We start from the raw sequence: 72,089 nt of genomic DNA on the forward strand, positions 1-72,089 counted from the left end.
AGGACAACGGGCGAGTTCAAGGTTCCTTTATACTCCTCTATTACTATGGCTCCAATCTAGCACAGACCAAAGATGATAACTAATCCTAGGTCAGACATAGCGATCTCACCGTAACACTTCGGGAGATCAGAACACTAGCTGCGGATAGGGATGAGAAGGGGGCTAGGAAGCTCCGACTATGGTCCTACAAACACCATCCTGAATGTGGTGGAATACGTCGTCCGTCAAGGCTGTCACCACCTGAGGCTAACACATCTATCCGTGGGGTTGGGTGTCATCTCAGGTAACCTATAAACTACTAGACACCATGTCTAGCCTATCGATTACAACTCTAAGTCATGATCTATAACTAGAGCATTCGATGCGAGCGGAGATCCCATGCTAAAGTGTAGATAGCTATATTTACTACGCTTAGCTAAACACTAAGGCATGGCTAGATAACCAAGATAGACATTCAAGTAATTAGAGAAGATAAATATATATATTAAATACTCGAGTCTTACAGAGGTATGATAAAAATATTACTAGACCTCCGAGGACTACTCTAGAATTTGAGCATCTCTCCCTAACTCCCAACAAGGCTATTCTAATTCTACATCTTAAGAGTGGTGGAGTTACTCCCTTGAGGTGTGTGTTGAGGGAGGGGGGTTGCCCCGCTATTTATACACAGCTTGAGGCGGTGCTGGAGGCTAAATTTGGCGCGAGCACCGGTCTCCACCGCCTCTGCATGCCCTCATGCCACCGCTAGACGAAGGGGTGGTAGAGAAGTGCCGGCAGGGAGTCGGCCACCCCCTGACCTAGCCCCCTCGCCACCGTCTTTGCGTGGTGGGTTGGTGCTCTGTCCTGGGTTACTCCTTGGTCGGTATTATGCCCAAATTGTTGTCATGGATGGGCCTCCTTATTTAGCCTTTGCACAAATCAACATCAGAAAAGCGTCTTTCGGTGTATTCTCCCATATATTTGTGTTTATGTCCTGCAAAACAATATTATCGAAATACATGTGGAACTAGGTCAATTATAATCCCTATTACTAAGTTTGGTGTTTATATGAATGGATTTTATGCGGGGATTGACGGTTAAATTTATGCATTAAGGACTTCCAACAGTGGGAAACAAGCAGCATCCGCTGATTGGCAGATTGATCGTGCGCTTTGAAGAGGAGCATGGGGCAGACCCAGTATACCATGGATACACATATGCACAGACAATATTTTTTTGTTAAAAATCAAAGTTAATAGGCACAATACAAGCACACACACCTACGATTAGATCAGATCCGAATACAAATGGCTTAGGGTTTGGGTGCTCGACCGGCGATCAAATCCGAATACAGATAGTCAAATAGCTTAGCTTAAGGTTCTTGTGCTCAGTTTGGCACAGGAACGAAGGGAAGAGAAGCGACAGGCATAACTTGTGTGGTGGGTGTAGTCGTCAGCAAAGCGCAGTATGAAAGACAGCAAACAGGATTTTTTTTAGCAAAAGACAGCAAACAGGAGTGAACGCACGGGCCCATTTCTTCCGGGCTCTTTACAGCTAACTTTTCTACACACTACTGGGCCGATGGCTCTCTTTCTTTTCTCCAGATTTTGTTAGGGTGAGAGTCAGAGCGGCCCATGAAACTGGTTTAGCACTGTTTGATTGGGGGAAAGTCCATCTAGCCTCCCTCAAATAATTATGTGTGCGATTTAACTTCCTCGACTAGAAATTTATATTTTTAGACTTCTCCAACTCTTAAAACCATCCGATTACCTTCCTGAGCGATTTTAGCTAATGTGATATCATGTTAGCCATGCTATGTGGTGCCACATCGACAATGAAAAATGTAAACAACTATAACCTGGACTATCTCGATAATTTTAGAAGGTTAACTAGATTTTATAGAGAAATATAGAGATAATTCTTAGAAACTACCCGAATATTTCTCCAAAATAAATATGCTTTAAAAATTCAAAAATCTATTTTAACATTAGCAAATTCATAAATTTTATTTTAGCTTAGAATTATACTTTCCTAAAATCATGCTTTACCTTTTTTTCTTTCTTGCTTAGAATTATTTGAAGCTTATATGGTCTCTTAAAATTTAAAAGTAGGCCAAATATGAAATGGAGAATGCAGACCAAGACAAATCCTTATAGACCGCAGCGTGACGCCCAACCCGTCGTGCAAATTAAAAAAAAACGTTTGCTCAACAACGATGTCTTGCTTAACCATCGATACATGCATGGGAAATTATAAATAAAATATATATAATTCAAGCTCTAATTGCATAATAACCATCTGTATCATGTGGTTTAGCTTTATAGTAACATTGTCTTCTTCACGGGACATCATGACGATGACGTGTGCAGACTCATTGAACCATTTGGCGTGCGACTTCTTAGACTCCCAAACCAATGTCAGCGACTTGAGCAACGACATCCATATGGATGCGACCCTTCCTCGTTGATCATCATCGTCGTAGGTCTGTGCATGAACCGGGAGCACATGATCAAGAAGGCAGGCAATTTGGACGGGCTTAGGCTGTTGGACTTCATATGTTTCCTAAAAACCATTGTCTATATTATAGTGCCTAGCGGCTAGCTCAGAGAAAGATGAGTGTTTTAGGAGAAATATGAAATTGGTTTCATATTTTTCTGAGTTACAACAAATTTTCTATGATTTTTTAATATTAAATTGAAATGTAGTACTTTTAAAATACTTATTGGTTCCAAAGAAAATATTTGGATATTTGAAAAAATACTTGTATTTTTATAAAGTCCATTTGACCTCCATAAAGTATCGTAAAAGTCCTATTTGCTCTCCTCATGGCGCTATGTCAGCCAAAACGGCTTTTAAAACTGCTCACAGAGATAAATTGAACGGTTTTAATAGTCGCAGGAGCCTAGAATCTAGTTTTCTAATTCAGTGAGGTAAATCAGTCAAGGGAGGTCGGATAGACTTTTTTGCTTGATAAGTCTTCTTCTTTTCTAACGATTTCACCTTAAAAGGCTAGAGGTGGCTTCACCTTTCTAACTTGTTGGGTCGGCTGCTCATTTTCTGCCTTGCAGCCGCTGCGTCGGCTACACGATAGCATCGTCGGCTAGTTGTTTCACCGGCTATTTGAGCTTTGGTTCACATTTGCTGCTGGCTGGCTGGCTGGCTGTAGCGGCTTGAGTGGCTACTGCAGCTACAGCCATAGCGCAGCTACACGATTAGGTTGGTCTGCACCCAAAGTTGTTAGGGCCATCATTGATCATTTTTAATTTCTGCTACCAAATAGAAACAATACAGCAAGAGCTCAGAACAGATTGAAGAACGCAACAAGATTTTCTCTCTCTCCTTTTTGAGCCAGCAAGTCAATAAGCAGTGCTCTAATCAAGCGTCATGTTCATTTGGCTGATAAGTCATGACTGAAAGTACTGTTGATTAATTTGTTGTGAAAGAAAAATATTATTCGTTAGCTGAAAAATACGACTTATAAATCAAATGAATAAGACGAACACTCGAGGCCATACACTGCCACAAGTTTCTACTGCTCTGGCCCTGTCGTGAGCGCGACATCCCACCACCGGAGACATCGCGGCTCGTTGAGAACCTCTGCTTGCGCCGCTCCTCTTGTCACCGTCGTCACTCGGCCAAGCCGCCTGCCTCTCCTTCGACTTGCTCACCTGCACGGAACATAGAAGCATGCAAGTTTCATGTCTGAACATGTTTGCAACTCAACAGGCGATAAGATCTTTAGAACTACAAATTGCAACAGCAATGGATCACGTATCCTATGGGTGAAGCAAATACCCGCTTGTGACAACACCTACACAAAATATTATCACATTTGCCCCGATACACTATGGGTGCAATTCACACCCACACCGCGTGTGGCCATTGGTTTTAGCGGTCGAAGATGTTAGTCTTATAAGAAATATATCATCATGATTCCATTATAAGTAAAGAAATTTAAAAACAATAAGGTTTTAAGTCTATATCACACATTTAGTTACTTACCACATACAATTTGAATGGACGAAAAATTTAAGACTCAATTGTTAAATATATTAGTAAATTAATGACTAAACATAGATACCTAGTTGTATCGAATGTTCCTTGTATTTCTTGTTGGATTTAGGCCCATGTTTGGACTAATTTGAAAATTTTCAAAGCATGCACAACTTATAGTCCCATATTGCTAATTCAAGGAGAGGTTGCTTTGCTTAAATATGGGAGTCTCCTCTCTATGCAAAATAGGTGAAAATGAGAGAGAAGGAGACTATTGCTACACGCACGCGCAGCTCGCGCGCATTTTTCGCGTGAAAAAGCACATGACTTATGACTTGCGACGCGTACAGCAGGCTATTATTTGTGCAGTTTCTATTTTTTATGCTGAGTGTAATGGCGCTTCAATGTGATTGAAACTGCCGTTTTAAACAGTAATAAGGTGTGTCAGTTTCTGCTATTTGATTGCAGCATGTTCTGTCATGAAATTTGGCAGTTTTTACTGTTTGATGAAGGGAATTGATGCACTATGAAGGCCTATAAAACCAGGAGACGTCCTGGTTGAAGGGCACGCATTCACATGCTCACCTTCCCACTCGCTGTGCTGAGCTTCTTGCTGCTGCGCCTCGTCGACCTTTGAGTTCGGCGTGCACCGGACTTGAAGAGAGCGGGATCTCCGAAACCACTGCCGCGAGACTCCTGCACGGGGCGGCAATCAGGTTTTTGGGCAGCGTCTACACGCGACCGCTTGGTGATCTGCAACATCTACTTCAACACGTTCGACTACGTTCTGCGCGGGATCATTGAGTATTTTCCTTGCGCAATCATGTTCTAGTCAGTATGTTGCCTGTTTACTTGTGTTATATGCTTGCATCATTTTTTATCTATGAGTTTTTCCTCCAAACAAAATCTGGAATATATTTTAGGCACATATTTCCAACATTTCTAGCCTCGATAGTAATGCACAACTGTGATTTAGGCCCTGTTTGGATCAGTTTTGGTTTCTTAAAATCGTTTTTTGCCTTTAGTTTCTAAAATCTGGATTATGAGCAAAAACTAGTGGGGTGTTTGGATCCCCAAATTTTAAGAATTTGGCTTTATTTATTGCTCTATGGGTAAAAAAAGCTAGGTATCAATAGTTTCCTGATTTTTATGAATCTGTCAAAAACTAGCCTGTTTGGATCTTACCAAGTTTTCAAAAGCCAGATTCTTAAAAACTAGCCAAACTGGAGTGATCCAAACACGGCCTTAACACCTCCAACTGACCCTTGTTCATTTTGGCTCTAATCCAGTGAGACTCACGATTTGATTTGGTACCCGCGTCTATATAAACCCGTTCACTTGAGCTTAAAGCTGTACTTATTGTAACTTTTCAAGTTTTATCTATAGCACATGTTAGAAGGTAAACAACAGCAAACACCCTCAAAATCTCGGGGGAGATGCATATGCTGCCTTATCTTGAACAAAATCATCAACAGACGACGGCTCAAGCGACAAATCTCCCTAACCCGTCCTCCCTCCCTCTAGCAGAAATTCAGCAAAGACCCATCCACAATCCTTGAAAGCAAAACACTCACAGCAACACAACCAAATTGTAAAGCACGTCAAGTTCCTTCGTGGTAGCTTGCTTGGTGGGCTAGTAGGGTATTCTTTGTTGTGAGAGAAAAATCTCAATTTTGGTGTCGATGTGGACGGCCAAAAATGGTGGAGCTTGGACTTTGCAATTGCATGTTTGCTAGTACACATGCAATTGTTTGTGCTTGTGGACCTTATATACTTTGGGCTACTTCGGTAAAGTTCCGCTCCCACCTTCTTCGGAGCAGATTCTATAGATCTCTACCAAACACTTAAAATCCAGTTGAATTCTGGTGAGAAACTAACGAGAATCACTTCTGTATTTATACTATGAGTTAGAAGCTAAAAAAAGTCTGCTCTCCACCGCTTCCCACTACTCTTGTTCAATTGCCACTAAACCCACTTCAAAATTAATTGTCACATATTCCCCACCTTACTCCCCCCTGCAGAATTACTCCACCTGAGAACCAAGAATTGAAGATCAAGAATCAGGAACGAGAACTCTACCCAACTGACCCGTTACTCCTTCCTCGTCAATCAACAAAATAAAAATCTCGTTTTCAAGAAGTCAAAGAATTCAAAGTTTAATAAAATATATACAAAATATGTAATATTTATTGTTCATAATAAGTAACGTGAAATCCATTTTAATAATAAACTTATTTAAAGAAGATGTAAATTTACTGATTGTTTGATTTATGGTAAGCGAGATTTTTTTTTTCTTTTGGACGGGGGAGGAGTAGTATATTATATAATAACAACTGCGTGTCAAGTGGCATCACATTCAGCGGGGCTGCAGGGCCAATACAATCGATGTCCACGGAGCTACAGCAGGGCCAACCCGTGAAAAAGGCCAACAAGGGTCGGGTCGGACTAGCTTACCATGAAGCAGAATCCGGAGAGGCCCAGATCCGGTTCCAGGCCCGCCGCCCCGTTGGGCCTCGGCCGTTTCGCCGTCGAACCCCGGCTCTCGACGCCTTTAAACGACGACGACGACGACGACGGTGCTTGCGCTTCCAGCAGCAGCAGGCGTCGGCCGCAACGGCGACGACGACGACATCGACGGCGGCAACGAGGTGCTGGCCGGTGCCTGGGCCCTGCGGCCCGTCGTCGGAAGCCCGCCGAAGAACCCGGCGTCGTCCAGATCGTCCTGGAACATGTCCACGAACACCTGCTGCAGCTCCTCGAAGGTCTCCTGCACGTATACGGAACGATTCGGTCAGCGCGCGGATCTCGACGCGCGAGGGACGCTCCAGATCTTCAGCGGCGGGTGCGGGTGCGGGCTTTACCGTTGGCGTGGCCTGGCTCATCATGTCAGCCATCTCTCCGAGGAAGTCCCCCATCCCCGACAGCTGCGGATGGACGATGATGCATGCACGAAAAGGAAAGAAACCGTCATCAATAGAATTTCCCTGACCAAATCCCTCAAGGAAATGCATGCGATTGAGTTCGGTCGAGTAGTTACGTCAGCCTCGTCGTCCTCGCTGTCGTAGATGCCGACGTCGTAGAGGAGCCGCTTGTTGGAGTCGGAGAGCACCGCTTCGATCGGCATGGAACGTGAGGAATTTGCTTTTGGGCGGCGAAGCTAATGATCGATCAATGGAGGAGCAGAGAGGGGGGTGATCACCGGAGTAGGCGCCCTGGATCTCTTGGAACCGCACCATGGCCTCCTCCACGCGCGCCGAGCTGCCGGACGCCGAGCACCTGTCCGGATGCCATATCTGCATGGGCAATCAGAATCAGGTGTAGTACATAAATTCAGCAAATGATCCTCGATTTGGAGCTGTTGATTGGAAGAAGAGGAGACGAACAGCATTGATTAGCTAGCTAGCTCGTCGAAGGGAAAACGTACGTACCATGGCGAGCCTCCGGTACGCGACCCTGAGCTCGGCGTCGGTGCACTCCCTGCTGAGCCCGAGCACGGCGTAGAGGTCGCAGTGACTGGCAGCCATGTCAGCTGGCGCCGGCGCGCGCGGGCGCAGAGACTGCTGCTCTGCTCGACTGCTCTGTTCGAGAGCCGCGGGGTTTGCAGAGTGGCGTGCAGGAGAGAGAGAAGGGGCCCGGCCAGAAGCAAACTAACAGGGGCCAGGGGAGGGGAGGAGAGGCGAGGCGCGAGACGCGAAGGCTCCAGAACCGGGGCCTGACACCGACGCCTGCTTGCGGTTTTAAAGACGAAAAGTGTGTGGTCACATCACCTGTTAATTAACGTCATGCTAACAATGATAATTAGGCCCGCATGTCTCTGGAGCTGAACTCCAGCAACTCCAATCAATTTTCCAGTCAAACACCTTAGCTCCAAAACTTCATGGAGCTGCCAACTCCATGGAGCTGTAGTGCAAATAGAGGTGGAGTTTCGGAGCACCTCTTCTCCTACTCTAGAACTGGCCAAAATAGATCTAGACGTGGAGTTGGGGTGAAATTACCCGCAATTGCCACTGATTACACAACTTGAACTGTTTTTCTTTCTATTCGCTCTGCCTCCCACACCCGCGTGCGGCCGACTCCCCCTCCCTCCCTCTCTCTCTCCGCGAATCCGCGTGATCGGGCGACGCGCGCTGGGCGACTACGCCCTCCGCCGACCACGGCCCAGCGACGCCATCGCCGGCCGGCGCCCCTCCCCTCCCCTCCCCCGCCTCTCTTCCCCCTCTACTCCATCCGCCACCTTTTCCCTAGTGGAGAAGAGAAGAAGGTCTCCTCCATCCCCAACCCTAACCCTAGAGGAGAAGGGGAAGAAGGACGCCTCCATCTCAGCCGGAGAAGAAGGAGAAGAGGGCGACGTGAAGCCCCTCGCTGTCCCCAGCAAGCGTACGCGTGGCTTCCTCGCGACTAGGCGACCCCGTCCGCTGCCACCGCCCCCTCACCCCGCCTGTGGCTACCGGACCTCCCCCGCTGAGCCCACCTCGCCGGGCGGCGCCGCCGCGGCTCCCTCTCTTGCTCTGGCGGACGGAGCTCTCTACCGCGGCTCCCTCTCCTGCTCCGGCGGACGGAGCTCTCTGCCGCGGCTTCCTCTCCTGCTCCGACGGACGGAGCTCTCTGCCACGGCTCCCTCTCCTACTCCGGCGGACGGAGCTCTCTGCCGCGGCGCGCCCTCTTCCCCGTAGACAATGGTGAGTTCCTCTGTAGCAACCAACAAGAGAGGATGACATGTGGGTCCTACTCAGAGGGCAAAGTGGGCATTCTACACGATTGAATATGGTTCTGGAGCTGAGACTCTCTTTCTAGCCAAACACACTAAAAACACAGCTCCAACTCCACTCAAAGCCAGCTCCACCTGGATTTCTGGAGTGGAGCTGCTTTATCTGGAGTTGGAGCCATGCCAAACATGCCCTTAGGGGCTGTTTAGTTTTTTAGTCGCTCCTAAAATTCATATCACATCGAATGTTTAGATATCAATAAAGAGCATTAAATATAGATTAATTACAACACCAATTATATAGATAGAGGCTAATTTGCGAGATGATTTTTTAAGCCTAATTAATCTATTTAGCAACACGTCATCAAATCATGGACTAATTAGGATTAAAAGATTTGTCTCGCAAATTAGTCGCAAGTTGTGTAATTAGTTTCGTAATTAGTCTATATTTAATACTCCATGCATGTGTCTAAACATTCGATGTGACAGAAATTTTAGGAGGACCGGTAGAAACCAAACACCCCCTTACCGTGGTGAAAAGGGCGTGCATGATTCAGAAAATACCGGAAACACAGAAACACAAAGTACGGCTTTAGTACAAGTGTTTGTTAGACTAGAACAGGATCTCTAGGCATAGAACTATCACATCTGCTTGCTATTGAATAGAATCATGAGCTCTAGAACATCTACTAGTGTAAAGAGAGAGAGAGAGAGGGGTGGAGTAGAAGAACGTGTCAGACCTGACACCACAGAGGAGGATCCGCTCGCGTCCGCCATAGAATCAGTGTCTACGATAGAGCAGCGACGGTCGGTGAAGACGGCGTCGGTGATGCGCGGTGGCGACCGGCGGTGAAGGCAGTGAAGTCCGGTGACGCAGCCCGGAGACGGCGCAGTGCTGTGGCGGAGGTGCTTCCCGTCACTGGCTGCGCCCCTCACTAGATTGGGTTTATGGTTTATTGGTGGAGAGCTCGGCTCAGACGAACCTCGTATCTTGAGCCGTCGGCCCCCACCTCTATTTATTGCACAGTGTGACAGGGGCTCTCCAGCCATAGTGGGCTGGATGCCCCCGATCAGGGCTCGGATCAAAGGCTCAACTGAGCCATTGGGCCCAGTTTGGGATTGGAGATCAATCTAACAATCTTTCCCTTGATCTCCTACCATATTTCAATTTCATATCATTTACTTTTGTTCATTCCATTACAGATTAGCGTATAGAGCATGTTTCATCGTCACGATCAATTGCCGATAGATTTAATAGCTACAATACACCACTCTGTTCTAAAATAGATACTTAACTTTGGGCCTTCTTTTGTCCAGGAATTATAGGCTTTTCCTTAAACTCATGCCGGCTACATGTTCTCTAAACACGTTGGGTGGTAAGCCTTTTGTAAGTGGATCCACGAGCATCTTTTCGGTACTTATATGCTCAAGACTTATAACATGATCCTGAACTTTATCTTTCACAACATAATACTTTATATCAATGTGTTTGACAGCACCACTTGACTTATTATTGTGAGCATACTGTACTACTGGATTATTATCACAGTATAACTTAAGTGATCTATAGATGTCGTCAACCACCTTCAAACCGGGTATGAACTTCTTTAGCCAGTTCACCTGTCCCGTTGCCTCATAACACGCTACAAACTCAGCATACATTGTGGACAATGTAGTGCTGGTTTGCTTTGAGCTTTTCTATGAAATAGCTCCTCCCGCGAGAGTGAATACATATTCAGACATGGATTTTCTATCATCTGCTGCATAATCAGAATCGGAATATCCTACTATATGGAGTGAATCAGATCTTCTATATGTCATCATGAGGCCTTTCGTTCCTTGCAAATAACGCAAGACTTTCTTTACTAATCTCTAGTGTTATGTTCCAAGATTGCTTTAGAATTTGCCAAGTAACTGAAAGGTCCTAATGGCTAGAGGGGGGTGAATAGTCTAATAAAAATTTCTACAACAACACTTAATAAAATGGTTAGACAATTTTGAGACGAAGCAAGTGTTGCGCTAGCCTATTCAAAATGCAAGCCACCTACCACAATTCTAGTTTAGATAGTATCTATTCACATAGTAGCCATGACACTACCCTATGTTAGTGTGCTCTCAAAGCCTAACTAAACAGCCACACCAATCAAACAAGCAAGCTCTCACAACTAGCTACACTAAAGAACTTGACAACTAGTTTACGGTATTATAAAAAGAATGATCAAGAAGATTATATCGACGTGTAGATGAAGGAACCAATCAATCACATGGATGAATAACAATAAAGACCAATCATCTCGGAATCAATGATGAACACAACGATTTTTACCGAGGTTCACTTGCTTACCGGCAAGCTAGTCCTTGTTGTGGCGATTCACTCACTTGAAGGTTCACGTGCTAATTGGCTTCACATGCCAAACCCTCAATAGGGTGCCGCACAACCAACACAAGATGAGGATTACACAAGCCACGAGCAATCCACTAGAGTACCTTTTGGCTCTCCATCGGGGAATGGTCAAGAACCCCTCATAATCACTATGATCGGATTCGGAGACAATCACCACCCTCCGCTCAACGATCCTCACTGCTCCAAGCCATCTAGGTGGCGGCAACCACCAAGAGCAACAAGCGAAACCCGCAGTGAAACACGACCACCAAGTGCCTTTAGATGCAAACACTCAAGCAATGCACTGAGATTCTCTCCTAATCTCACAAAGATGATGAATCAATGATGGAGATGAGTGGGAGGGCTTTGGCTAAGCTCACAAGGTTGCTATGTCAATGAAAATAGCCAAAGGTGTGAGCTTGAGCCGGCTATGGGGCTTAAATAAAAGCCCCCATGAAATAGAGCCATTGTACCCCTTCACTGGGCACAACAAGGGGTGACCGGACGCTCTTATCTGATCGACCGGACGCTGGCCCTCAACGTCCAGTCACGTGATTCATGCCATGTGTCCCCTGCTTCAAATACTGTTCGTCAGATTTCAACGGCCATCAATTGACCGAACGCAGTGCACAAACTGACGGACGCTCAGCATCCAGCGTCAGGTCGTTTCTATTAAGGTTCTAGAAATGATTTTCTTCGACCGGACGCGTTCGGTCATGCTTGACCGAACCCTTCCAGTGTCCGGTCACTCAGTGACTTTTCTCTGCGCTGCCCAACGACAGGACCAAACACACCCTGGCAGCGTCCGGTCGCTGAGCGACCCAGCGTCCGGTCGTTTGACCAACGCTAGCGTCTCTACTGTTACAACTGACCGGACGCGCCGGTTCCTCTAGGACCAGCGTCCAGTCACCTTGTGACCAGCGAGACTAACTCCTTTTCACCTCTAACTTCTTTACCCTTGCTCAAATGTGCCAACCACCAAGTGTATCACCTTATGCACATGTGTTACCATATTTTCACAAACATTTTCAAGGGTGTTAGCATTCCACTAGATCCTAAATGCATATGCAATGAGTTAGAGCATCTAGTGGCACTTTGATAACCGCATTTCGATACGAGTTTCACCCCTCTTAATAGTACGGCTATCAAACCTAAATGTGATCACACTCTCTAAGTGTCTTGATCACCAAAACAAAATAGCTCCTATGGTTTATACCTTTGCCTTGAGCCTTTTGTTTTTCTCTTTCTTCTTTCTAAGTCTAAGCACTTGATCATCATCATGGCATCATCATCATCATGCTATGATCTTCATTTGCTTCACCACTTAGAGTGTGCTACCTATCTCATGATCACTTGATAAATTAGGTTAGCACTTAGGATTTTATCAATTCACCAAAACCAAACTAGAGCTTTCAGTAATCCGGTAACAAATGCCAAGTCAGGGCGCGTACATACTTGATCATATTGCAAGCTTCTAACAGCTGAAGCATATGGAACCACTTTCATTTGATCGATCTCATATTGGTTTCTAGGGCATTGAAAATCCCCATATCTATCACCCTTGACTATAGGAGCAGGTGAGGGACTACATTTGTGCATACTGAATTTCTTTAAGATTCTTTCTATGTATGCCTTTTGTGACAGTCCTAATACCCCTTTAATTCTATCTTGGTGAATCTCGATCCCTAGAATGAACGAGGCTTCACCAAGATCTTTCATATCAAATTTTGAGGATAAAAACTTCTTTGTCTCCAGTAGTAGACTGATATCACTACTAGCAAGTAAGATATCGTCCACATATAGGACAAGGAAGATAAACTTCCCATTATTAAACTTTGCATAGACACAATTGTCCTCAACATTCTCTTTGAACCCAAAATTCCTTATTGTCTGATCAAACTTCAAGTACCACTGTCTTGAAGCTTCTTTTAATCCATAAATTGATTTCTTTAGGCGGCATCATATTCGTTCTTTTCCTTCCATGACAAAATCTTTCGGTTGTGCCATGTAAACATTTTTCTCCAAGTCTCTGTTGAGAAATGCCGTCTTTACATCCATATGATATAATTCTAAATCGTAAAGTGCCACTAATGCCATTATGACTATGAAGGAATCCTTACATGAGACTGGAGAAAAGGTCTTATTGTAATCAATTTCTTCTCTTTGTGTAAAGTCTTTTGCCACAAGTCACGCTTTATATCTCTCTATATTCCCTTGAGAGTTAAGTTTTGTTTTGTAGACCCATTTACAACCTACTATTTTGGCTCCTTTAGAAATTATTTCCAAGTCCTAAACTTTATTGGCATTCATAGATTTCATTTCATCTTCTATGGCCTCAAGCCACTTTGACGAATGATCACTTCTCATGGCTTCTTCAAATGAGGTGGGATCATCCTCCATTTGAAATTTCTCAGTGTTGTATACTTCATAATCAACAGGAATAGCTGATTTTCTAACTCTTTGAGACCTTCTAGGGGCCTCCACATTTGGCACATCTTCTGTTTTGAGGCTGTTGTTGCTCCCCCCATGTGTGGCAATATGTTATATAGGATCCTGAAAAACAGGTTCCTCATCGTCATTCATTGTTGCCATAGGAGAAATAACAATAGGTGCTGGCACTATAGTATCTTGCACTATCGGTGCAGCGACAGTAGGTAGTGAGAAAAATGGCTCATGAATCATCGGAGTGGGTGCAAACACCCGCTTCTCTTCAAGGTCAATTTCTCGAGCTACCATGCTCTCCCTCACCATTTCATCCTTTAGGAAGACAGCATGTCTCGTTTCCACAAACTATGTATGTCCGTCTGGACAGTAGAAACAAAAATCTTTTAACTTTTCTGGGTAGCCAATAAAATGACAACTTATTGTTTTTAGATCTAGCCTCCTAATATTTGGGTTAAATACTTTAGCCTCAGCAGGACTCCCCCACACACGTAAGTGATTTAGTGAGGGTACTCTTCCTATCCACAACTCATATGGTGTTTTGGGCACCGACTTACTTGGTACTCTATTGAGAATATAAATGGTAGTTTTTAATGCCTCCATCCACAGGCTCAACGGTAAGGTGGAGTAACTTATTATACTGCGCACCATATCTATCAGGGTACGATTACGTCTTTCAGCTACTCTATTTTACTGAGGTTCGCCCGGTGTAGAATACTGGGCTACTATGCCATTCTCCTGTAAGAACCTTGCAAAAGGTCCAGGAACTTGGCCATATGGGGTATGCCGACCATAGTACTCTCCCCTATGGTTAGACCTGACTATATTAATCTTTAAATTATGTTGGTTTTCAACTTCTGCCTTAAATATCTTAAATTTATCCAATACTTCTGTTCTTTCTTTGATTGGATAAATGTAGCTATAACGGGAGTAATCATCTGTGAATGTTATGAACGAATCATAACCATCCACACTCTTTACAGGAAACGGAACACAGATATCTATGTGAATAATCTATAAAATTCATACGCTTCGTTTGGCATCTTTCTTTATTTTCTTTATATACTTTTCTTTTATGCATTCTCTATATTGTTCTAAATCTGAGAACTTTAATGGAGAAAGAATATCATTATTAACTAGTCTTTCTATTCTCTCACTCGAAATATGGCCTAAACGACAGTGCCATAATTTCGACAACACATCGTGAGCTCTCTTTCGTTTTCTGTTTACATCTACAGATGATGATACATTCTCATTATCGCACACAACGTTCCCATCATCGTATACAACATTCACATCATCACGTAGTGATAACAAATAAAACTCATTTTGTAAGATAGCAAGACCAACAAATGCATTATTAAATGTTATCTTACATTTGCCAATTCCAAAATGACAATCATATCCATCATTGTCCAAGCATGAAACACTAATCAAGTTTCTCTATAAAGAGGGAACATAAAGTACATCTCTAAGTAAAAGTGTGAAGCCATCAGCAAGCCTTAGAGAAAGATCACCAACGGCTTCGACATCTGCTCGAACTCCATTTGCAACTTTAACATATCTTTCTCTTCTTTGCGTAGTCCTCGTCAAATGGAATCCCTGTAAAGAATTAGCAACATGAACAGTTGCACCTGAGTCAATCCACCAAGTAGATTTTGAATACTGTACATACATGGATTCATTTATGAACATAATAATGTTCTCACCTTTCTTTGCCATGATCATCTTTAAGTAACCGGGACAATCTTTCTTATAATGTCCCGTCTTCTTGCAATAGAGACACTGGTCTTTCTCTACTGTGAACTTGTTCTGTTGAGGTTAATGCAGCATGAGACCCTTTGACTTTGAGGAGAAGTTAGCCTTAGTATTCTTTTTCTTATTGTCTTTCAGATAATTGATAGTGCCACCATTGACAGCTTTCATTCTCTCCTCCTCTTGCACACATATAGCCATGAGCCTCTCCATGTCCCACTTTTCGGGCTGTATGTTGTAGTTGACAACAAAAATGTCAAACTCCTTTGGTAAGGAAGTAAAAATCAGATGGATAAGTAACTCTTCCTTGAGAGCCAAATTCATTGGTTTTAGCTTGGATGTCAAATTGCTTATCCTTAGTATGTGCTCTCTTATGCCACCATTTCTAGAGTACCTCTCTGTCACCAGCTGCTTTATCAGTTGGGTAGCATATGTCTTTGAAGAGCTAGTGAACTAACTCTTTATTCTATCGAGGTACTCGGTGACGGTGTTACACTCTGGGATTGAGCCCACAATTACAGGCTCAATCGTGTTCTTTATTACAGCCAAATATTTATTGTTGGCAGTGATCCACTTCCTATGCTCAAGGTCATTAGACATCTTTTGGGATACAAAATTCCTTTCTCTGGTTGCCCAAGCGGCATCAGCCTCGTTTGTCTCTCTCACCGGTGCCACAGGCCCAGTGGGATACGATGATGTGACTACCTAGTCCACCTCAGCCAAGATGAAGGCCAGATCAATCTTTTTCTTCCACTTCGTGCAGTTATCACCTTTGAGAGTGGGGATCTCTTTGATACAACCCATCAAGTTGTATCCACCTAAAAACATAATAATAACAATTGCATGACTTAGTTCCAACGTTGATTAAAATTAAAACATACAATTGTCCTCTACACTAATTCTACATTACCGTTGGGCAGAAATAGAATTAATGCATGACAAAACATCATAATATTGCCATTAATCAACATTGGTCAGAATAATAATAATAATATTATAATAAACTAAAAATATATCCATTTTCAAAATTAAATTCTCCCGTTGATTCGAATTTAATAATGAAAATAACAACTTAAAATACGCAGGGGAAAAATAATCTCAATTTAGTGAATTTTACCCACAGAAAAATTCTCTTTTCTATTTTCTTTAAGCTATTTATCCATTTTCCAAAAAATAAAACTTTTACTGGAAAAAGAAAAACAAAATTTGACTCAAATCTGCACTGTTCCTTCAGCCCAGCCGGCAAAATGGTCCGGCCCACTTCCCTTGCACGTGCGCTGCCCACACCCAAGCCGCAACCTAGGCCTAGGCCGGCAAAGCCGTGCGACCACGTGCACCCGCCTAGGCCGGCCTGCGGTCCAGTGAATCTGAGACGTTCGTTTTTATCTGACGGTCGAGCGTCGATTTGGCAGGATAAACCCCCTGGCCACGGTCGCCCTAAAACCCTAGCCCATTCTTTTCTTTGCTCTCTCTCTCTCTCTCTTCGCTGCTCTCCTTCCTCAGCGCAGCAAATAGCAGCAGCAACCGAGAGCGAGAGCGCAAGCGACTTTGGCGCCGTTGCCGGCCCCCTCGCCGGCGCACGCGCTCCCCACGCGGGTGAGCGCACCGTCGTCGAGCGGACTAGCGGCGGTGCCCTGGCCACCTCGAAACCCTAGATCTAACCCGACATATTCTCCTCCTTCTCTGTCTCGGAGACGATGACGGCGCCGGCACCGGTCCTCTCGTCGACACGCGCGTTCCCCAGTGGGTGAGCGTGCCGCTGTCGAGCGGCCTGGCCACATCGCCCATTTCCTAAGCACCCGTCCACGTGCCGACGAGGCGGCAGCACGGTGCGGCAGCGAGGTAGGTCTCTTCCCCTTCCCCTTCCCCTTTTCTTTTCTTTGATTTTCCTTTCTTCTTTTCTCGGATCTATCCGATTTAGGGTTGGGGATGGGGTTAGGATCGAGATTAGGGTTAGGTTAGTGTTAGGGTTTCATTCAGTTCTTCTTCTTCCCCAATTGATTGCGGGTTTAGGGTTCGATTTTGAGTAGACTTGAAGCCGAGCCCTCCTTCTCTTCTTTCTTTCACCCAGTTAGGGTTAGGGTTAGAAAAACCCTCTTTCTTCTCAGATCCAAACTGAATTTGATCGGTTCTCTGCTTTCTTGTCTGTTTACCCGTTCTAGATCTAAAAACCCTAGAAACTGTGGCTCTGGTACCATTGTTAGACCTAGAACACGATCTCTAGGCATAGAACTATCACGTCTGCTTGCTATTGAATAGAATCATGAGCCCTAGAGCATCTACTAGTGTAACGAGAGAGAGAGGAGTGGAGTAGAAGAACGTGTCGGACCTGACACCGCAGAGGAGGATTCGCTCACGTCCGCCATGGAATCGGTGTTTGCGCTAGGGCAGCGACGGTCGGTGAAGACGGTGTCGGTGATGCGCGATGGCGACCGGCGGTGAAGGCAGTGGAGTCAGGTGATGCAGTCCGGAGGCGGCGCAGTGCTGTGGCGGAGGTGCTTCCCGTCACTGGCTGCGCCCCTCACTAGATCGGATTTAGGGTTTGTCGGTGGGGAGCTCGGCTCAGACGAACCTCGTATCTTGAGCCGCCGGCCCTCACCTCTATTTATTGTGCAGTGTGACAGGGTACTTAAAGAACTTAGAAATTTGCTTCCGAGTAAGAATGCACTTCAAACTAAAGCCACATTTTATTCTTCTTTTAGGTCCCGTTCGCTGGTCTGAATCTTGGCTGAAACTGGCTGAAAAACACTGTTCTAGCTGAATTGTTGTGAGACAAAAATACTGTTCCGGCTGAAAAAACAAGCCGAATAAGCTGAATATGGGGTAAGCCGAACTGGGCCTTAATCAAGTTGCAAAAAAGAAGATGTGTTTTTACAGCGAGGTACATTGAACAGGCCCACGTCGGCGGCACAGGGCGTAGAGTAGGACACACATGCATGCACGAGAACATTGTCCATCGAGCTCATTGGAATCAGATTATGGAGTACTGTACAGTACTAGTGGTGATTAACAATCGTCCTGTGGACATGGTTGTCAGGGCCGACCTCGACGCTGACCGGCGGACGAGCCGAAAAGCGCATGGCTGCCGGGCCCCGCCGTAGCCGGCCGGCACCTGTTCGCTGCCTCGTAAATGATCATAAATTTTCAGTCGGGAATAGTATTTTTCTCTCACACTAAATCAATCAGTAGTAAATAATTCACGATACGATACGGTCTCCCGAACAGGCTGCCGTCGGCCGGACCCCAGACCCCAAGACCACGAAAAACCCTCGAAGCTCGCTCGGCTCGTGGCCGGCTTGACTCGGCTCGACTCGACTTATTAGGATAACGAGCTGAGCCGAGTTAAGATTTTAACTCGTTAGCTATAACGAGCCAACTCGAGTCTAAACGAGTAAGCTTTTAGAAAAAAAGTATCAAAAATTATAATAGCTTTTGTATTACTTCATGTCTTGCACTTTATAATTGACTAGTAACTGGTCTAGATTCTATAAATTGACTGGTAACTGGTCTAGATGCATTTCTTTTGTATTATTATTATTCTCAAATTTTAGATAAATGTAAATATTATATTTTATGTATTTTTTATACTTGGCTCACGAGTTTAACGAGCCAACTCAAACTTTTAACGAACCAAATCAAATAAATTTTCTTACTTATTAGGATAACAAGCCGAGTCAAGCTCGTTTTGGCTCGTTATCCAGGGGCCGGGAACCTTTCCGTATCCGGCAAAAAGGCTCGGCGCGGCTGGTGGGGACGGCGGACGGGATGGAAACGTCGGCGAAATAACCGGCACTTTCGCTTCTACCGCACATTTCTCAAGCGACAGCTATTACTGTAACTTCTACGGTAGGTGTACTGTACTCACATAAAGTATTGTATTTTTAGAAAAGAAATTTCTTATTCCGGTCTCCACAATCCTTATTGCAATTCGGCTGTTTATATAAAGCTCACATAAAGTACCGTATACAGCTGCATTGCAGCTATTTTAGATTATTTTGGCTGGTTCAAACAGCCCAAACTACTCTTATGTCATCTATCTTTTTTTTAGATAATGATCTTATGTCATCTATCTATATGGAAACGATTGCTCACAGGTCAGAAAAAATTTCGTTTTTTTTAGAGTGAAGTTTTCATATTTCTCAATTTATATAAGCATTCAGTGATCACTGTACAATACGATAGTATAAGAATTATAAAATATAAATTTTATATGGATTATGATTTTGATTATTACGGTTCTCATCCCCTGATGGTTGATGGGAGAATGGATGTCGGTTGCACCTCTCCGTTTCAGTATACCTCTACCGTTCTACATACGTTATCCATCTGTCTACCATTTGTACATGCTTAGAAAATATACTAGTTAAATGATGACACGTATTTCCTACGTTCCAAAAAAATATGTCATTCTCACTCCCCCAAAAGTCAAAAATATGTAATCCCATACATCGTGCCAGAAGGAGGTTGTGTTCCCATCTCTGAGACCGACAGTTGTGACTGCACGGCAGGTAGATGGGCAGCAGAGATCGCAGCATGTCCTGGTATTGTCCATGGAGATCACCGGACAGAGATGCCACACACAGGAAGAGGCATTACTAGAATGTAGCCTGTGTATCATCTTCAGTAGCACGTAGGTATTCTATATCCCTGTCTTTTAAGCCAGCTCCACTGGATGGTGTACTTTGTATCACAGACATGGTTCCAAGCAACCAGATTCTTGGCCCCTTTTGACGTGCCAGCTCTAGACCAGAGGAAAAAACGGCGTCGTCGGTCAATTTGTTCTATCACTCACTGCGGGATGGCAAGGGCACACACGGCATATAATACCGAATTCACAACTCACAAGGGTTGCACGTCCCATTTGGTTGAGCTGAGATGTTTGCCAACCGGCGAGAGGTATTTGTCAGCTTTGGCAGTCAGGGGAGCAAATGCAGATAGGCGGAGTTTGGTGTTGGAAAGAGGTAGACCGAGCGCTGAGATGCATTCCGCCACAGTGGTTTCATTCATATGTATCGGCATTGTGGTGTTGTTTTGCATAATTGATCTACAGACCAGTGGCATTGGCAAAGTGATCAAGCATAGCCTTGAGCCGTTCAATGTCTGTCAGCTCCAAATGCAAACACTATGGCAGAGCAATTTGGCAAGGTTCAAATCTGCTCACAATGCAATCCATTAAAGATTTGTGCTTAGTTTTACTGTGGAGATGCTTGATTATCTGAAATTGATGTGTGATAGTCTCTTATGTAATCTAGTGAAATGGGTCATTTATAATTGTTATGCCAAGGTTCTATGTTTTTTGTTTTGTTTTTTTGCGAAAAACAACTAAATGTCTTAGCTACAGCTTTTTCCGGCTATAGCTGCATTGCAATAGCTAAGAGGCTTAGCCGGAGATTTTAATCACTGCTATCGAGTAGAATAGAGCAATCTATTTGGGTGGCCCCTTGCTGTTAGCTTCTGAGGGGTATATTGGGCATCAAATTGGATGGAGGTCAGTGTCATTGTGTGGGTCTAGCTTTATCAGTGACACAATTTTTTAACAATATTCGACTGAATTACAACGAGGAAAACGAAAAATTCATTTGATGGCAGTGAAGGGAAATGAGATATTCGGATGGCCTTTATAGGAGGACACGAAACCGTCAGAAGCACAAAATGGGGCGACCTGACCAGTAGCATGCGTGGTTGGCGTCTCCTTGCAACTCGGGGAGGCAACCCGCCTTCAAACGCGGGCGGTTCGTTCATCACGTCACCTTGCCAAGTTTGGATCATGCTCGCATTCGTTCAGTATGATGATACGTGTTCACTACTCTGCCTCTGCGCCGAACGGAGAACCACCGACGACATCGCGATTCGCGATCCGTAGATACTAAGCTATATACATTTAGGGCATGTTTGTTCCATGGACTAAACTAAAATATGGACTAAAATGCTCACTTTTAGTCCCTAAAATGTTAAACACATGGACTAAAATTTGGACTAAAGGGTTTAGTCCTCTAGTCCATGAGAGGGTGACTAAACTGGACTAAAGTATTCTGAAGACAATCCTACCTCTTGTTACTCTCCATCCCACCCGTGGCCAGCAGCTGTAATATCTTCATCTCAATAGGAATAATATTGTCTTTATACAACTGCATTAATGGATCTGGAACCAAACAGGATCTAGACTAAACTTTAATCCTGAGACTAAACTTTAGTCCATGGAGTAAAGGAACCAAACAGGCCCTTAGCCGACGTCGTCGTCGATGGGACACGAGAGTAGCGGTGGCGCCGACGAGGAAGACTCCTCCGGCCTCTCCAGCGGGTCGTGTGGTTCCGTCAGATGCTCCACCGCTGGCAGTCCTCCTCCAGCTCCAGGAGTAGTGCCACCAAGAAAAGGTCCAGCGCAGCGACGACGGCGACGGAGCCAGCCCAGACGCCGCCACGACAAACCGAAACAACGACGACGACGGCACGCCTGACCCCACTGACAATGCCAGCAGCAGCAGGAACCCGCATTGCGCGGTGGACGAAGACGACGACCGGCGGCGCCTGCCGCGGGTCCTGGTGGTGGAGGAGCGCAGGCGCCAGGCGGGACCGGGACGCGGCGGCGGCGGCGTGCGCGTCGCCGATGACCCCCGACGCGCCGCCCCCGGCGGACGTGCCCCGCATCTGCCTCTGCCTGCGCGTCTAGTCCAGGCGCTTCGTTCGTCCCGCACGCGACGCCACGCCACGGCACAGTGCGACGCTCTCGAACGTTCCCTGTGCCTCCGCTAGCTGCCACCGCGCCAGGCCGCTCGCGGCCTCGCGCCGTATTCAGGGTAACCCCACCGCCGATCCGCCGTCGATATGATGGCTATGACACGAGACCCACACCGGCCGGCCGGCCTGCAGTCCTATCGCACTTGCGCGCAGGGGCCTACCCGGATGCCGGTGCCGCCACCGTGCGTGTTGCTGCCGGTAGATGATCGACAGTCGACAGGTGGACATGCCACGTAGGTTGCGCTGCTCATGAGAAAACAGCGTCAGCAGCGGGGCCAGCTCGCGGCCGGGTGCGTACGTGGCGTGTTATAGTATCTTTGACCAATTATATTATAAATAAAAAATATCAATATTTATGATATCAAATAAATATTATTAGATTAGTTACGAAACGTATTTTCATCATAAATTGAGTTGGAGTTATAAATGTGAATATTATTTATTAGGAACTTTATCAAACATGAACCACTTTAACTTGTACGCAACAAGTATATACATTTTTTTTTGAATAGAAGGTTTCCCCCGCTTTATAGATGAAAAGCGAACCAACAATTCAGCGTAGAGTTAAGCGTCATCGCGCACAGAGCAGCCAAGCTGCCAAAAAACAACAGGAGCAGCCAAGCTGCTAAAACTAGAGTTTAACCATGGTCCACAGCAGAAGCTAACCTAGGCCTATTACATTGCTCCCAGATCACATCGCTCGAGACCTCCGAAGGCTGAGCATCTGATTGTGCCAACTCTGATGAGCACGTAGTTACATTTTTTTTTTGGAACAGAGGTATGCCAGGGCGGGAACGAGCTCGCGATCGCCAATTCGCCACTAACTCAAGCGTACAGTGTTTTCTCTGTATGTTCTTTGCTACAGTACTACTGAACCTGATGGAGGCTTCAGCTTCGTACCTTGCTTTGCTTCATCGACAAAGCCCTTGTTTAATATATAGAATGTTTGGACTTTATCGCATCGAATATTTGGACATATGCATAGAGTATTAATATATAGACTGAAAAAATAACTAATTACACAGATTGCGACTACTTTGCGAGACGAATCTTTTAAGCCTAATTAGTCCATTATTTGATAATAAAGTACTACAGTAATACATATGCTAATAATGGATTAATTAGGTTTAATAAATTCGTCTGATGGTTTACTGACAGATTCTGTAATTTATTTTTTTACTAGTATCAAACACTCCATATAACACCCCTATATAATATCTGACCTGACCTACTCAAAACTTTACACCCTGGGTGTAAACAACACCGAAGCCAGCCATTGATTCCTTGGACGCGTGACGACTGGCGAGGGTGATGATTCGGTGCTGTGCCTGCGGCCGGCTGACGTGGGCCAGAGCCAGCGTCCGGTCAGCATTTGACCCTCCATTCACTTCCAACTCTTGAACATATGTGAATAAAGTTTGCTCCATAGGATTATAGGGCTGTTGTGGAGCTACCTAGTGCTAGTTTTAACAAGTGTGCACCACACCTAACTCACTAGACTCACCTATGTCAAGCTACCTATCCATACCCCCCTTAATAGTATGACCAAAGGAAAAACAAAGTCCTAAACTACTCTAAGTGTCTCTCCAACTCCAATCAACACTTAGAACTAGTCGTCCTTAACCTTGTCGTCCATCCTTTGAAAACCGAAACGATTTCCATCGTAGGGGCATGACCACCTCGATTGCCCAATCGATCTCTATTACCATGACCTAACTTAATTGTCTCTGCAAAACACACGTTAGTCATAGTAATCTTGTATTGTCATTAATCACCGAAACCCAACAAGGGACCTAGATGCTTTCAACACTCATGAAGATAGCAAATGTTCAAGAAATGGTCAAAATTGATAAATCCAATAAGTGATTCCATGGTAGCAAATTCTTTCAGATAGTATCACATTTCTACATGTGGTATTAACTATACAAGATGGTGATTACACAAGTGATCCTGTCGACAAAAGATGCTCGGCAGTCCTCCGAGGGGTATTCCACGAAGGTAGATTGATCGGTGGAGGTGCGCATGATAGGAACCGGATGGTGACACAAGGCGTAGAGACAACGATTTAGCTAGGTTCGGGCCATTTGATCGATGTAATACCCTACGTCCTGTGTCTTTATTGTATTGTATTGGATATCAGATGTATGTAGATCGATATCCACTAGGGGACCCCTGCCTCTCCTTATATACTCTAGAGGGGTAGGGTTATAAGAAAAGTATCCTATTTGGTACTATACAATATCTTGCGGTGCACGTCGACCAGTGTCGTGCACGCCTTGATCATGTGGGCTGGGCCACCTTTGATGGTGCAGCCCATGTCTTGTCTTATAGATACCGGGGGTCATATCCCCACAACTAGTCCCCAAGCACCTTGTATCATTTGAGCAACACTGTCTTGAGTTTGTCCGAGCTATCCAACTTGCTGCTGATCATTAGGAACAGGTGTCCAACTAGTTTGATTGGGAGCTAAGCTGTTGAAGCGAGTATCTGAGCAGTTGAACAGGCGTCTGAGCAGTTGAACAGGCGTCCGAGTAGTTGAACTGTCATCCGAGCTGTTGTTCAAGCAGTGGGAACGGCGTCCAAGCAGTCCAACTGTGAGCAAGCCCAGATTTACTCGAAGCTGAGGTTTGCTAGAAGGATGTAAGGGGTCCAACTGTCTTCCACTTATGAGAAGTGTAGCCACTTAGACTCCGTCAATAAGGAGGGTAAATCAAAAAATAAGCACTACATTCACCGCCAGGTGAAGTGTAGCCACTTAGTCCCCGAGCCTGCTGGAAGATGAAGAATGAATCTTGTAGCAGGGTCAAAGAAAAGAAGTCTGAAAGCTTGCCGACGTTATCTGACATGTGCGTATCAAGACCCCAGACATGCTGCCCAAGATCGGCACCCTGATCCGAATAGCATGGAGCAGCTTGATAGTACATCGATGAGACGTAGCAAGATCCGACCACCAAGGGAGTTCTCAGCTTAGCTGGCGATGCTTGCACGAAGAATCCGAACACTAAAGAGTCCCCAGCGTAGCTAGCGATGTTCGAGCACTGAGGAGTCCCTAGCGGAGCTGGTGATGTCCGGACATCGAGGAGTCCTCGGTGCAGCCGACGATGTCCGAGCACCGAGGAGTCCTCGGTGCAGCGGGCGATGTCTTAGCACCGAGGAGTCCCCGGCGCAGCCGGCGACGTCCGAGCACTGAGGAGTCCCCGGCGTAGCTGGCGATGAACAATTCGGTCAACTAGTCGGCGGCAAAGTGAGCATTGAGTAGAAGCGACCGGTGAATAGTCCGATCAACTAGTCGGCGATGAAGTCCATGAACCTAGTGGTCCGACCAGTTGATCGGTGGAGAAGTCCGAGCATCGGGTGGTCCGATCACCTAGGCGATGATCCTGCAATACAAATATGTAGAATGGTAGTACATGATGTAAAAATATATGACCTCCAGAGAAGAATCAGCAATGGTGATGAAATAGCGTATGCAGATCGGTGATTAGTTGATGTGAACACTTAGTGTTATTATCAAGTGATCAACAAATAAAGATTGCATCCCTCACCTACAAGAGCTCAAGTTTATCAAGTGAATGACCCATGCTATGACATAGGGGGAGGTGCCCCACCAATTGGTATCAAGGTCAAAGATCCTATATGTGGTATCTCAAGAGCCATACATGTAGTGTCATTCCAATATTTGAAAATGTCCATAAAAAATTCAAGATTCAAGCCTCAACCATCTACCCCAATGCAAGCCTTTGCATCAATGAGAAGCACACCTTTTATGAAAATTAATGACAAAGGGGAAGAGATTGTACAAAGATATGAAAGCTTGAGGGAGATTGAGACGAAGAAGTAGAAGTTGGACATAGATGGACAAAGATGGAGCAACATTGAAGAATGTAAGGGGATCAAAATTCATGGACAAGAGAAGCACACAAGTAGGGGGAGCAAGCTCATGTACTTTGATTGGTTGCATTTGAGATGTGCATATTCATGTGCTTGCTTGCATTGCATAAGTTTTAAATTTGATATGCATACTTGTGTGTTGTATGCTAGTTATAGAACTTGAATGATTATATGATAACTAGCATGCATAGGATGGTAGCTAGACTTGTGCTTTTACAAGTGGTACTAGAACCTTACTTATAATGTTGATCTCACAGGGTTTCTAGTGTTTTTATTGTCTAGCTACTCATGATGCTAAGGATGGTGTTAAAAGTGCAACTCCGATTGGTATCATGCTTCAAAGGTTATTCTATACACCTTAGCATCACTTAGTAGTGCTAACACTCTCACAAATTTTATATTTATGCATGTGTGCAAACTTGAAACCAAACCATTTGAGCACATATGTAGGGGGAGTTATCACTACCAAGTCGGGTTTTATGGTGCTTATCCAAATCTTGACATAGAGCTTAAATGTTGGATAAGGAGCATAAAATCTAAATCAAGTTAGCAATTTACACTTGTGTGAAGTGCTAGCTTTGATTTGATTATATGACTCAACTCTCTTTAGATCCGAGGTTTGACTTTATAATATATGCGTTACAAGTACGCCCTAGCTTTCTCCCCACCTATGAGCTCCACATAAGCCTTAGTGGTAGGAAAGGAAAAGACATAACATCATTATTGCCTTGGTAAGGATCCACAAATACCACATATATTGAAAGACTTGAGAGTGTCATACAATGGAATCTCTAAGTTTTATTTTGAAAACTTATAAAAACTTCAGAACATTGGTGGAACAAAGAACTTGAGACATAGTGCTTGACTCGATCGTTCTGTCTTTCAATTGCTCAAGACCCAAGTGAAGGCTAAGAAGCCCCATGGTTGAAGGTAATATGGGTAAGTTTGAAAGTCAAATCGGTTTATTCTAATCTAGAGGATAATTTTTTATTGAACGCATGTATACTTTTGAGACGTGAAAGCATTGTAGTAACTCCTGATCCATTGCCAAGTCTAGCTTTGCTTAGGGTCTAGCAAAGGTTAAGTGTGGGAGAGGTTGTTGACGGTAGTTAACACTCATCATAAACCATCAATATAACTTGTATAAATACATGAAAGTGATCGTCAAGATAGGTTTAGAGGTTTAAACTGACAAATTCCATGAGTTTTGGTGAATCTATGTTTTCAGTAGGGTTTATCCAGAAAACAAGCAAGGTGGACCCAATCGTCAGAGCAAATCACGTTTATCCACGATGAAACATGCACTAGAAGACTCTAGAAGACACCAGAGGACACCACACCGTGATAGAGCATGAGTGGCTGCCAGGTAGGGCCAACCGGCCCCACCTATAAGCCGGCCGACCTCCTGGTCCCACCTGTCCTGCTCTGCTTCGACATTGGTTCTTCCACCGCCATTGAGGATCAATCTATGATGTTGCTCAACGTCGGTTCAAATAGAGGGACGATATAGAGCCATGCTATGCATTTATGGGCTCAATTGAAAATTTGACCCATAAAGGCCCATGTGTATTTTAATGAGATATAGTGTAAAGTTTAGTACCAATGAGGCTACTTAAAGGGGCAGGGTGCCAAGCTTCCCTCATAAATAGCAAGCCCCTACCCCCTTTTCCTAGGTCATCCTAAAACCCTAATTCATATCCTCATCTCAGGATCAGGGCATCAAGAGAAGATTAGTCATTTATAGGATCTAGTCTTGTAAATAAAAATATTGAGTTAGTGAGGGAAGAGTTTGAAGGAAGTACCGATCTGTTGGTGTTACCTCTACGGCTTGTACTTTGGCAGATCTAGGCTTTTCCAAATCTACATCTGAGATATTTCTGGTAATTGATTTCTGTTTAAAGTAAGTATTGTGCTCTTTTGTTCACGGGTTCATAGTTCTTTTGAGTACTCTAGTTCTTGCTAGCTGGATTAGAGTAGTAATCGTTAGCATCGGCGTGGTGCTTGGGCTATCGGCTACCTATGTTTGCTCCTTGCTTCTTGGTTGCGTGGTAGCAGCGGGGGTGACAACCCCGTCTATCTTTTGTAGTCCACGCCGAATTGAGCAGGTTCTTAAATTAGTAGGACCGTAGTCACGTCATTAGAGTTATCTATTAGCGATGCTTTACTATCTAAGCGGCGTCCCAAAATGAACATTAGAATCATAAGCCTTGCTTTGTATAGGGTCATAACCATAGAAATCCTCTTTACTCATACCTTAAACCTTGATTGCTATCCCTGGACAAACTAGTTGTTAGACAACACACACGTTTCCCCGTGGATACGATACTCGATAATACTCCCAGTGAAAACTACTTCGATACCCGTGTGCTTACGGATTTTGTCTCTGTGGCCCCGTTTGGCTTACCTTATAATTCGCACTATTCAGCTTGTTTTTTCATCCGGAATAGTATTTTCTCTTTCACAACAATTCAGTTAGAACAGTGTTTCAGCCAATTCAGCAAAGTTTCAACAAGCCGAACGGGGCCTGTGTGCCTCCACAGGTGTCAACAATGATTTACCGAGGCAGTTATTTTACAATGCCCACCTCGGTTAATACTTATTAATCGAGGCGGTTATTTTACAATGCCCGCCTCGGTTAATGTATTAACCGAGGCGGTTGCTACCCTGCCTAGAATAACCGAGGCGAGCAATCGGGCCGCCCGCCTCAGAGCCTCAAACTGAAACGCTGCGGAAAAGATTTTCTGTAGTAGTGCGAGCGGCCCGATTAACACAGGTGGGCGCACGACGGGCAGGAGAGAGGAGCGAGGGGCGCAAGCTAGACGTGCACGACGACAGCACCAGCAGAGGCGGGCGGCGCGCGGGAGCGAGCGGCCCGACCAGCAGAAGTGGGCGCGCGCGACGGGCAGGAGAGAGGAGTGAGCAGCACAGGCTAAGGGGGCGTGGTGGGGGAGGAAGAGGCGACAACAGCGATGTGGTGTGGGGCGCACACCATCTAAATGGACGGACGCCCGCGTGGGAGCATTACCGTTCGACTTAAACAAACATAACCTGTTACATGGCTGTTTTTTTTTGTTGTTGCCGTGAATCGACTCACCACTAGGCGTGCTCTAAGGTAGGAGCGGAGCCAGAAGGTTTTAGAAACCAAACGATTCTCGTCATAATACAATGTAGCAAATTATTTTGTTTTTCTTTGATACCAAGAAAAAAATTGAACTTCGCCGACGATGAGCAGGCCAGTTGTATATGGATAATAACGATATATAGATGGATCGGATCTCAACGGATGGTTCATTGCGTATGAAACCCCCCAGTGTCGTTGTCCCGATCGAAAAGCTATGTGCATGTGGGCAACATTGTCAAGCGTGGTGGTGTCGAGTTTCCGGACCAGCTATCGGTTCAACAAAAAGGAAAAAGGATCAGAAATGAGCAAATGCGCCACGCCTGCCCAAACCTGATGAGCATGAGTAGTTTGTAAAGACTTGCAACAAAACGGCCGGCGGTGCACATGCAAGTGTTGGAGGGGGAAGAAAGGTTACTGTACGTCCCAATGCAGAGCAAAAGGTCGCAGCTGCTGCTTCTTTACTCCGATCCCTCGAGATTACCACCGGGCCGGGCCGGCCGTTTCCTTTCTCGAACAAAAGCATCATCAGGCACGCAGCATGTCGCTTTTTCTAGGATCACGGGCATGCATGATCCCTCCCATCCCATCCATCGGCGTCAGGCGCGCTTGGATGCCAATCACGATTCACGATCCAATGAAAAACGCTGCGAGTTTAACGCTTTCACTTTCACGAGCCGCAAGCCCGCAGAGTCACACATACTCACATGAATAATTGAGCACCCCCCCCCCCCCCCCCCCCCCCCCCCCCCATTCATCACGATGTGCTCGTGTGCGCTCATCCGGCCCGCCCGTACACGCAATTTCCGGGCGAATCCGGCGTATTTCCCGGGGAATGGTGTGGTATGGACGGCCGGGGTTGCCTCTGCCCGAGGTCTCCACGATGGCGCGAGATGCAGTGCAGCGGGTGCCCTCCTGCGACGGTCTCTGCATGTGCGTGCATGCGCGCGCGGCACAAGCCTATCCGCGCGCTATCCACGGCCGGCCCTCCCCTCTGGTAATAGCGGTAGGCGGTAGCTACCTAGCAACACTACGGTATGGAAACCCATGTCCCGTCGTTGATACGTCACAGCCACGTGTGACAATGCATGCATTCATTTTTTTTCCCGTAATTGCCTTTTCTCAGCGCTTGCAAATGGAGCTTTTTGTGTCTTTTACACGGAGAGTTGAGAAAAAAAATGTGAAAGTGACGTCCGAGAGGAATTCTGAACACCATCATGCACCGCGTGTGTTTCTTACCGCCTCCAGCACCGACTCGATAGCGCGCGAGACGACAACGGCCAACGGTGACGTAGGCCTCCTCGAGCATAACTGGATAGCCCTTGCAGCTCTCCGTAGAAACATTGCTTACCACTAGGCGTCTAGATTCTCAATAGAAACATTAGCACTGTTTCTTCATGGAATAGATCCATGAGAATAAATATGACTTCAATAACCTGGGAGGTACGTATAGGGCTCGACAAAATACTCATGGCTCGTCAACTCGCTCGACTCATGGCTGGCTCAGCTCGGCTCGACTTGGCTCGTTTTAACTTTTTTCACGAGTTGAGCTGGAAGTCTAGCTCGCTATTTTAACGAGTCAGCTCGCGAGCTACTCACGAGCTAAGGCTTATCAGCCCATGACCATGAATCCAAAAGATGATGATACTGACATAGAAGTGTACACCTATTCTATTGACATGTAATCCTTATTTTCAGCTGTTTCATATGAACTTTAATTTTATAATTGTTGTGGTATAAATGTTGATTTTATGGATTGTTTTTCAATGAGAAGATGATGATGCTGACATTGAATCTATGGACTTCCTAAGTTTGTGGTGGCAAGCAATTAGTTAGTATGCTGGAATTGCATGATCATGGATGGACTAGCTATGTTGCATGGTTGATACTTTTGATGAACCTGATATGTATTAATCATGTATGGTTACATAATGGTGGTTGTCACCTTTTGAAATTATTGTAGCATAAACATTATAAATATGTATGTCCTATTTTTTTTAGTAGCTTGCGAGCTAAACGAGCCAGCTCAAGCTCAGTAACGAGCCGAGCCGAGCTGGCTCGATATCTAGCCTAGGTACGTAGTTTCCACCACAGTGACCAAAACTTTAGAGATTTCTCAAAATTGTGAATGTACATTACAAAATATAGCACCGTGGTCAACCAAACAGACAATTGACGGTGTGGTTTCCTGGAAATGAAGTATATTTTGTCAGTATGGTCAATCAACAAAGCTGAGAAATCTTCAAATGACCCGATGAAATTGGTAAGCAACTTACAAGAAAATCTAGTAAAATTCTTAGAAAAATAAATATAGCATTCGCTAGATTATTCATGCTGATGGTAACACCAAGAATGTAGCATTTTTTTTGGCTTCATGCCATTTGGAACAATATTTTTTATAACATCATAATTTTTTTGTGAGCATGTTATTGTTAGGTTCTTACTAGTTTCATATGTTCATTCTGATGATTTTTCACGTTTCCGCCAATATATTGTTTTCGTTTCTTGGATTAATTATGATGTTGTTTGATATGCTTGTTGAATTGGCAACATCACTCAAACTAACTGTATCTCCGTTGATTAAGTTTCTTTAGTGGAACTTGCTCACTAGAGTTCAAACTATAAGCTTGTATGTTTTGTTCACACGTTTTCTTGGTTTTTTTTTAATTTTAACACTTTTTGAAAACTAATTTTAAATCTAACACTGTCTGTTTTTTAACTAACACTTTTGCCCGTGCCTATTGCCCTGACGCGGCCAAATGCCTGTGTCGCGTCATGCATGGTGGCGCGGCAGAGGGCTGACGTGGCGGCGACCGGAATCGCTGACCGATGACGTGGCAGGATCTGCCACGCCATCAACCTTGGCGCGGCAGTGCCGCGCCCTGATCCGTGGCGCGGCAGAGCCGAATGAAATCCCGCGGCCAGTCCCGACTGCCCGAGCAGCAAGCCCACCTGGCCGCCGCGCCCGCCGCCCGCCCGGCGGTACCTGGACGGTTTAATCGGAACACGTCGCGCCGATAGTGGGAGTTATTCTAAGTATTGCTTGACGTAAAATCAATAGTTGATTTGTTTCTATCTTTTGTTGAATTTTTTCACGGCCGAATAGAGAATTTAATAAGCCAATGATATTTTTTCCGTCTTTCATAATACGGTTAACCACCATGTTAACTAATCGATTACGAAGAATTGGATTGGATTGAAACGAATATTTTTTAAGGGAACTTATTTATTTGGCATTTTGGCCCCATATTGTAGGATCGGCGGTGGCGCGACCATGGACCCCGACTTCCTCGACCCCTCGCGCAAGACATCGACCATCGGCGTCGAGATACCCTGGTGCTGTGTTAGGACGTCGAGACCGTCCGTGTACTCTCTGTACTTGCGCCTCGCATTCCCTCTAACTAACTCTGATTCCGTCTAGATAAACAGAGTTGTAGGGAGTGTATCCCGCCTGTTCCATTGCTGCATTGAACACGATAATGAATTAGCCATTAAGAAACTCATCATATGTAACCATATCGAAGAATATAATGAATCGAAGTACTTACCGGTAAACCAATATTAAGGGGCCTCCCAACGAGCCATCGTTCCCAACATCAAATCTGGAGTAGGTACGAGCAACCTCCAAGGTTCACATACCCTGAGGTGCGATGGTAGACAACACATAGCTGTCGATACGTCCATGCCAGGACAGCGCTGCCCCAGTTGTATGCCGCTATGCTCTCCCACGGCTAGCGTAGTATGTCAAGAAAGATCCAGTTGATGGTGTTGCCCGAGGCGTCTGGAAAGAGGAAAGCACCAAGAAAGTACCAGAGCCACACTCGAGTGAACCTGTCGATCTAAGCCTCCTCAGCTTGTGGGTCCAAGTAATCAAAGCGCTCCGTGATCCAGGACGACAAAACACCGGAAGTTTTCCTAAAATTTATCAAAGAAAATAAGACCCGATGGCTACAGGAAAGCAATGCAAGTATTAAATATGCTTCAATTTCTCACTTATTTTTCTTGGAAGCCTCGTCGTCCGGTGGAAGAAAGCCAATAAACTGAGCCACTAGCTCCCTCCAGTGATCGTTGTCAAATATCCCTGTCGCTGGAAGTCCCCCCAACCGAAGGCCAAAAATAGCCTTCACGTCCTGCACGGTCAAGGTCATCTCGCCACAAGGTAGGTGGAACGTGTAGGTCTCAGGCCTCCACCTATTATAAGAATAGAACGACTGTTAGTTGTCTCAAATTTGTTACAAGAAAGTTTACGTACAAAGAAAGCACTCGCATCTGTCTACAGCTGCAAGTAAGTAGTGCTGGGTCAAGGGGCGGAAGACCATGGTTGACAACACGGACAAACTCGAGGAAGCCGGCATGCCGTATGTATGGCGCATAACGCTCATCCTACTGGTACGCCCTGGTGTGCGTGCGGGGCCTCAAAGTAGGCAAGGCCACCTCTACGTCGTTGTCACTCAAGATGTGTGCTCGGTGCTGGTCGTCGTACTCCACCTCAAGAATGGGGTACAATGGGTGCTGCGTGGGAGGAGCCATCCTGTTACAAATTGATAAACTAAACGTTATAGTATTCAAATTAACAAAATTTAAATTAACATTATGTAGCATTGCAAATTTTGAACTACTTGTTATGCAATACGAACACAATATGAAAGCACATGTATATATTCAGAGTAACATTAACAGAAATATCACGCACTAGTAACATAAACAACTTCACTAGGAATATAAGCATTTGACGAAACTTCACGAAGTCATCAAAATCGACGTATCACGCACTAGTAAGTACCGACATTTATAAACTAGTATCTATACCCAAAATCCCTAACTAAATAACTAACTATAAACTAAGTAATAAATACCTAATCAATCTCTAAAATCAAAATCCTAACTATACTAGAACACACAACCTCAAACCTAAAAACTACCTACGTAAATCATAAACAAATTCACTAACCTAACTATCCTAAATCACTAACTATCCTAAATTTGACAAACTATCATAAATCAATAACAATCATAAAACCCTAATTATCCTAAATCACTAATTATCCTAAAACAATAATAATAAAAAAACATGAAATCAAGAGGGAGGTACCTTAGGAGCGGGCGGCCTTGACGCGCCAGCGTTCGTGGCGCGGTCGGCGCGGGTGCTGCGCGGTGGGAGTGGCGGGCGCGGCGTGGGCGGGCGGGCACGGTCGGCGCGGGCGCGTGCGGGCGCCGGCGGCGGGCGGGCGGGCAGGGGTGCGTGTGGGTGGGCAGGCTCGCTTGCGATATTTATTTGGCCCAGCCGCACCATGCTCCGTGGCACGTCACTGCCGTGCCAAGATTGGTGGCGCGGCAGAGCCCTGCCACATCAACAATCGCGATTCCGGTCGTCGCCACGTCAGCCCACTGCCGCACCACCATGCATGACGCGGCATAGGCATTTGGCCGCGCCAGGACAATAGGCACAACAAAAAATGTTAGTTTTTTTAAAAAAATAGTGTTAAATTTAAAATTAGTTTTCAAAAAATATTAAAATAAAAAAATCGAGGAGGAGGATAGGGATGGGCGAGGAGGACAAGCCAGGTGCATGTCAGAGGGCCATCCTAGCGGAAAGCATCGCAAGCTCTGCTGCTGGCTGTCTTCATCTCCACTCGGGTCAACAGCTCTGCCCCAATCTCATAATTATCCCCTCCTACAGCAGGCATATGCTCTGACCGCATCTGAAACATCCCATTTGTCTCCGACCTTTTGTCTCTTGCATTGCCCGTCGCTGCACTGCACTCCTTCCCCCTTTCTCTCCATCTCTCCCCCTGCACTCTGGCCTAGGAGATTTTTTTTATTTTTAACATCTTTTGAAAATTAATTTTAAATCTAATACTGTCTGTTTTTTTTACTAACACTTTTGGCCGCGTCTATTGCCCTAGCGTGGCCAAATATCTATGTCGCGCCATGTATGGTGGCGCAGCAGTGGCCTGATGCCGCGCCCGGACACTCCCGCCGCGCAGCGCTCGCGCCGGCCGCGCCACGAACGCCGGCGCGTCGAGGCCGCCCGCTCCTAAGGCACCTCCCTCTCGATTTCATGTTATTTTGATTATTATTGTTTTAGGATAATTAGTGATTTGGGATAATTAGTGATTTAGGATAGTTAGGGTTTTATAATTGTTATTGATTTATGATAGTTTGTCAAATTTAGGATAGTTAGTGATTTAGGATAGTTAGGTTAGTGAATTTGTTTGTGATTTACGTAGGTAGTTTTTAGGTTTGAGGTTATGTGTTCTAGTATAGTTAGGATTTTGGGTTTAGGGATTGATTAAGTATTTATTATTTAGTTTATAGTTAGTTATTTAGTTAGGGGTTTTGGGTATAGATACTAGTTTATAAATGTCGGTACTTACTAGTGCGTGATACGCCGATTTTGATGACCTCATAAAGTTTCGTCAAATGCTTATATTCCTAGTAAAGTTGTTTATGTTACTAGTGTGTGGTATGTCTGTTAATGTTACTATGAATATATACATGTGCTTTCATATTGTGTTCGTATTGCATAACAAGTAGTTCAAAATTTGCAATGCTACATAATGTTAATTTGAATTTTGTTAATTTGAATACTTTAACGCTTAGTTTATCAATTTGTAACAGGATGGCCCCTCCCACGCAGCACCCGTTGTACCCTATTCTTGAGGTAGAGTACGACGACCAGCACCGAGCACATATATTGAGTGACAACGACGCAGAGGTGGCCTTGCCTACTTTGATGCCCCGCACGCACACCAGGGCGCACCAGTGGGACGAGTATTATACGCCGTACATATGGCGTGCCGGCTTACTTGAGCTTGTCCGTGTTGTCAACCGCGGTCTTTCGCCCCTTGACCCAGCACTACTTACTGCAGCTATAAACATGTGCAAGTGCATTCTTTGTACGTAAACTTTCTCATAACAAATTTGAGGCAACTAACAGTCGTTCTATTCTTATAACAGGAGGAGGCCTGAGACCCACACATTCCACCTACCTTGTGGCGAGATGACCTTGACCATATACGACGTGGAGGCTATTTTTGGCCTTCGGTTGGGGGACTTCCAGTGACAGGGATAGTTGACAACGATCACTGGAGGGCGCTGGTGGCTCAATTTACTAGTTTTCTTCCACCGGACGACGAGGCTTTCAAGAAAAATAAGTAAGAAATTGAAGCCTATTTAATACTTGCATTGCTTTCCTGCAACCATCGGGTCTCATTTTCTTTGGTAAATTTCAAGAAAACTTCTGGTGTTTCGTCGTCCTGGATCATGGAGCACTTTGATTACTTGAACCCACAGACTGAGGAGGCTCAGATCGACAGGTTCACTCGAGTGTGGCTCTGGCACTTTCTTGGTGCTTTCCTCTTCCTAGACGTCTCGGGCAACACCATCAGTTGGATCTTTCTTGACATACTACACCAACCATGGGAAAACATAGTGGCGTACAGCTGGGGCAGCGCAGTCCTGGCATGGACGTATTGATAGCTATGTGTTGCCTGTCGTCGCACCTCAGGGTATGCGAACCTTGGAGGTTGCTCATACCTATTCCAGGTTTGGTGTTGGGAACGATGGTCCGTTGGGAGGCCCCTTAATACTGGTTTACCAGTAAGTACTTCGGTTCATTATATTCTTTGATATGGTTACATATGCTGAGTTTATTAATGGCTAATTCATTATCGTGTTCAATGTAGCAATGGAACGGGTAGAATACACTCCCTACAGCTCTGTTTATCTGGACGGAATCAGAGTTAGACGGAATGCGAGGCACAAGTACAGGGAGTACACGGACGGTCTCGACGTCCTGACACAGCACCAGGTTACACTCTCTTTACTATCATACCTGTGTCTTGTTCAATCTACACTATATCACAGCCTAACTTAATTACGAAATGTTCAGGTGCATTGGTGTCCTTAGGATGCTCTGGAGCTCCAGTACTATCTCAGCCCTGTCACTAGGGATGAGTCAGAGGAGTATCGCTGCAACGTCCCTCTTATTTTCTTCCACGTGGTCGAGATTCACTTGCCCGTCAAGGTCTGCAGACAGTTTGGAAGAATAACAGGCTGCCCACCACCGCTTTACTCCACCAACCAAGGATTGTACGGGTACATTATCGATTAATAACAACGCTACAATTCAGAGGTGTGTGTGGTACAACTAACATCGTTTTGTTGCAGGTATGACCGTAGGAAGAGGTACAAGACCAAGGATTGGCGCGTGACACACAACACGCACATCCTTTTGTGGGAGACCAGGGAACGGTAGCTGGTCCATACGGGTCCTCCACACGACCAGCACACCTTCGACGAGTACCTACGGTGGCTTCACAGGTCTACGAGGACACATATCAAGCTCCCGTACACCGAGAAGACGATTGACGAGGACTCAAAGAAAGATGTGATCAAAGATGTGTACGACGTTGCCACTAGGGAAGACACACAGCTATAGAGAGCCCCGCTTCAAAGATACGTGGTAAGATACTTGAATGGTACAATTTATTATCCTTTTGGTATTAAGTATGCGTACTAAAACTGTCCAACCGTGTTTCTGTACCCAGGCGACACAATTGTCAAGGATGTCCAACGAAGCCGTGTTTCGGCTTCACGAGTCTAGAGGGCAGGGGCCAGGCGTTCTCGAGGCTTTTGTGGAGGTAAACATAAACTTGTTTGTTCCGAAAATGTTTCTTTAATGTATATATGTTTAGGAAATGCACTAACTTTAACGTCTATTTATGCAGAAGGTGAAGAAGAGCTGCAGAAAGCTAGCTTAGAAGCTAAGCTGCATGGACACTCCTTATGTGGAACCGTCACTCCCGGCGCGGTCGGGTGGCACGTCTTCAGCCTCTTTGAGGACACCAGCTGGCTCTTCTCAGCTGGTGACAGGTGCCACCCCCGCAGTGCGTACACCATCACATCATAGCGCTGGAAAGGACCCTGCAACCGAGGACGACGACGACGACGACCCCTCGGGCTTATGCAGACAGCACGGCCAGTGGGACGATTGGCCGCAGGACGGGATCGACATGTCTCAGCTAGGTGGTGCCTCGCTTGGTACCCAAGGAGCCTCACAGGTACTAACAAAGGTAGTTTCATTAAATACGTAGACTCCATGAACTAACGATCATAAAGATTATAAGTAATCGTGCATATCATATACTTGCAGGGTACGAGCCGTACGCACCGGCGACGTGACCACACCGACATTGGCTACACTCTCAATGTGTTGCCAATAAATCCAAAAAGACAGAGGCGTCCGAGGGATCCTTACACTCCTGGATCTTAGTTTGTTAGGTCGAACCATTATTGGCGTCTGAAACTTGCATGCTTAGTTGGTTATGTTATGTTGAACTTATGTCCAACCAATAAAAATGTTATGTGGCAGCTTGTCAACTTGCGCATGGATTTCATTTATTTGCTTCATATTCGTTTCAATGCGTCGCGACATCACTGCATGCGAGATTAAGTAACAACTAGTTCAGATACCGGCGGTCCCGGGGTATCTCGACGCTGGTGGCCGGCGTCTTACGCGAGGGGTCGAGGAAGCCAGGGTCCATGGTCGCGTAACCGCCGATCCTACAATATGGGGCCAAAAAGCCAAATAAATAAGTTCCCTTAAAAAATATTCGTTTCAATTCGATCCAATTTTTCGTAATCGATTAGTTAACATGGTAGTTAACCGTATTATGAAAGACGGAAAAAATATCATTGGCTTATCAAATTCTCTATTCGGCCAAGAAAAAAATTCAACAAAAGACAGAAACAAATCCACTATTGATTTTACGTCAAGCAATACTTAGAATAACTTCCACTATCAGCGCGACGCGTTCCGATTAAACCGTCCAGGTACCGTTGGGCGAGCGGCGGGCGCGGCGGCTAGGCGGGCTTGCTGCTCGGGCATGCGGGACTGGCCGCGGGGTTTCATTCGGCTATGCCGCGCCACGGATCAGGGCGTGGCACTGCCGCGCCAAGGTCGATGGCGCGGTAGACCCTGCCATGTCATCGGTCAGCGATTCCGGTCGCCGCCACGTCAGTCCTCTGCCGCGCCACCATGCATGGCGCACACAGGCATTTGGTCGTGCCAGGACAATAGGCGCGGCCAAAAGTGTAAGTAAAAAAAAACAGACAGTGTTAGATTTAAAATTAATTTTCAAAAAATGTTAAAATTAAAAAAAATTCTTCCGGAATCACTCCCGGAAGAGTTGGATAGATGACAGCTGCTGCCGCGTTATAAACAATGCCAGAACATGAATCATGCTGGGAAAAAAAGAATCGGAGCTCGAAACATTCAAGCGCTCTCCAACCTTTGATTGTGTTTCACGCGCTAGTTAACAATCCATTTCCGATGGCAATAATGCTTCGCTGAACTAGTCCGGTTGAAAATGGGATAGATGAGGCTGACTAGATGATTGCTGGGAGGAGTATTACCACCGTCATGACGAATACACTAATGCTGACTATTACTACTTAACTCCATCCCATCATAGACAAATTTGTGATTATCTGAACCGCCATCCTGATCCCTTTATATGCAAGATAACGTCTTTATACGATGATACCCCAGCCAAGTCAAGGTGCATGCTGCCACTCTATTTCTTTTGCCCGCCACCGGGATCGGGAGCTAGGATAGGATTAGGAACGTGGCCTTGTGGACACACGTCGTTGTTAACAGTGCGTGGGCATACTGGCACAGCTGTTGGTACGCTTGGCAGGCAACTCCACGACGCGTATGGACGTCAATCTGCCGCTGCCGTATCAGTGCACATGCTCAGGCCTTGACCTCGATCGCGCTCAACGATCACACACAGGAAAAAGCCGCTACTGTTGTCGGTTTTGGCGTGGACGCCAGGACGTGGCAGCGACGCCGGGCAGCAACGGTAGGAAGGCTCCAAAAGAAAAAAAAAAACGACGTCGCCTGGCCGTGGCCTCTCGCCGAGAAGCGCGCGCGGAGGTGGCGTGGCGCGCGCGCAAGCGCATCGGCGGCACAGCCCTTTCCGCTTCCGCCCCTGTCGTCCAATCCACTGGGAGGGCCGGAGCCGAGGCCCAGTCCAGCCGCTCCCGCCTCTACGCGCGCAGTCAACTCGCCCAGCGCGCGCCACCAGCAGCCCAGCACCTGCCGCGCCCGCCTCCCGAGCTAACCGACCCGAGGCCGACCCTCTCGTCGTGTTCGCGGGGCGCGCGCAGCACATGCGCACGCGGCACGACGACGACCGGAAACGCGCCACCCTCGGGATCGCCCCTCGGCCGGCGCAGCAGAATTCGCCTCGTCAGACGGAATCGGAATCGTTCAGCAGGACGGGTTCGCGCAGACCGGTCGCGGGTCACCGGCGGCGGTCGCGTCGCGGGCTTCCTGCATCAGGATGGCGGAAGTCTACTCGCGCTGTGGCGTACAGACAAGCGCTACCGGCGGCCAGATTCGATTCGGTCAGTATGCAGGTTGATGTTGTGCCCCATACGCTGCCTCTTGTGCGTTGCCTCACGGCTCGGAGAAAGGAACCTGGCTGGGTGTAGCCGGGACCGGCGGTTTTCGCTTCGCCGGCTGGCTGGTTCGGACGTGTCGCGCTCGCGCAGAGCGGGTGGCGGAGGCAGCTGCAGCGTTAGCTGGCGGGTTTCCCGGCACCAAATGCCCATCTGGATTCTAGAATATGCTCAGCAGTTGGCACCACCAGCATCAGGAGCTAATAAAGCAGTAGTATTTTTAATTCTTTAATTACGCATATACTACTCATGGCGACCACGGAATGTGTGACAACTAATTTTAGCCATTTGTTTACCCGACGATCGCAGTTTTGACAAAGTGAGTATATGTTTCAACTAAAAAAGTCAGTGTTTCAGGAACAAATACTAATAATAACATATCAAAATCATGAAACGTCATATGCAACTGTAGATGCAGAAATGGGAACTTATACCCTGTCATTTTTAGACGATAGAATTGCTACAGTGATCAGCTGTCGAGTCGCCTCAATCACCCATCTGCCATCATTTTGTTCACACACAACACATAAATAAATACGGAAGAACTGAGAAAATCCAATGAAGAAGAAGAAAAAAAACCTGGACACGACAGTATGGTGGCGCAGGAGCACTATACAAATGGAAACTCAAACAGAGAACGGACATAAATACCTCCAAGAACACAAAAACGCAAATAGAAACAACGACGGAAAATACTAAAAAAAACAAGCAAAACAGATCCCAATATATTCCCTCTCACTGAGGACAGCTCGCCCTCCTCCCTCCTCCCTCCTCCCCAGGACAGCGGACAGCCTCCACGCCTCACGGATTTCGCAACACACGGGGGGGAAAAAAGAAAGCGAAATCAACCAATCTCCCTCATCATTCACGGCCTCGCCAGCGGCCTCCTCCTCCTCGTCGCCCAGAAATTTCCCCATTTCCGCCGCTCGCGATCGGCGTCCGAGCTCGCTCCACGAATCCCGCCCCCGGATTCGCGACCGTTCGCCGCGAGCCTTGGGCCGGTCCGGGCTCTGATTCGCGGGCGGCGCCGCGGCCGTGGTTCGCGCGGGGAATGCTCTACCTCAAGCAGCCGGGCGGCGCGGACTTAGGGTTCCGGCGGGCGGCGGTGGCGGCTGCGGGGCTGTGATCTGCCGCTTTGGCGGATGCGAGATTGAGCCGGGCTGCACGCGCCGGGGATTCTGCCGGCCATGGCGGAGCCGGACAGCTGCCTCCAGAGCTTCGAGCTCTACGAGGCCGAGTCGGTGAGCTCCTCGCGCCCCGGATCACAATGCGCCGCTGCGTCGAGCGGGTGTTGCTGTTTGTCTCTTGTTGCTGGGTAAAATTATGTTGTTTTGTTCATGATGCCGCTCCTGCTGCTGCTTTGTGATTCGGTCTTGATTGTATAGCGACGGAGACGGTTGAGCTCTAGGCGTCGTTTAGCTCGGGACAGAGCATGCGCTCTACGTGCTTGGATCATTCCATGCAGCATCGGGGATTTATGAATTACGAATCCTTGTCCATTCATGGCATCTGCATGCATGCGATTTGAATATGCCTGTGGAGAAAATGATTATCACACTTGATTTTCAGGAGCTCTTAGCTGCTAGTATTGTTGCGTTCTATGCGCGAGATATCGAATCCTGCCTTATTTTGTTAGTTATGATGCTTTTTTCTATATAGTTTTGGTTAGGAAATAAGTGTGCTTTTCTAGCCCTGCTCATGTTCATTTGTTGGGATTTTAATCACGGAAAGAAAACCTTTGTGTGCTCATTCAAGTTATCAGTTAAAACCAGGGTGTGACATCAAGTTAAAACTAGCCTGTGCTTCATCCCACTATTTTTTGGATGATTGGTTACACAGTGCTCGGTTGATTTTATCTTGGCGACGCATTTCTTGTTTTGCTGGTAATTGATGAAGCTCTCTCTATCCGGGTGCATTCTGTACATAGAAGCCTTATAGAAAATGTGTTTGCAAACTCACGTGCAAAGGCTAAGCCTTACTGTTTTTCATTTCTTGCTTGTGTTTGTGGACTAGAATTTAGAAGTTGGATTGGTATATGCATGTCGGATATGGGAATTTTTGTAAGTCTTAAAAAGTGAAAAAAATGGAGAATGGCATCCTTTGACCGTTCCATCTGTGAGAATGTAGAGAATTCAAGAACCTCATGCAACAGTCTGTTGATTGCGATAAAGCAAATACGAATTTCTGTTAGTCACATCGAAGAGGATCTGACAGGATATTGCCGACATGAAAGGCTACTTGAATAGATTGGAGCTTTTCTTAAACTGAGGTTTTGGGACAATGATGGGTTATGAGTGAAATTATAGATTTGTGGAAGATGGAAAATGGAGATTTAGAACAGAGGAAGGCAGTGAGCGAGCTTGATTTTGATGTTTATTTTTTGCTAGGATAGGTGAGAAATAGTGGGTCTGGTTCGTGTAACCTTCTCATGATGGTTTTAATGGTGAACTGTGACCCAATACATATCGCACCACCTGAATTATTTGTGGCTATTGGTGCCACCTGAATCTTGATCCTTAACTGTAGCAATCGACATTTACTGAAGGGTGAAAGTGACATTTAGTACCTAGTTCCTATGATTATTTGTTTTTATCATAATTTAATGATGGATGTTTTTGGCAGAAATTTTATATTCTTGGAACTAACACTAACAAGACAATATGGAGATTGCTCAAGATTGATAGAATGGAACCATCAGAGCTCAATGTAGATGAGAATTCTACTATACACTCAGAGAGTGACTACCTTGATCTTCTAAAAGATCTGGATGAAGAACACAGGTCTACTGGTGGAGTCAAATTTGTCACCAACTGTTTTGGAATCATTGGTAAGCTATCCCATCTTACTCTGATCATAATTTGATGCAATGTCGGTAAGATATTTCCTGTAAATATGCATCAACAATATGTTTTCTTTACAGGTTTCATTAAGTTCCTTGGGCCCTATTACATGTTAATTATTACTGAGCAGAGAAAGATTGGGGATATATTTGGTCATCCGGTGTACCAAGTTACTAAGACTGCGATGATTGAGTTATCAAATTCCAAGACGAGGCCAAAGTTAATTAACTCCAAGGACGAGAACAGGTGCTGCATGACTGCACACCATGTTTATATTGTTAACATACTATCCTTCATATTATCATACACTTGATAGTTAGATTGGATATTTTCTAACTGTTTAATAAAAAAAATATTCTATCTTTTTTCTTAGAAAGATTCAGGAGCATAGCTAGTGCAGTTACATGGCAAACAGTTGCACCACTGTATGCTCATCATAAGCCAAGCTTCACTAATCATGCAGGTACAAGAAGCTCTTGCAGACAATTGATCTTAGAAAAGACTTCTTTTTTAGCCACTCATATCAAATAATGAGAAGTCTCCAGAAGAACTTTAGTGATCCACAAGAAGGGTGGGAACTATATGACACAATGTTTGTCTGGAATGAGTTCCTAACTCGAGGGATTCGTGACATTCTGAAAACTACACTCTGGACTGTTGCATTAGTCTATGGTTTTTTTAAGCAGGTACATATGAAACTTGTACCCTTTTGTCCTGTTATATCGTTTAATAGGATTTGTGAAATATGATAGATAGCATCCAAAAAGATGTATCCTACATTCCTACTCCTTTCTTTTTACACCATGTTCATTATCTTCGCCTGCTTTGCTCTTTACTAAGTTAAAATTTATGTTCTATTTGCTTGTGCTAGACAAGTAAGAATCCTTTTCTCCTTTTTCTTTTTGTCATAGGAATAGTTGTGTTTTTCAGTCTATAATGTGTAAAATCATGATGAAATATTATGAAAATGATAAGACTGTCGAATATTAATGGACTAGCAAGTTATGAATACGTTCCTGATTTATTTTGCACTATGTAAAGGTAACTACTTATGCTGCTTCTTTCTTTGACAAAATGACTTAATCTGAAAAAAATCTAACATAATATCCTTTTCTGTAGTATACTTAGAAGCTTGAGCTTACTTGCCAATTTGCCATCTAACTTCTATGTTGCTCTTGGAATTCACTACTTCTGTTTATTCATATAATGATTTAGAATAATATTCTTATTTCATTTATATCAAGGATAAACTTGCGATATGTGGGAAGGATATTATGCTGACGCTCATTGCTAGACGCTCGAGGCATTATGCTGGCACCAGGTTCACACTTTGCAAACTCTTAGTAATGTATACTCCTTTCTATCAATTTTTGTGTGGTTAGGATTGATATGCTGCATTTTTCTTTTTCTGATATTGTCGTACAGGTATCTAAAGAGGGGTGTGAATGAGGAGGGCAGAGTAGCAAATGATGTTGAGACTGAGCAAATTGTTTATGAAGACATGCTTGGACCGTGCCAAATAAGCTCTGTTGTGCAGAACAGGGGTTCAATTCCACTATTCTGGTCCCAGGAGACATCAAAGCTGAATCTTAAGCCTGATATCATATGTAAGCATTGAAATCCTTATTCAATGCCTATTAAAAATTTGATGTTTTTTTCTTGCAGTGCATGAAAAGGACAAAAAATATGTAAGCATTGGAATCCTTATTCAATGCGTAAAATACTATTCAAACATTTGGTTTTTTTTTTTCTTGCAGTGCATGAAAAGGACAAAAATTATGAGGCTACCAGGCTTCATTTTGAAAATCTTAGGAAGAGACATGGAAATCCTATCATCATCTTAAACTTGATTAAGGTGAGCACACTGTTATGATGCTGCCATTGCTTCTGATAGATCTTTTTCATATAAGTCATACTTTAAGAATCACACATTTGCAATTTACTTTGTGTTATTCTTGAAAGACACGTGAGAAGAGACCACGAGAAATTATACTTCGTCGGGAATTTGACAGAGCAATAAAGATTATTAATAGCGGTCTACCAGGCGAAGACCATTTGAGATTTTTACATTGGGATCTTCATAAGAACTCTCAAAGGTATTAATTCTTGTGTTATGTGCCTCAAACTTATGTTCTGTTTGATTCTTCTGGTGTACATAACTGAAGAAAAAAATGTATTTCAGCAAAAGTACAAATGCCCTTCAAGTGCTTTTGAAAGTGGCGTTTGAAGCTCTGAACTTGACAGAATTCTTTTATTGTCAAGTTTCCCCAGCTCAAATGGCAGAGAACTCCCTTAACTTAAGCCCTACATTGTAAGTATACTGGTTTCTCTGCTATTCAATTTGAATTCCTATTTTCATGTACCTCTTGATTCTTGAATGGCTTGACGCTTTCTTATTTTTGGTTTTATGTTTTGTATGTAGGAAAAATGGTTTTGGTCCTCACGTGTGTGATGTCAACAACAATTGCGGCAATGCAGACTATGTTGATGATCTTGATGACATTTCCCAAGAAGATACCTGTGGCAGTTCTGATCCTGGCAATGGAATTGCAGAAGATAAATCTGAGGTCAATGGATCTACCCAAATAAAGCCTCCAAAATTTCAAAAAGGTGTCCTACGTACAAACTGTATAGATTGTTTGGACCGCACAAATGTTGCTCAATATGCCTATGGCTTAGCTGCTCTAGGACACCAGTTACATGAACTTGGTTCTGTAGAATCTCCAGAAGTTCATTTAGACTCCCCTTTGTCTCGACATTTGATGCATTTTTATGAACGGATGGGTGACACACTTGCTTTACAGTATGGTGGTTCTGCTGCGCACAATAAGGTACTGCATTGAATGTTGCTTTATTGTTCTATCTGTCAGAAAACTGTAGGTTCTTTATTCCTTCCACAATATGCTTGTGTGTTGAAATAAGGATGGTTGCATTGCATATGCTATTACATTATTTCAGAACTCATCCAAGTTTCCTCGATTAGCTTTGCCTCTGGTCTGTTTTAAGTGTTTGCGTTTCAAATTGAACTTATTATTCCAGGATGAGTGGCATAAAGACTAGCATTTATTCTGAAAAGTGAAATAAAAACATGAAGCTAGTTGGAGTTATGGAAGTTAAATTTGAGAACTATTTTGTACTTGATATCCACAGATTATGATATGGAATTTTAAAATAGGCTATCATCAATCAAGTGTGCTGATTAATGGCTCTAAAAAAGTTCAACAAGTATATAGGCTCAGTTATTATTTTGAGACTAAGGCCACTTATTTTAGTATCTAGTGTTACACTTAATCATACAGTGGTATCAATAGTATTGCAATTAATCATACAGTTTATCAACTACGAGCGAATTGCTTTTCTTCATATCAATTATTATTTGTGAGTCCATTGCTACGCTATTTACTTTTCTCAATATTTTATCATATAGGTTAGTGTGATGCAGCTACTTTTTTACAGAATTACTCGTCTTATTATTTCGTCTGTATATTTTACTCAATCAAGCTGACACTTATTTTTGAAATTGCATTTTTATCCTACTACCTTGGCATTATGTTAATATGTTTCTGTATTTTATCATCCTATCTATCTGCCGTGGATAAATTTTTCTTTAAGTTATAGGAAAAGTTGGAATCCATTTGTAACGATGTTTCCATTCCACGTACAGAATGAGGAGAGGTTCATTGATTTTCTTCTCTATAGAATATACATGTGATATCTGTGATCTGTAAATTAAAGGGAAAAGTGTGCTGTTGCTCTGTCTAAATAGGGTGACAGGGTGCCACCTAGATTGATCAGTGGACTAAACTAGCACTTGTCAGTTGTCACTTCAATTATGAAGTGAAACAGAATTAGTTTGTGCTCATTCTGTGGATTCTACATTACTTGCTGATCTGGGGAGCTTAATAACGTATAACTACTGTGCAGAGTGGACTACAACACATGAATCAGAAGTGAAAGATATCTTAATTGTAACCTTACATCAATATGTCAATCAAACTAAAAGATTATTCAATTGTTGAGTTCTCGCACAGTTGTACTGATAAGGTGACTGCTAGCTAGTTAATTGAATGATATTTTTGTTGACATTTTGGCAAGTCAAATAACTTTCATGGCATTCAACATTCTTTTCATGTTGGGTTGTTCTTGCACACTTCTCTGATGACTTTGGCAAGTCAAATAACTTTCATGGCATTCAACATTCTTTTCATGTTGGATTATTCTTGCACACTTCTCTAATGAACTTGTCTTGTGGTTTCATGTGTAGATATTCTCTGCAAAAAGAGGGCACTTGAAGTTTGCCATCCAATCTCAAGAGTTCTTTAGGACACTGCAACGGTACTATAGTAATGCCTATATGGATGCCTACAAACAAGCAGCGATAAACTTGTATGTGTGATTAAGATATGAGCAATCTTCTTATATATTTTGAAGTTTCAATTGGAAAATACTGAGTAGGGACTAAGTTTCTGTCACTTATTTTTCCTATGTATTTAAATTTCAGATTTTTAGGATACTTCCAACCGCAGGTGGGAAAACCTGCACTTTGGGAGCCAGAATCTGGTGATGAGCATGTACTTGATGACGAGACAAGGTAAGCTAGCAATATATAGCTATGCTTGAACTTACAGTTACAGGGTTAAGTATGTACACATGACATGCTCCTAAAAAAAGAATAATATGTTCGTCTCTATGAATTCGAGCAATAACAGAAATATCACTAAAGGTGGCGTGACTATGAAGTATCTATATTTATTGTCTCTCTTATTAATAGCATGTTAAATTTACACAATATAAGGCCAGTCTCAATGGGGATTTCATAGAGTTTCATGGGCATTAAATATGCTGACATGACACTGTCTTGATGAAGAGAGAGAAGATAAAAGTTTCATGGGAGTAGAGAGAGTTTCATGGGGATGAAACTCTTCTGCACTTTTTCCAAAATATGGGTGTGTTGGAAACTGGGAGATGAAACCCCCACTGAGACTGGCCTAAGTGATCGTGGAACCAAAAATTGATTAGCAGTCTTTAACCGAGAGCCCAAAGAGTTGTGCAGCAATATCTGATCCATTTGTTCTGGTTTAACCAGTCCTTTGAAAGTTCAGATGGAGAAGTTGTGTTATTCACTTCTTTACCTTCATAGGGTAGCAAGGACACTTGAATTATTTATCTATTGTCACGTTCTTCGTAGGGGTAGCAAGGCTGTGTAGTGTTTCTCAACCACTTATTTTAAGCATGAAATAATCCAGATTTTATCGACACATGTATTGTGCAAATCTACACAATCTATCTTATTAATTATCTGAGATTATACATTTTTGTCAGTAAATTGATGAAGAGGGCAAGATCAGATGGCAGCATTCTTAATAAAAGCAAACCATCAATGTCCAGTAATGGCCCAAATGGAATTTTAAACCCAGCATTTACTGGTTCAAAAAATGAAGGACAACATCCAAACTGGAGTTCTGATTCAGTGCATGGGATGTCTTCAGCCTCCGTCAATTCCATGTCAAAGTCAAGGTTTGGCTTATGCTATCTGGATTCTCTAACCCCATCTTTTCTGTTCTTCTTTTGGTAGCAGAGTCATTATCCTAAAGTATACTTTTGAGAAATTAGTATCTGACACTGACACATAAGTTGTTAATTCTCCATTCTCTTGAAAAATACTCAGGTATACTCCGACAGTGTCTCACATTAAGCATATAAGCTGCGAACTAGACTACTGCAATGGTTCTGGTGATTCAAATTTCCTGGATCTTGACTGGCTTTCGGCTTCAGACAATGAAAGGTTATTCATACTGTCCTTTCCCTTTTTTGGTCTATCATGTATCTTTAGTGCATCAGGCCACCTGTTTTTTGTGCATGGTATGGTATACACAGAAATGGCAGCGAGAAGTAATTAGTTTCATTTTTTATTAACTCCTTGACACCTCTCAGAAAAAAAGGAAAACTCTGCATAGCTTGTCTAAGTGGATTATCAGGAGACCTGAGCATCATTGCATTTAACTAGGAAACAGTTCAAGAAGAACATTCACTCCAACACACACAAACAACTACGAAAGCACGCACATGGATTACAATCGCTCCACAGAACTACAGAAAAGGATTGACATCAGCAGCAAGCTTTGTAAGACCAGTAGTCTCCACATCACACCAAAGTTGGTATTGCACCATTGACCACACAACCATAGTGATATTTCCAAATCAGTCAAGCTCCAAGGATTGCTAAAGATTGGTACCTCTCAACTGTTTACCTGGAGATGAAACCTGATATTTCTGTAATACTTCACGATTATCCAAGTTTAGAAAAATAAAAAGAGCAGTTCTTGCCAATGCCATGTATTCTGATACCCCATTCTAGTGTACATGGAACTGCTGGCGAACATCACCCATTTATAATCGATATAGATGAATGTTTCTAACCTCATAAATTTTCATGCTGTTCATTATGCTTAAACAGGTCAAAAGCCATAAGCACTCCTGATGTGAATATTTCAACTGATAATGGTGTTCATGATGTAAGCTCTGGGACAACGGTTAGTGCAATCAACAATCCTACTTTTTGTTATGACTTCTACTTCATGCCCAGTTTCCGTACTTTAACCACAGTTTACAAAACCTTTTGTTGGACCCAATCCTAGAATAGCCACCATATTTGAGCTCTTCTCTGACCTGCCATTTTGTCTGTTATATTTTATGACTTTCATGCCCATTCCTTTTTACTGCAATTATGGTTTACAAGCCACTTGGGCCTAATTTCCTGAATAAGGCTGTACTATCAACTACTTGGTTCTGGTTCCATTCTTTTTTTTTATATAATATATAACTCTGTAACTTGCTCTGCTGACTAAGTGTAAGCATAACATTAACAGGTTGCTAAAATCAGCATGACTGTCTTCACTTTTGGTTTGCATGGAATTGAGAACCCCCATACTTTTTCTCTTGAAATAGACCCCCCTCCCTCCCTCTTTTTTTGTGTTTGAAACTTTGGCTTGTATGACTATCACTGGCAGACTACAATTGCTTTCCATTCACCCAACAAATAAAAAGGGCGTACCCAGTGCAGAGAGCTCCCGCTCTGTGCGGGGTCTGGGGAACCATTCACCCAACAAATAAACCAATCATTTCATTTGGATCTTTCAGGATGATCAAGCTGCTGAGATCCAGGATCAGGGGTTATCTAAGGATTTTGTGCAGTGGGTTAATCAAGGAGAGGCATTTTGGTACTGATATTGCAAGATGGATTATCATGTAAATTCAAGGCACATGATGGTTGCAAAAATAAGGGAAAAATCTACGTGATGGCGGCCCATACCTCGTTCCAAAGCATCTTAACTCTTAAAGACCATTGCAAGGAGGCCCATCAATCTCAACCATCAGCAATCTCCTTGCGGTATATGAATACGATGATGGGCTTATTAGAGTCACACACACACTGTTAGAAGACTTGTGTAGGGAAGTGTACCATTCTGTTCATTTATTGAAGCTTGCTCACCAGGCGGGTAGATAGTGCATTGTTGTTATTTTTGTTATTTTTCTTAAAAAAGGAAAGAAAGAAGGTAGGTAGTATATTCTTTTGAAGATGTACCATTGTCCAGGCATCATCCCCATCTCCACCATTGTGTAAATATATATATGTCCCAAGTGTTTCCCACCTTTCCCTTTCCCTTTCCCTTTTCCTTTCATGAGAGTTGAGGTGGGCATGAAAGCACCATTTTTCCCTCGGTCTCTTTGTATGGGATCTTCTGAAATCATGTACATGTATCTTTTGTGGCAACAGGAGATTGTCGTGTAATTTCCATTGTACCAAACCCCTCTGTTACCAATAGAAGTCCCTTGGACAGTGTTTGTCACGTTGCAGATTGCTTTAATACTTGCTTTAAAATATCTGATTCTGTGCAAAATCTTTTTGTGATCCCTTTCTCTGCTCTGTGAATCAGCTCTGCAGCTGTAGGAACACTTGCATGGCTTGTTGGAAAATGCTGGTCTGCTGGCCGGCCACTATCTGAAGAGACCTTTACGATAACAGGGCAAGCAAATCCGGATACGCTGCCCAGAACTCAAAAGCTCTCAAAACCATGTACTTTGAGGTCAGTGGTCAGGAGCACAGCTGAGGGCGCGTTTAGATGCAAATTTTTTTGGGTTTCGGCTACTGTAGTACTTTCGTTTGTATTTGATAATTAGTGTCTAATTATGGACTAATTAGATTCGAAAGTTTCGTCTCATGATTTCTCATCCAATTATGCAATTAGTTTTTTTTTCGTCTACATTTAGTACTCTATACATGTGCCGTAAGATTCGATGTGATGAATACTGCACAAAAAAATTTTAGGAACTAAACAGGCCCTGAGGCATGGTCCATGTAGGTGGCTTTTCCAGCCGTCTTCGGCCATGTGACTGATATAAGCGGTGATGGGACGCTTGCCTCCGCTTGGTTTGGACCTGCCTAATTCATCAGCCGTTTCTGTCGCTGAACGGCGGCCGCACGCTGATCCCAGTTCAAAGCACTGGCCAACATGCGAAGAGGCAACAATCCACCTCTCATGCTAGTGCAATGCGAGCCGAATACATTATTGGGAATTTGTGATGGACACATATTTCTTTCAGTCTGATCGCTGGTTGGTTTCAGCCAGGGCTTATCAACCAACCAACAATATTTTTCTCTCACAACAAATCAACACCAGCCGGGCTTATCAGCTCAAAAACAAACCAACGGTTTATTTCGAACGAGTTCAAGAAGCCAAATCTTCCCTCGTATACATATTGATGAGTATATACAACGAGATCCATCCGTCCGTGGAAAAGGAAACCGCGGTGTCAGATGGCCAGTAACGCAAAGCAACGGCGAGAGGCTTTGGCCCTGTTCGCTTACTTATTAGCCTAGCTTATTAGCTATGACATAATGTTTTTTCTCATAATAAATTAGCGAACAGTACTTTTTCAGCGTGACTTTTCTCACGAGATGACCCGGCTTTCGCCAGACCGAACGAATGAAGTGAGATCCCGTTGGTTTGTTGCTGTCGATTGTCATTCTAGGCAGCGACGAAGCCAGCGGGGGGGCTACCCGTGCTCCAGCCCCCCTACGGCCATGATTTACATGGAGCCCGGGCTACCGCCATGAGGAGGAAGAAGAAGGCAAGGAGGGGCTGGAGGAAGAAGAAGAGGAAGCCAGCTCTGGCTTCGTCGATTCCTGGCTTCGTCGCTGATTCTAGGCTTCTAGCGCTAGCAAGCGACATGCCAAAGAAATATCAATGCTAGCGGTGGAGTTACAAACTCGAGGTGGGTCACTTTCATAATTGGCGACGTCACACCAAACCCTAATAATATATACATTCACTGATAGGATCATAGGACATTAGGACCACGGCGAAAGGATAAGGATTAGGAGGAGCAGGGTTGAGTGCTGGTTAATCAACTCATCAACTGTAGTGGTTGATGGGTTAGCTATTGTCACCTTTTAGATCACTCGTCCCGCTTGAGCTCCAACAGGAGGTTTGGCTGGCTCACATGAACAAACTGAAAAGTTGTTCTTATTGTGTGCCAGATGTGGGTTTCTGTTGGCAGAAAATTAAATGTCCCGGCGAAAGCAGCATTGATCAATTCTAGAGTAATTCTAAGTTCTTTTGGCTTGCTGCCAACCATCGTAAAAATGACCTATGAAATGTAAATAAATGGATACCAAGTTCACAGGTGATACCGTAACGGTGTGTGTTTTCCCCCAAGATCTCACCTTCTATTTTGACACTTCTTTTTGTAAGACAAAGGTTGATGTTTCCAATTTCGAAACTAGCATCCAAAAAAAATGTCAACCGATTCTTGTGAAATGAATATATACATAGACAGAAGCAAAGGAGAAACCAACTACGAATTTCTGCCTGCCTGCAGCCTGCAGCCAGCATGTCTTGCTGTTCGCCGCGTAAGAATCAATTTCCACCCAAAGTAAACGCATCTAGATGCCATTCTTGTTGAATTCGTGGTCGCTTCATTCCCTGATTCCACGCAAGTATAGACGTGTATGAATGAAAAGTCAGGTTTGTGCTAATGTGATTGCAATTAATTCACAACGCAAAATGGTTGGCTTCTTATTTTGCTAAATATATCACTACCGGACAGAGCATCTTTGCCGAGGGCCTCAGGATTTGCCGAGCGAAAATACTCGGGCACTCGGCAAAGAACAGTCCTCGGCAAAGACTCTTTGCCGAGGGCCAGACCCTCGGCAAAGACAAGCACACGACAACAATAATTCTTTGCCGAGGGCAATCTTTGCCGAGGGCATCACCGTTAGGTCCTCGGCAAAGACTTTTTAACCGTTTTTGAAAATTTTCTTTTAAAAAATTCTTTGCCGAGTGCCCCTGACCTAGCACTCGGCAAAGATAGTCTTTGCCGAGTGCCAAGCTGGCACTTGGTAAATTTTCAATTTTTTTAATTTTTTTTTACCCCAAATTTTTTGTTGGGCCCGCCCACATTGTTTACAACTTCATGTTCAAATTTGGTGCTTTTCTAGTTTTTTTGTTATATTTGGTTGATTAATTTGATTATGTTGAATTTTTATATATAATTCAAATTTGAACTGCAAGTGCATGGAATATTGTAATCTAGTGCTTCGAAAAATATTATTCGTGGTATTTGGTGTATGTTGAGTCTCTATCCACGAACTCGCATCAAATTTCGCGCATCTTCTTCACGTAACATGACGAGCCACTTGCCGGAAAAGTGTTTTAAAATTATATAAAGTCCATACGAAGTCCAAAAATCACGAAACTTGTCGAGGTGTCATGTTATCACATGTGTAGGCTATGGTAAAAAAATTAGAATGTTTCGAGCAAGTTGCGACGTCAGATGCATAAAACCCAGACATCTCCACATGTGATATGGTGAGCAAGTTTCAACATGTCTGGGTTTTATGCATCTGACATCGCAACTTGCTCGAAACATTCTTAATTTTTTACCACAGCCTACACATGCGATAACATGACACCTCGACAAGTTTCGTGATTTTCGGACTTCGTATGGACTTTATATAATTTTAAAACACTTTTCCGGCAAGTGGCTCGTCATGTTACGTGAAGAAGATGCGCGAAATTTGATGCGAGTTCGTGGATAGAGACTCAACATACACCAAATACCATGAATAACATTTTTCGAAGCACTAGATTACAATATTCCATGCACTTGCAGTTCAAATTTGAATTATATATAAAAATTCAATATAATCAAATTAATCAACCAAATATAACAAAAAAACTAGAAAAAGCACCAAATTTGAACATGAAGTTGTAAACAATGTAGGCGGGCCCAACAAAAAATTTGGGATAAAAAAACAAAAAAAATTAAAAATTTGCCGAGTGCCAGCTTGGCACTCGGCAAAGATTGTCTTTGCCGAGTGCTGGGCCAGGGGCACTCGGCAAAGATTTTTTTTAAAAAAATAAAAACATCTTTGCCGAGGGCCCTGGATCTGGGCCTTCGGCAAAGGCCCAAAACCTAAAAACCGGGGTCGGCCTAAATTCCCTATCTTTTTCCCTCCGGCCCGCGCCCGCGCATGGTTCCGCACCCTCGCCGTCGCTCACCTCGCCGCCCGCCCGCCACGCCGCTGGCCGCCCCGCCGCCCCGCCTCTGCGCCGCCTCGCGCCTAGCCGCCCCTCCCCCGACCTCAACTCCCACCGATGGCCGCCCCGCGCCCCACGTCGGCCCCCCTCTTCCACCCCAGCCACCACCGCCGGCGGCCCCCTTAGCTGCGCCCGGCCGCCCCACGCCCGACCGACCCTCCTCCCCCCACGCCGGCCACCATCGGCGGCCCCCTGCGCCCGGCCGCCCCGGCTCCACCGGCGGCCGCCCGCGCCCGGCCGGCCCTCCTCCCCCCGCGTCGGCCACCACCGGCGGCCCCCCTGCGCCCGATCGCCCCGGCTCCACCGGCGGCTGCCCCGCGCCCGGCCGACCCTCCTGCCCCCGCGCCGGCCCCCACCGGCGGCCCCCTGCGCCCGGCCGCCCCGTCCCCACCGCCACCCCGAGGCCAGCCCTCAGCTCGGCCTGGTCGCCGACTGGTGTTGGAGGGGATGAGGCAGAGGTGAATTAGGAGGAAGAAGAGAAGGAAAAGAGGAGAAGGAGGAAGCGGAAGAGAAGGAGAAGGAGAGGAAAAGGAGAGAAGGAGAAGAAGAGGAAGGAGAGGAGGAGAAGCGGAGAAGAGAGAAGGGAAGGGAGAGAGGAGTACTCCGGCGCCCTCGACCTCGTCGGAGAAGAAACTGAACCTCGCACTGCGACGCCCGACTCCACCGTAACACTAGGTAAAACTCTCATAATTGGCCTTCGTGTCGTATGTGGTTGTGTGGGCCTTCGTGCTGTATGTCGATATGAGGGTCTTCGTGCCGTTGTCGTTGTCGGCCTTTGTGCCGTTGTGAATGTCGGCCTTCGTGCCGTTCTTTTTTGCAGGTTATGGAAACCTCACCGTGCAGGGGAGGTGCTGCCGAATTTTTTAGCAAATACTAACATGTTGCCTTTTATATTGCAGAGGATCCATCAGAGGGGACCAGAGGACCCCGATTGTCTTCGTGGGTGTTGCGGGTCTGCCTGCACCGTGTTGCCTCGCCACTGCATCGACTCGACACTGCCCCTCTAGCCTGACCTCACCGGCACCTTAGGTATAACCCCTCTATCCGTATCATGGTCGTAGGTCGCGTAACCCAGTTAGCCGTCTCCCGTCCGAAACAGATACGGTCGGAGGTATGCGGATCTTTGCATATCTGCGACCGTATCTGTTTCGGATTGTCCACATTTTTTGGACAGCTCGTGGATGCGTAGATGATGTTAGTTTCCATGGTCTGCTCTGGTCCAAGGCAGACTTTCGGCATCACCTCCTTATTGTTCTCTGGATACACACTCTCCCTTGCAGGACGTGTATCGGGAGAACGACGGGGAGGTGCTGCCGAAATTCTGTCTCGGATAGGGAGCAGAGTATGGAAACTAACCTCATCTACGCATCTGCGGGTGGGATTAGGACCTATCCTCACCTATTAGAGAGTAGGAACACCACGTAGATGCAATTGATGGTTACATTACTATGTGCTGTATATGTGGAAGGATGGAAGACCATCAGTGGATGTACACAGGCCGGAGAAGCAGGAGTGACTTTGACATTGAGTGGGTGAATGGGACAAATGCTTTCTTGGAACATGCATGGAGCTCGGGTGTAGCTAAAGGACATTCTAAACTTTGGTGTCCCTGTAGCAAATGTGACAACAACAAAAGGGTAGACAAGGTGACCATGATTAAACATCTTGTGTACAATGGTTATATGGCTGGCTACCACCGGTGGATCCACCATGGTGAAGCAGATCGTATAAGAGCAGAGGTGGTGAGACCACGCCTCGAGGCTTTTGATGATGATGCCGGAGTAGTAGACATGCTAGATGACACTCACCAAGCTCACTTTGTAGAAGGACGTGAGAAGGAGGAGACGGAGGAAGCCGCTAAGGCCTTCTATGAAATGTTGGACTCGGCACAGAAACCCCTTCATGAGAGTACAATGGTTTCTCAGCTGGATGCCATTGGATGTGTTATGGGGTTGAAGGCTGAGTTAAATCTGAGTCGCGAAGGCTTTGATAAGATGTTGGCCGTGTTTGGCAGCATGCTACCGAAGAAGCACATTCTACCGAAGAACTTGCACAAGTCATAGAAACTACTTCATATGCTTAAGATGCCATATGACAAGATACATGTTTGTCCAAAGGGGTGTGTCTTATTTAGGAAAGATCACAAGGATGTAAAGTACTGTCCGAAGTGTAAATTCTCAAGGTACCTGGAGGGGACTCTAGAGATGGCCAGAAGAGGCAGCTTACGATCTCCGTGAAAGTCCTACGGCACCTTCCGTTTGTGCCGAGGATCCAACGGCTTTTCATGACTGAGGAATCCGTGAAACAGATGACATGGCATAAAGAAGGTGTATGGTACAAGCCATGGACGATGGTGCATCCGTCCGATGCCGAAGCATGGGCATACTTTAATGACAAACATCCTGACAAAGCAGCTGAGGCTCGTAATGTACGTGTCGCGCTGGCAACAGATGGGTTCAATCCTTATGGATAGTTGTCTGCCCCATACACATGTTGGCCTGTGTTTGTTATCCCCCTGAATCTCCCCCCCCCGGCATCTCCTTTCAACGGCATAACGTCTTCTTGTCGTTGATAATTCCTGGACACCCGGGGAGTAATATGGGTGTGTACATGGAGCCTATGATTGATGAATTGATCGATGCTTGGGAGAAGGGGGTATGGACATACGACCGAGCTACAAAATCATTCTTCAAGATGCATGTTTGGTACCACTACTGCCTGCATGACTTCTTGGCGTATGGGTTATTTGCCGCCTGGTGTGTCCACAGGAAGTTCCCATGCCCAATATACAAGGAAGTTGTGAGGTTCATTTGGTTGAAGAAGAGTGGCAAGTATTCGTCGTTCGACAGGCATCGTCAATTCCTCCCTTCTAACCATCCATTCAGACAAGACATCAAGAACTTTACGAAAGGTGTTGCAGTGATATACCCTAAACCGCGCATGAAGAGTGGTGCTGAGGTGCATGCTCAGATAGATGCTCTCGTGCCCAATGAAGGAGGTGGTTTTGTGGGATATGGTGAGGAACATATGTGGACTCATAAGTCCGGCTTGACGAGGCTCCCCTATTTCAATGACCTTCTTCTGCCACATAACATTGATGTAATGCACACCAAAAAGAATATCGCCGAGGCACTTTGGGGAACTCTCATGAACACTGACAAGTCTAAGGACAACATTAAGGCTAGAGTGGACCTAGCGACGTTGTGTGATAGACCAAAGCAAGAGATGCGGCCTCCTAATGGCCAAAACAAACAATGGAAAAGACCTAAGGTTGATTTCATCTTGGAACCTGATCAAAGGAGGGAAGTACTAAAATGGATCAAGACGTTAATGTTCCCAGATGGATATGCAGCGAATCTGAGCAGGGGAGTGAACTTAGGCACTTTACGAGTCAACGGGATGAAGAGTCATGACTACCACATATGGATTGAGTGGCTTCTTCCAGCGATGGTCCGAGGCTATATCCCTGACCATGTCTGGCAAGTGCTGGCAGAGTTGAGCTTTTTCTTTTGTCAGCTTTGTGCCAAGGAGATATCTCGGACCATCGCTCAGGACTTGGAAAAAGCGGCACCTGTGTTGCTCTATAAGCTGGAGAAGATCTTTCCACCTGGCTTCTTCTTGCCCATGCAGCATCTGATTGTGCACCTCCCATCCGAGGCACGTTTGGGGGGGTGCAAGCCCGGTGGTGCTATCCAATCAAGAGATATCTAAAGACTCTTCGCAAGAAATGTACAAATAAAGCCAGAATTGAGGCTTCCATTGCAGAGGCAAGTCTAAGGGAGGAGGTGGCAAACTTCACAACACTATACTACAAGCTGAAACTTCCTAGCAATCGTAATCCACTCCCTCGTTACAATGTTGGCGAAAATGAATGGACCCACAACCTGTTCCAAGGCCAACTCGGCAGCGCAAGTGGATCGACCAATAAGATATTGGGAAATGAAGATGTGGTGCAAAATGCCAAGGACATAGAAATGCTTGACCGATTAAGGCTAGGCAATGACGATGAATACAACATAGAACCTTCAGATAGTGTTGTCCATTTGGACAATTTTGACAGTGATGACGACACCTATGATCCTAATCATGAAGATTATTCCTAATACATGTAATACTATGTTTGTTTTAGTTTGTGTTTTCTTTATTTATTTTGAATCTATTTCTAATATATATACTAATAAGTCTTGTTCATTCCTTGCGATTGCAGGTGATGGCGAGCAGCCGTCCATGACATGAGACGGCCTCCCTTTATGGGAGACCACGCCCTCCCATTTTAGACGAGGGGTCGGGGTCAGGAGTAGCATCCACAGGAGGTCAGAGGAGGAGGACCAGGGTCAGTAGGAGGCAGTGGACTCCTTCCCCGCCACCTTCAGACGAGGTGATGGAGGAGGAGCACGTGACGCCCACACCTGAGGATGAGGTCGAGGACGAGGACGTCTGATAGACCGAGGACGAGGTGGCCAAGGACGAGGCTGCCAAGGGCGACAGTTCCGCTACCCTGACTGTCTACCAGCGAGGTCTCGGAAGCCTCCCTCAGCCTCCGCTTCCTCGCAACCGGGCACTGATTCGCCCTATGGCAAAGAGGTAAGTAACTATAGATGTTATCACAACTACTTCATATGATAATGTTGGAAATCAAAAGAGGAACTGATAAATTTTCTTAATCACTTGTGCAGGGCCTAGTTGGTTTTGTCGGGTACTCCTGCACGCTCCCCCATGAGCATCCTTGGTGTTTTGTGTAGGAAATGGTACCCCGGCCTTGTGAACATGTCCGAGGACGTGCGGTAGCCAGCCTGGGACAGGTACCGCAACAAGCAGGAGCGGGTACTGGCGGAGTTTTGGGTAAATCTCTCTCGCACAACATTTTCATTGGGCAAGTATTTTATTGAAATAATGAATGGATACATTAGTTTTGTATGCAGAGGTATTTCAAGCCGGCAGAAGGACTTGAGGCCCGGGCGGATCAGGCGGCTGCCGCCTCCTGTAGGAAGTATGTCACCGACATGCACCATGAGGTGCGCGTGCAGGCCCACAGAGACTACTACGCCGTGGTGTTGAAGCAGTCCATCAGCAAGCCTGATGCAAGACATGTGGAGCTGTCCCGGGCCCAGTACCTTGAGGTAGACAAAAAACATTAATAATGATTCGTTTTGAGATTAAGTTGGTTTAATTTTATCTTTTTCTATGTCAAATAATCGATGACTTGTAGGTGATTCCCTGGTGGTGCCGATCCCACTCCGTGTGCTGGGAGATGATCATGGATAGGTGATTGTCCAACGACTTCACTGAGAACCATGCGAGGCAGCGGGACCAGCGTCTGCTGAGGCGAGGTGCTACTCACCATCAAGGCGGCCGTAGCCTCTCCGCCTACAAACAAGCATATGTGAGTGATTTCTTTTATCTTATTTGACGCTGAGTTCTGCCTTATTTCTCACCATCTTGCCGTCTTACTCGCAGGAGGCTGCACACCTGGGCGTGGAGGTCTCGGAGTTCTCTGCGTGGGCTATGTCCCACATGGGTAGGGCATCTTCCTCTGTCTCCTTCGACCCGTCTACCCCGCGTGAGGTGTACTTTGACCCGACCATGCACACTAAGGTCCAAGAGTACATCTCAAAGGTGAGGGAGGTCCATGGGGAAGATTATGATGTGCGCACTGAGCCCATTGATCCAGAGACCATCATGAGGCTAGGAGGAGGCAAGAAGCATAGGCGGCTATGGATTGCAGACGGCGCCATCGACTCCACCACTGTTCCCTCTCTCGACATGCTCCGAGCACGGAGCACGAGCTCCAGCCAGCCCATACGCCCACGGCCTACTCCATCACCGTAGCGGGTCGATGCTCTCGAGGTACGTCCTGTTTTACTCGTCGTACGTTCATCTTTGCACACCTAAGTTACATTTGCATTACTGAAATATTGAAGTTTGTATTGCAGGCCGAGCTGCAGGCCCAGAAGCTCGTGGTCGAGGCTCAGAGCGCGTAGCTGCAGGCCCAGAGGGAAGCGTTCGTGGCCCAGGAGAGGAGGATGCAAGAAATGGAGGCCTTCATGCGGAGTGTCCAGCAAGGGGGTGTACCTTTGCCGTTGGCAGCTCCTCCACCACCTACTCCTACAGCCACTTCTGTAAGTATGAAGGTTCACTCTTACTAGATGCTTCCTTGACATACAACCATGGTTGACATACAAACTTACTAGATGCTTGACATAGAAACTTACTAGATGCTTGACATAGAAACTTACTACATGCTTGCACTAGCTATGACATACAACCATGCTTGACATTCTCAATTTACTAGATGCTTGACATAGAAACTTACTAGATGCTTACACTAGCTATGACATACACCAATGCTTCACATAGAAACTTATTAGATGAATCTCACACATGCAACCTCTTATCCTTTTTGCAGCTTCCGTCGGCGGGTTCGAATAATCCCGCTCATGCGTCACCGAATGATGGAGCCTTTGCTTCACCATCGTGTCATAGGCCGCCTTTTTGAGGAGTTGTGCTTCGTCATGTGCTTGGACTTGAGCTTCACTTGTGGTTGTGACTTGTGCTTGGACTTGATGGACTGTGGTTGTGAATTTGTGACTTGTGGTTGTGATATGTTGTTATTTGAGTTGTGGTTGTGATATAATGTGTGAAAATGGTTTCGTTGTGATATATATGTGATTATTGTGATGTTTGTTATATATATGTGACATGTGATATATATTTGAATTGTTTGTGTCAGTGGAATGCAAAAAACAAAATAAAATTGCAATTTTGGTTGATTTGCCGAGTGCAATGGTCATGACACTCGACAAAGCTGGGAAACTTTGCCGAGTGCCAGGACATTGCACTCGGCAAAGATTTTTTTTTAAAAAAAGCAAAAAATCTTTGCCGAGTGCCAAGCTGGGGAGGCACTCGGCAAAGAGCTTTTTAAAAAAATTAAAAAATGACTTTGCCGAGTGCGCGCCGCCGTGGCACTCGGGAAAGAGTTTTTTTTTAAAAAAAATAAAAAATGTCTTTGCTCGGCAAAGAGTTTTTGAAAAAAAAATAAAAAATGTCTTTGCCGAGTGCCCTAACTGTCGGCACTCGGCAAAGGCGCCGTCAACGGAGCAGCGCCGTTGACGGCTGCTTTTCTTTGCCGAGTGCCGCCGTTGGCACTCGAAAAAAGTTTTATCGAGTGTCCGACAAATGACCCTCGGCAAAGAGCCTCTTTGCCGTTAATTTTTTTTCCGAAGGCTCTTTGCCGAGGGCGGCACTCGGTAAAGCCTTTGCCGAGGGCTTTTGGGTCTTTGCCGAGTGCCCTGGGCCCTTGGCAAAGTGGACGCCTCCAGTAGTATATGTGCGTACTCTCTCTAAGTCATTGTCCATGCAAAAGTACCATCGGGATGTTTTTTTAATCTTTTTCGAATCACAGGGTACTTGTATTCAGGTAGACTCACCTATGAATAATGCACGAATGCACACCCTATCTTGTGAACCTCCAATACACCAGTGGTCATGTTGCTTATCACTGAAAACATAGGAAAGATTTAGCATGAATTAGAAAATTAGTCGTTTTTGGAATCTTAAAGTTATTTGACCGGATTTTCATTTTGCTTCTGTGGTAATTTCAAACGTTGTTTGAATTTATAATATATAAAAATTGGATTTCATTGTCCATGTGAGTTAACATTTCTTGATGCGTATTCACCTTTGGGTATTTGGCTTCTGGAATTCTGTATTCCTTTGGCAGAAGAAAATTGATGCCTAAATTGGTCACTATCGTCAGGGTCTTGTTTTCTATTTCCCAACTACGACTTTTACCTTTTCTTTGGACTCTGAAATGTACGGCATTTTTTAGACAAAAGGGAAAAAAGTCATTCTAGACTTTGCATCATGGGATGTATGCACACGGCAAAGAAGAATAATTTTATTCACTATTAAGGATTTATATTTTTCGCTGTGATGAGTCATCGGCGTATGAATCCTAGCTAGATGCACTAGTAACATGTTTGTTTTAAACTGGACTGGGATTCTTCTCGTAATGGTTAAAGATAAAACAAGTAGAGCTGTTTTTTTTATAAAAAAAGTAGAGCTCTTTAAAGCAGACTGTTAAGAGTTCACACCTTTTACACCACGATTCACACAAGCTGCATCCCACCAGCTTATGTAACTTCTAAGAGCAAGTATGATAGGGGCTACAGGCTAAATGCTGAAGTGAAAGAGAGAAGAGGAGAGAGAGGAGACGAAGCGGACTGTAAGATTACAACCGGCTTGAACATAAGAAAAAAAAAATCTATGAGAGAGATAAATGGACCACGTATTAATAGTAAAGATGTAACTACTATATATAGGGCTGGATATCGAGCCAGCTCGGCTCAGCTCGGTCCAGCTCGAGCTGGCTTGTTAGGCTAACGAGCCAGCTCGCCTCGGCTAGTTAATATTACGAGCTAGAGGGGTAGCTCGGCTCGGCTCGTTATTGAGCTCGAGCTGGCTCGTTTAGCTCGCGAGCTACTAAAAAAAGGACATATATGTTTATAATGTTTATGCTACATTAATTCTAGAATGTGATGTCCACCATTATGCAACCATACATGATTAATACATATCAGGTTCATCAAAAGTATCAACCATACAACATAGCTGGTCCATCAATGATCATGCAGTTCTAGCATACTAACTAGTTATTTGCCACTACAAATTTAGGAAAGTCCATAGATTCAATGTCAGCATCATCTTTTCCCTGGAAAACAATCAATAAAATCAATATTTAAGTACCACAACAATAATAAAATTAAAATTCATATGAAAGAACTGAAAATAAGGATTACATACCAATAAAATAGGTGTACACTTCTAGATCAGCATCATCATCATCTGAATTCATGGTCGTGGGCTGATAGGCCTCAGCTCGTTTCAGCTCGTGAGCAGCTCGCGAGCTGGCTCGTTAAATTAGCGGGCTAGACTTCTAGGTCAACTCGTGAAAAAGTTAAAACGAGCCGAGTCGAGCCGAGCTGAGCTGGCCACGAGTATTTTGTTCAGCCCAAACTATATGGATGGACTGAGAAGTACTCCCTCCGTACCATGAAAACAAGACGCCCTTGGCCTTGATTCAGTTTTCGCAAAGCACGTCGTTGTGGCCATAAGGCTACATGCTCGGACGCATTTGCCCCTGGTATTAATCGATTCGGCTGTCGGTCCAACCGCCCACATTAATTGCGTGTGGCGCACGCGCATGCTCGCAGCTCGCCCGCTTCGTTTCACCCATCGCCTTCACTCGCCTTCCTTAATCGCGCACACGCTCGCTGCTCGCTTCGTCTCCACTTGCACGCTCGCACATGCTCGCCGCTCGCACACGCGCGCCTCTCTTCCTCGCCGCCCGGCTATAGTTAGGGTTCAGAGCTCGGTCGCGCCATGGAGTACGTCGAGTCGCCAGAGTCCGTTGAGGTGTTGGACTCCGTCGAGGTGCCAAACTCCGTCGACGCGCTGGACACCGTCGAGGGGCTAGAATCGGAGATGGCGCTAGACTCCGTCGAGGTGGTGCCGGACTCCATCGAGGTGGTGTAGTGTCCTCGCTGCGGCACGTTCCGCGCTGACGGCGTTTTAGGAGAAGCTTGCTTCTAAGCTCACCGCCGTGCTCGCAGGTGTGCCCGTTGTGGCCTTTTACATGAAGACTACGACCTCCCAGCAAGGTTTTTGCATAACATGAAAAAGTTTGATTGTGAGTTCTTCATTCCTGATGTGGAGAAACTTCAAATGGATGGTGATACAATACTTCTTCCTGAGCACGTTATCAAGAAGTTGGAAGATGCAAAGATGAAGCAAGATGCACAGAAAGAATAGTAAGGTACATGTCTCATTGAGTCTGTGCTTCGGCTAGCATGCTGCAAAGACTAGCATGCTTGCATCTTCTAATATTCTACTTCTAATTTGCTTCAGGTAGACTAGCAATGCATTCAACAAGCAAGGAAGCTTCACATGAGATTTGCAATGGCAGCCGATCTTCTCTCTCTAGTTTTTCTTTTTGCATGTGAGGAATCTTGAACTTGTTGCATCCTTTAACCTTTATGGCTTTCTTCAAAACACTTTGAAGTGTTACAAAAATCTTGTTTGCTTTCCATGGAGAGAACTCTAAGAATGCCTACAAAACATTAGTTCAAGAAATGAATCAATGAATGGGCAATATTGTATGAATGCCTTTAAAACATGTGTGAACAATTTACCCGTTGGACGGCTGGAACTAGATTTTTTATTGTTTTTGCATCCTTCTTGTATTGAATAGCTAAAAAAACCCAAGTCTAAAATGTTGAAATCCGGAGAATTGGGTGGTTGACAAATAAGGCGAATGTCAAACCCTTCTTGCTTGGTGGCCTCACAAAAAAACATTACCATTGTTGTTTCCTTCTAAGCCAACGTTGAGATCAAAGCCGTTGTCATCATCTTCTAAGCGAACCTTCAAATCAAATGCAGCAACTCTTGGATCAGCCGCCATTGCATGCGGAACAAGCAAAGAGAAGAGAGGGAAGTGAGGAGACGAGGCACGGTAATGGAAAGAGAAGAGTCCTTAGGAAAGACTGCGTTTTAATAGGCACCGTGGAACTCGAACGACGAAGCTGGCGAGCGCTAAAATTAAAATCCCGTGGCGCCACCGCAAAAAGTTTGCCCGTGAAAAAAACAACGAAAAATGGCGCCCAACACGCCGCCAAAAGCACGCGCCACGCCCAGCCGAATCAAATTCGCGTGCCATGCAGCCACAGCGCTCACGCCACACAGGGCCACAGTGCCATGCAAAATCAAGCCAGTAACAAAAAAAAAATGGTGCCTGCCAAGTATCGAACCCAGGACCTCAAGACCAACGCCTCAATGCACTAGCCGTCTAAACCAGTAAACTTTCTCATATGGAATGCACCCGCAACCGTATTTAATAGGAGTAGACAGAAAAAATATCCCATAATTAATCATTCCTTGGTAAGCACAATTCTATCCTAAACGACATGTTTTCTGGCCACGGAGGGAGCCGGCTGTAAGGATTTACTCTAAGAATGAATAAGACATACGATCTACTGTAGCTTTTAAGGGCGTCCCAAACTGCCGACAAGCTGCTAGCTCGGAGGATTGCTTCCCCAATCAAAAGAGAGCGCGTGTTTAGTTTGGTGAAAGTTGGAAATTTGGCCACTGTAGCACTTTCGTTTTTATTTGGCAAATAATGTTTAATCGTGGACTAATTAGGCTCAAAACGTTCGTCTCGCAATTTCCAACCAAACTGTGTAATTAGTTTTTTCTTTCGTCTACGTTTAATGCTCCATGCATATATCGCAAGATTCGATGTAATGACTACTATAGCACTTTTTTTTTTTTTTTGACTTTGGGGGTGACGACTAAACCCGCGCCAACAAATTTACAATGCTAGCGATACCACAGGAGCCTAACTCGCACGTCTTCCTATAAGTCTCTGAAAGGATCTAGGATGTCGCCTAGAGGGGGGTGAATAGGCGTTTCTGAAAAATCAACACCTTTAAAAGCGGAAACGATTAGTAATAGGAGTTTCCAAAATGGAAACTCCAAATCAAAGTAATACAACCCCTCACAAGTTAGCCACAAAGTATATAAAAGATACTAGATAAACCTAGGGAGCCAAACAGTGGCAACCAAAGAGTTGAATCAAAATGCACTAGTCAGTTAATGTCGGAAGTCCCGACGTTTGGGTCAGAACTTCCGACGTGTCGGAAGTCCCGACGATTGGGTCAGAACTTCCGACGTGTCAGAAGTCCCAACAGTTTGAGTCAGAACTTCCAACGCAAACTGTCAGCACTTCCGACCCCTGCGGGAAATGAACTACAAGTGCTAAAATGAACTTTGCGATGCCGATAACTTACAAACCCACTTCCTAGTGGTAAGGTAAGGTGTTGGGTCACTCTCTTGACGTCGATAAGCCACCAATCCGTAGATCGAGTCCCAAACCCTAAGAAATAGCTAGAGAGAGGGAGACAACCAAATACAAGTAATTTCGAGCAAATCACAACAACAACAAGCACGCGGGAGACAAGAATTTATCCCGAGGTTCGGTAGCCCCACAAAGGAGTTCCTACGTCCTCGTTGTTGAGGTGACCACTTAGGTCGGAGTCTCTTCCACCTCCTTGCCTCACTCAAGGATACCACAAAGGTCACTTGAGTTTCTTCACTAGAAAACAAGGGTAATACAAACTTCCCAAGGCTCTTCCACAAGATGGAAGCTCTTGGGCGACGCCTAGCCGGCTAGGGGAAAATCCCCAAGAGTAACAAATGCAAATCAAACTGGCTTGACGAAGAAATCAAGTGCTCAAGCTTGCTCCAAGTGTTTTTCTCACTCAATCCACTCTCCAATCACTCAAACCCTTTGGGAATCGAAGTTGGAAGTAAGGGAGTGAAGAGAGGGGAGCCTAGAATGCTTGGGGGCTGTTTGGCCGAGTGTTTGTCGCAATGAAATGAGTGGGCAACGGTTAGAAGTGAGGAGAGGGGTATTTATACCCCAAGTGAAAATCAAACCGTTCAGATCTACGTCGGAAGTTCCGACGCAGATCTCGGGACTTCCGACGTATGAAGAAAACACTGTTCACAACAGGTCAGAAGTCCGTGTGTGCAAGTCAGTGTCGGAACTTCTGACAAACGTCGGGACTTCCGACGGTCATCACTTCCGACGTACGTCGGGACTTCCGACGGTCATCACTTCCGACGTACGTCGGGACTTCCGACGGGCACAGTTAAACAAACAGCCAACACCGCTGAGGCCGGGACTTCTGACTGTCGGGACTTCCGACACACGTCGGGACTTCCGACTGTCGGGAGTTCCGACACACGTTGGGACTTCCGACATCCACAGTCACCGCGCAGGCTGTGACTGAGAGTCAGCACTTCCGGCAAGAGTCATGACTTCCGACTGTCGGGAGTTCCGGCTTACGTCGGGACTTCCGACACCGACAGTCACAGAAAATTATTCTATGTGCTCGTGAAGTGCTAGAGTGTCTCATTATTGATTTAGTTATTATGCTTGAGCACTCTATCTTCCTCAGACCACCTAAACTTGCATCCCTCTTAATAGTACGGCATTCCTATTAACTCAAATTTAAAAGTATAAGGAAATTAAACCTTTTGAGTTGATCTCTTTGAACCGAAGCCGTGTTTTCCAATCTTCATCAAGTGAGGGTGCCAATCATGTTGATATTGATCTTTTCACTTGAGCATAGCCATCTTGAGCACGTGACTTGATTCCATTCATCAAATATGAATAACTCCAAATGCATCAAGTCACTTCCAACGCTTTGTCTAATATAGGTTTGATCCTCCACATCAATATGACTATCGCAGCTTGATTAGTACCTCAACTAAATGCAAGTACTTCCTTCTTCACCCTAGCTAGGTTCTTCGGCCGCCAAGCCGTCGCTTGCCCTTCACCCTTGCTTAGTACCTCAAAGCCTTTCCTTGCTATCTTCACCATCTCAAGCCATCAAGTCACATCTTGTGTTGAATCATCCATTCATTTGTATTGTTGTCTTTTTCTTTTCAATTTAGCAAGCTTCAAATATGAGACCATTCCATATGCAATCCCTCATGTCTCATTAATTAACTTTTATCGTGCTTGCTTTCACATAGATCATTGAAATCCCACAATAAATAAGCCTTCACATGAATTCCATTTGCATTGTTGTCTTATGCTTGAACTAGATTGTTTATACAACAATACATCAATTCTTGGCTTTATACAATTTCATCAAGTATCTGTGAGATAATCAATTTCCTGTCTACACTTAGCAAACGGGTTAGTCCTTTAATCACGTTGTCATTCAATCATCCAAAACCCACTAAAGGGCTAGATGCACTTTCAATCTCCCCCTTTTTAGTGATTGATGACAACTTGATTAAAGCTTACAAAATGATATAAACATTTAAACTTTTGGGTTCAATGATTTATGAGAGGCTCCCCCTTAATATGTGCTTATGATTAGAATTCACAAACTGACCTCAAATGTCAATTGCACATATTAAAACAAATAGGAGACTCCCCCTAAATCATTGCATCCGTGGGGTGCATGTGTGTGTGACAAAGAGAAACTGTGATGCATATGACAAGATATATCATACAAGAATAAATATAAAGGCATCACATCAAATATTTTCATTCTAGCATGCATAGTCCTTATGAAAATAAATATGACACATGTAATTCACACATAGCACTCATTACAAATTTTCTCAAGTCCAGATACCACCGATATATAAAAAAGATCATGTCTCAAGAGATACATAGATAAAGCATAAGTGAGTCTCATCTTTCACATGATACAATCTATCTCAAATCCAAGATACATTAGTGAAGCTCAAAAACAAGAAACGACAGCCTGCAGTACATATCTTCAGGTACAAAGATAAGCAAATGAAACTATCCTGAAGCTTTAATCAGTCTCTCTCCCCCTTTGTCATCTATCACCACAAAGGTCCAACAATGACATACTAAGGACAAAGGGGCTACAAGCTGTCACACAAAGCACAAAGGGTGCTTAAGGTTCAAACTTTGTACTAATCTCTCCCTTTGTATTAAACTCTCCCCCTTTGTCATCTTAAAGAGGTTGTACTTGTCACTTGTTTGCAATTCAAAATAGATCAAGTACATAGGTTTACTAGCTCATGAACAAACTCATACACTAACCACTAGATCATATAATCATTCAAGCAATAGTGGTAGTCTATGAATCAAAAAATTTTCATTTATAATGCATGATCCTATAAGCATGTACTATATGCACTAACCGCATACTAGTAAGGGATGAAAAATGATCATGCACAATACACTGATACCTTTGCTATATTGGAGAGGAAGATAGTCATATAGATTTCAATTCATTTCTCCAATAGCACCATGAAGTCTAATTATAAGCTTGGTGAAGACCAATAGATACCAATTCTTTGAATTTCTATTCTTCACCCATATGAATTGAGAATCACTAATGATCAAGTGCACTCTTCTTGTTGTGGTTGGCTTGCTTCTTCTTTGATCATTGCTTGCTTGAGAGAACTAAAAAGATGCACCACTTGTAATACCACTTAAAATTTTATGACTTGTTCTCTTTTGGGTATTGCTTGCTTTCTAGACCAATCTCTTGATTTTCTTCAACCAAGTACCTCAAATGTCCCTTTAGATTACCACTTTAATTTTAGCCATCCAAGCCTAGGATAAAGTGACCTCTCTCCAAAGAACCATCATTGATACTCACTTGAAATAACTTAAAAGAAAATCACTTGATCCACTTGAAAGATTTTGTTTGATTGATCCATATTGTTGGACTTAATTTGATGAATAACTTTGAATCCTTCTTTAAGTCCTTTTCTTTCTACTTGTTTAAGTCTTTTTCTTTCTATCAAAAGATCTCCAATTATCACTAGAACTTAAACTCCATCTTCATCTTCATCTTGGTCTTGATCTCTAGCTTGAGTACCAAATATGTACCAGATACACTCTTCAAACAAATTGTCTTGTACTCATCATTTGTCATGCTTCTATCTCAAACCAAAACCAAAACATAGGTACCTCAATCACTTATAGATATGATTCTAATTTGAGGAACTTTGAATCTAAGTGACTTTTGATCAATCCAATAATTGTCACTTTCCTGGCAGATTCTGTACTCTTCAAAGAATAAATTATATCTCCCAAAGTACATATCCAAAAACCACGAAATTTGGTGAGGATGTGACACACTAAGTCTTCTAGTAGCTGTAAAAATTTGAGCTTCTTTGGACTTCTATATTGCTACTAGATTTCATATCTTTCCACACAGGTACATGCTGAAAACTGCTGCACTATAGCTGACCAGATCTACTCCAAATCCGAAGTATCACTTATCCAAATCTCATGAAATTTGCACAGCAACTAATACCATAAGTGTAGAGCATGCAGACCAAATTTCAAGCCAATACAAATAGATTTGATTACACAAACATGTCTATGATCACTGCTAGCTCAGATTTTCAATATTGGACAGATTTCAATAATTGAGCCATTTTTCTCCAAATTGAACCAAACTTGAAATCAACTTGTTTGAATACTCTCACAAGACATATGTCCATTCAAACCACTTACTAGAAGAAATCTTATGAACATATTCAATCAAACCAAATTCAAACTTGATTACTTAAGCATTTAATCCATTCAAATATCTTATAGCAAGCAACATATGCATATATATCCAATTCAATTAACTCATATGCACCCAATAAACTTTGATCAACAAGAGATATACCTTGATAGCTTATGATCATCTTTGCAAGCTTCAACTCCACTTATTTGCATGCCTTCAAATATATCAATAAATTCCCACAACTTGAATATGACACTTGTATGTTGATAGCATATGGACTTCACTCAATTTTGACTTGGCATTGGGATAGAATTGCACTAGGCTTCAATACTTGACTCAACATAAGATGAACAATAATAATTCCATTGAATCAAGTCTCCAATGCCATGGTACCTACAAACGATCATCCACTTTTCGATGGTACCCAAACTAGTTTGGGTCCTTCCATGTTAGACGCAACATACTTAGGCATAGCCTTAGTATGAATAGCGGAATATTTTTGCAATACTAACCAATAGGGTACCATAACAAACCTTCCTAGGCATAATATTTGCATCAATTGAAATAGGCTTAGGATTCACACTTAGGGGACATAAATTAGCCAAGAATTGATTTTCTCCTTTTTTTTGAATATTTGGCAAATTTATGATTTTCAAAACTTGAGAGAGATTTTAGTGGGACATAGGGATATTTGTAGACTTGAGAGAACCATGTCACATGTGATTAGGCAAATAATCAACCAAGGGTAGCAACAATCACAATATGACATGACTAGGTCACAAAGACCCAAAAACCACATGATTTTCAAAAACCACACCACCTACACATGCTAGTTAGGGATTTTGTAAAACATCTATCCTATATCACACAAATGCACACACTAGCATATAAAGGGCCTTAGATGCACTTACAATGCACGTATGTAACTACATACCTTTGCCTTGAGCCCACAATATCACCATTGAGATAATACATGGCATGACAACATCATGTTGACCTCACTTGTCAAATAATCATACCATATATGAAATCAATTTTCATCTAAAGGACTACAAATAATGCTAGATAAATTTATTAGTCCACAATGGTGCAAA

The 72,089-nt window shown here is 44.4% G+C and overlaps 1 protein-coding gene and 1 pseudogene across 1 annotated transcript; one reads left to right on the top strand and one right to left on the bottom strand.

The window, feature by feature from the left end:
- Nucleotides 1-6,276: 6,276 nt before the first annotated feature.
- LOC136522423 (uncharacterized) lies at nucleotides 6,277-7,667 on the bottom strand (annotated as a pseudogene).
- Nucleotides 7,668-41,220: 33,553 nt separating this feature from the next.
- On the top strand, nucleotides 41,221-51,163 carry LOC136519828 (phosphoinositide phosphatase SAC3-like). Its single transcript, XM_066513208.1, has 16 exons — nucleotides 41,221-41,714; nucleotides 43,096-43,300; nucleotides 43,394-43,559; nucleotides 43,777-43,999; nucleotides 44,558-44,634; nucleotides 44,739-44,920; nucleotides 45,071-45,168; nucleotides 45,276-45,409; nucleotides 45,496-45,624; nucleotides 45,736-46,144; nucleotides 47,578-47,699; nucleotides 47,815-47,904; nucleotides 48,636-48,830; nucleotides 48,982-49,098; nucleotides 49,771-49,846; nucleotides 50,454-51,163. Exons 1-16 carry the CDS (start codon nucleotides 41,661-41,663, stop codon nucleotides 50,538-50,540), a joined length of 2,364 nt encoding a protein of 787 aa, XP_066369305.1. The 5' UTR covers nucleotides 41,221-41,660; the 3' UTR covers nucleotides 50,541-51,163.
- Nucleotides 51,164-72,089: the final 20,926 nt, after the last annotated feature.

Source organism: Miscanthus floridulus, chromosome 18 (genome assembly GCF_019320115.1).
Source record: "Miscanthus floridulus cultivar M001 chromosome 18, ASM1932011v1, whole genome shotgun sequence".
NCBI classification, from domain to species: domain Eukaryota; kingdom Viridiplantae; phylum Streptophyta; class Magnoliopsida; order Poales; family Poaceae; genus Miscanthus; species Miscanthus floridulus.

What these genes read in the sequence shown, in the direction of transcription:
- LOC136519828 (XM_066513208.1), top strand. Translation starts at nt 41,661, where the DNA reads ATGGCGGAGCCGGACAGCTGCCTCCAGAGCTTCGAGCTCTACGAGGCC. An exon ending in TCATCTTAAACTTGATTAAG is followed by an intron (nt 45,169 to 45,275) that starts GTGAGCACACTG and finishes TATTCTTGAAAG; the next exon opens with ACACGTGAGAAGAGACCACG. An exon ending in GTACTTGATGACGAGACAAG is followed by an intron (nt 47,905 to 48,635) that starts GTAAGCTAGCAA and finishes CATTTTTGTCAG; the next exon opens with TAAATTGATGAAGAGGGCAA.